The following is a 72089-nucleotide window of genomic DNA, read 5'->3' as shown; positions in this document are numbered from 1 at the left end:
TGAGGATTTCGGAATGTTGTGGTCCGGATGAGGGGCTTAATCCGGAGCGAGATTGTCCGATGCAAGGGGGGGTCCGATATTGCGAGTCCTCTTGGTTCCTTAGAAGGCATTCCAGACTAAGAGCGTTCCGGACCAAGAGGATTTCGGCCAAGAGGTTCAGGACCAAGTTGGTTCCGGACCAAGAGGGTTCCGGACCAAGAGGATTCCGGCCAAGAGGTTCAGGACCAAGTGGGTTCCGGACCAAGAGGGTTCCGGACCAAGAGGTTCAGGACTAAGAGGGTTCCGGACGAGAGGTTCAGGACCAAGAGGGTTCCGGACGAGAGGTTCAGGACCAAGTGGGTTCCGGACCAAGAGGGTCCTTTTGGGTTTTCTCCTCCGGTTTTGGGCTGTTTTCGACTGAGGAAGGTACATAGAGAGATTTGGGAGAGATTCCACATACTTGGAGAGATTTGGGAGAGATTTCATATTCTTAGAGAGATTTGGGAGAGATTTCACATACTTGGAGAGATTTCACATACTTGGAGAGATTTGGGAGATATTTCACATACTTGGAGAGATTTGGGAGAGGTTTCACATACTTGGAGAGAATTGGGAGAGATTTCACATACTTGGAGAGATTTGGAAGAGGTTTCACATACTTGGAGAGAATTGGGAGAGATTTCACATACTTGGAGAGATTTGGAAGAGGTTTCACATACTTGGAGAGAATTGGGAGAGATTTCACATACTTGGAGAGAATTGCACTCTATCTTTCCATGGTCCATTAGGAACCATAAAGTACACTTTTAATGTGTTAGCACAAGTCTCATAATAGTTATTGCTTACATGAGGACGAAATTTCCTAGCCAAAATGCTAGTTGTGACATAATACCCCGAGGTTCAGGTACTTATAAATTTATCCTTATAAATTTATCATATGGTATTTTGGTCCCTAAGTCCAAAAGGATATGCCTTGAAGTCCTAGTGGCAATTTTGTAATTATGGACATGAGGAGTACACTAAACGTACATGAGCGTACGTTGGGCGTACACTTATGTACGCGGGGCGTTCTAACGTCAGGAGGACACCCTAATTTTTAGGGTTTGGGTGGTATTTAAACAACTTTATGGCTCATTTCTCCCCACCTTTTTAGCCCCCATATCCCTTGAGTCGTTTTGGTAAACCCTAGTCCCTTAAGAGTGTGTCTGAGTTCAAGAGTGTGTTTTTGGTGTGCTTAAGGAAGAAGAAGTTCCATCAAGGAGCATCGAACTGGAAGCAAGCTTGTGGATCTGGGATCATTGCCTTATTGAGAAGCTCCAGAAGGTAAAAAGTCTACACCTTGATGCCTTGATTGATTAGATCTCATTTTGAGTGCTTTATGTTGCTTTCCTTATCCCAACGGTTCCATATATGTGCATAGTTAGTCATTATCGTTTTGAGTTATCCTTCTAGACCCTTTGAGGGGTCCTAAGCCATAAAAATGAGGTCCTAGTTGCTAGAAATGTGTCATGCGTCTTGTAGATGGTATTAATGGATTAAGACCTTGGGTTAAGGACTTTATGAACGTGTAAAGTCATAAAGTTGGAAAATTTATGACTCTAGTATGCATCTAGACCTTGGATATGAAGTATGGGCTTAAGTGTTTAATCCATTAAGCACTTAATGAAGATTTTGGGGTTGCGAGGTTACGCCCCGCGTAGGTGGGAGTACGCCCCGCGTACTAGGTCAACCATCCCAATGGTGGTATTCTGTGCAGCTTCGTGTACGCTGAGCGTACCTCCGGAGTACGCCCTGCGTACTCACATGGGTCAGCCCATGATGAGTTGACTCGGCTTGGTTGACTCAGTGGGTTTATTGGATTTGACTCGGTTGACTTGAGGGGTTTAACCCGTTAACTTTGACTTTGACCAAGTTTGACCAAGCTTGAACTTGAGGGTATTTTGGGATTCTTATGGAAATTGGTCATTTAATGTAATTAGGTATCGAGTAGAGAACTGATATTCGGAGTCGGGCCTCATCAGTTCTGTTCAGTTTGCGATGTATGTTTTCCTCACTATACTTACGGGTCGAAGGTGATGGGTTTTGAGCATTCTAACACTCCTAAGTGTACATGCAACCCTAAATACCTTGGATCTATGTTTTCTCTATTATACATGCAAATATGAATATTCCAAGGTATTACCCTATCTAGCATACAATCTTTGATACTTGGGTAATAAAAACAAGTTTGAAGACATACCTTTTTATGTAGCTTGATTCCTTGATGCTTAAGAGCCGAGTGCCCTAAGTGTGACACCTTAAATGGTTCACACAACATCAAATACACTTGGAATAACTTAGAGATAAATGAACCACTTCATGAAATCGGCTAGCCCTCACCATACACACATAGTTCTCTCACGGTGGCCGATTTTGACAAGAATAAGATGCTTATATAGTTTGTCACAATTAGGGTTACACCATGTAAACCCTAATTGTCATGTACTTTCATTTCCATGATCCATGGGTACAAAAACACCATGGAGCATCCTATGGGTTTTAGCCCAACTTGATAATCCATGGAACATTAGCCCACTATACAAGTATGGATGATTTACACAATCAACCCATATATTTAATTAGTCTCCTTTTGATCAGTTAATTAATTCCAAATTAATTCTTGATCAATACTAATTAAATAATCTTATTAATATATTAGAACTTATAATATATTACTAAACCTTAAGTGTTATTTCTCTCATTTTAGTCTATCCAAATGCATGATGCCATGCAACCCAAATGGACCATGCCAATCGGGTCAAGTACATACCAAATATAGTTATGGACTTAGACACTAATACAACAGTCTCCCACTTGGATAAGTCTAAAACTATTATTGAGTATGACTTCAAGAACCGACTGGCAATCGTAGCTCTTTAAGCCGCTGTCGAACTCTGACGTTGTAACTGTACTCTGATCTCGTCAATGACTTGTCCATTAGATAAGTGATCATATATTCCTCCATTCTAGATATCATATGAACTGAGACATGGATTATCAATCATTCTCTCAGTCCATTTGTTGTTTCCCGATTTCCGATTCATGACGACTGACTGATTGAACAGATCAAATCGGTCCTGGCTTAGCCAAGCACTCACATGTGTCATCACTAAATCATCGAGGGGCCCACAGGTATCGCTTTTATCCCGAAGGTAAAAGGAATGGATAAACTTCAACTCATATGGCTTGTTCTACTACTTGTTGAATCATACACAAAGGCACGTTTTATAACATCGAGTTACCAATGCGTTTTCGTGCAATCAATATATAACCAACTCATAGTAACAACTCATATATCTAGGTTTGAAGAATATAAGATATTATCGTCTCATGATCACTCGTGATAAAATCCATGAAGTAAGTCAAATGAGCGTGGATTGAATCCAATACTCAGAACTTATGAGCACTCATGAGTGTTGTAGCACCGCTTTGTCCAACATCTTAGACCTCTACAAGCCAACCCATGACAGTCTTGATTCATATCTACTTCCAACATATGACCGACTGTTGATGGTTTGAATAACTTAGTCATTCAGGAAGAACGACCTAGTTATTCTGGAAGTCAAAACATGCAAAGTGAAACACAAGAATAATCGAATCCAATATGGTCTCAGAACTTATGAATATAAATAAAACACCTTTTATTTATCACCATATTGATTACCCATTATTCATTGTATACTGTTTCAACTATCAACGTTATACTTGAATTAAAACAATAGTTGTCCCATGCTCCAAGCATGTACACTATGTTTTTCTAAACACTAGTCATGTCATACACCAAGTATGCACACTATGTTTGTCTAAACATTAGTTATGTCATACATCAAGTATGCACACTAAGTTTGTCTATGATCTTTACTCTGTGAAATAGATCGATTGAACATAATTCCAATGATTCTCATTTCACAATCCCAATTCCTTACCGCAAATGCAAGAAGTGCAAATCCTGCCATTTACCAAAATCTGTTAGATTATAAACTTATATGCATTGATCCTCTTGTAATGATTATGCACAAAGTCACAAAGACTTGTCAACAGACATTACAGAGTACTCCAATGGAGATCAACTCCATGGAAATATCCTTCTTGCATTAAGTTTTTCTAATCTTACACAGATTGAATAATTTCCACCTGTGGAAACATTTCCATATTCCCATTTTGACTATCACTTCTGAACAAGAGTTGCCTCTTTTCAGAATATGTCAATATGGTCCTTCTAAAATTAACACTATACTTCTAACTGTCCCTGAGCAACCAATCTTTGGTAAACCTTAGATTGTCCTCGACAATTGCTTAATCATTTTAGTCATTTCCAATTCTAGAATTTTCCCTTCTTAATGCCTTGAGCATTTGGAAAATTTAGAACGGATGAATATTATAGCGCATGCAATCGATCCTATATCCGAAGCATATGGGATACGATTCATGATGTCTCACATAAAGACATGATAATAGACCAGTCTTTTGCTATAATATTTATGTATCTATTTGCCAAGTTCTCATAATTCAGATTATGAAAAGGGATGCCGTAATCATAATTGAATTTTAGAACGCAAATAATGGACCCATATATAGAATTTCCTTATGTTGAGCCATTCCAACACAAAATTCATATATATCCTTGACTAAATATGATTAAAACCTCAATCTAAGCTTTTAGAATTGAAATGAAGTATAATTTCCTCTCCCTTAATTATAGCAAAACAACTTGTCAACCCCTGCAACTTCATGAATTGAAACTTTTGTTTTCTATAATTAACATTGTTGTCTTGCAATACTAATCATAATTATCATGCTCCCACTAACATGAGAATTATTAGCATAACACTTATGCTCCCACTAGCTTTGACATATACTCAGAAATCAGCTGGACTTCTAGAAATCAATATTGTATTGACTTTCTTACCAAAGTTCAAATTTCTGATACGAGATGCTTTGATAAAACTTTATCAGGATCATACACCTTTCCTTAGATAGTACACATGTGTGTCTAAATAATTTCAGAACTATGAAAAGGGATGTCGTAATCATAGTCTCAATTGTTCAGACCTTTGCCATTCCTCACAAGTCCATGTTAGTGTGCCGGTTAACTACACACACTCCACTAACGACTTTGAGAATGCAAATATCACACTTGCTATCTACCTAAAATCTACTTAGTGAAAGCGTTTCCTCACCATCATTTTCATGAATCGGAGAGAAACCTTATGACACTTAGATTGTTTATGGTGTAAGTGTTCTTATCCAAACTCATATGGACTGAACTCGATCTTACTTTCTTGCCACCTGGCAGCACAAGGGTCTGTCATTGCTTCCAAGTTGTTATGCAACCAATTGAGAACTCTCAGAACTCATATGCAAAGCCAACTTTCACTAGAATGGGCACAGAAGTAGGAATATGTCAACACGATAGGTTATAAACCTCAAGTCGTGTGCTAGTGATGAACTACAGGTTTTATTCTTAATTAGATCTAGAAGTTTTTTTCCAAGATCTCTAAGACACCCAATGTCCTCTTGACATATAAGGCTCACTTGTCAAATATTCAAGAGATAGTGCGGACTCTTTATCAAGACAAACACTTCACACAATTGGCCTAAGTTGGTCTTTGTTTTATCCAAAACATCACAACTTACCAATTTCAAATGTACAAGAGTAGGACACTTTTACTCTTACATTTGACAAGTGTTATAAAACTTTCTTTAAGATATGTCACTCAACTTACAGTCTTGGAGTATGACTCTAAGACTTGTTTTGGAACGAAGTATGAATCATCTTCTTGATTTAACCATTTCCACAATTCTTGATTCCTCTTGTTAGCCATAGGAATGCATTAAGATGTCCTTAGAGGACTAATCGTGACATGATTTCTAAATCATTAAGATGATCACAAAACATGATACTAAAGTACTCTCCCATCTTTCAGATTTGAGAGACTTTTATCCTTCCGCCTGATTTGATTCTTCTCATTCGTTCTGCCATACATCGAAACTTTTCCAACGTTTCAAAATTATACTTAAACTAGTAAGTATAACTATATTTACTAAACTTTAGTAAATCATGACGAATAGTCTTATCGATCTTTTGTGGTGGACTTGATCAGTGCACCACAATGTGTACTCGATCCCTTAGTCCTTCACTTGACTCACATATACATGTGAACAAGGAATTAATCTTAATTTTCCAAAGATGAAAATTCTCATTCATCATACGATACAACTTGCATGATTTCCAATTTTCTATCCAACTGAAACCTTGGGTGATGAGAATCTTTCCTTATTTGGTAAATTATGACACTACCACAAACGAAAGAATCAAGTCCATTTTTCCAATATTGCTATCAATGGAATCATATAAAAAACCATTTTTCACTAATGCCACTGTAAGGATATTTAAAATAAATATAAAATTAAAACCTTTTAATTTTATTTTAAAACTTTGCGGAAAAAAACTTATCCTTACAGTGCAAATGCATATGAAAAACTTGTTGTTATCTATTCCTAAGCAATATATCATAACTCCTAAGCAACAGCTCAAAAATTCTGATCACCGAACCATGCGATCAAAATCCATCTTCGCGATCAGAATCAGCATATACTTACTTTTAAGTTTCTTCACTTTTATTTGATTCTTAAAACAACAACATGTGACCCAGTCACATCATGCAATGAGAATCTCAGAATAGAAACTTAACAGAGTTAGATAGTGGACTTCACCTGAAGTAGAATCAAACATCTTGACTTGATCAACCCTATGATCCTTCAGGTAAATAGGCAGTTTTGTAACCAATGCCCCTTCCTTTGGCAATATAAACATATGGACTCTATGGAAATGGTACATGGGACTATCACAGACTTAGACTTTCTCTTTACCATTTGGTCAACCGAGTTGACTATGGCCGATCCCTTTCCATTGGGAAGAGAAAGCTTTTTCTGGATATCCAATGTTACCATTGTCAATGTCCATTTAAGGTTTGGGAAGTTGATCTTCTTAATCAAACTTGCTTTACTAGTCCTCCAAATCATTGCTGATTCAGCAGCACCAAGCAAATAGATAAGATCATTTAATGGTCATGTCACAGTCTGTTTCATAGTAGTCCCAAAGGAACTCACCATGTGACTTAGAAAGTGATTGAACATCCAACTTTCTTAAGACTTTGACACCCAACTCTCCCGGCTTGTCAATATGTGACTTCATCTCCAAGATGTGAGCACACATAAACTTTGCTTGCCAATAGGGCTTGAGTGACCTTGAACTTGTGGGTTAGAGAGAATAATTGGAGGAGGTGGAGGAAGTGAAGTTCCAAGAGATTTGGGAAGATCATAGATGTCTGAACTAGACATCTTTTGGGAGATATTCAAGATAGTTGATTTAAAGTCCTTAATATAACACCCAATATGAAATATTAAGGCTACGACCCAACACAATATTTTATAACTTGGAAGAGGGATGCCGTAATCCAAGCTATAGAATATTTGAGGGTAGGCGAATGACGATTCGCCAATTTCCACCATGAAAAACGTAATAGAAATATTAGGTTTTAATTGGATTTGAAACTCCTAGATCTTTTGAGATTCATTGAACTTTTCAATGGCATGTTTCAATCTCGATTGTGCCCTCTCAAGTTTTGTGACTGGGATGCCGAGGATCACAAAACAAGGTGTGAATAACCATGCAAATATACTTGGTACCCTTAATATTTACCCCTTAATCGATGTGCCGGTTAACCACACGCGCTCCACCGATACTACGATAAACATTAAGTTACCCTTTGCCTACCTTGTTAAGTCAAGCTAGTGTGCCGGTTAACCACACGCGCTCCACTAACCGACTTAAGCAAAGTGCAAAGTGTAATTTCATGGGTTAGCACCAAATTCACATTTTTCTTAAGTAACTAAGATTGGGAATTTATAAAAGTTTAGTTACTTAGTATTTATCATTAATACTTTTAATGAAGGGAGAATTCTAGTCCTTGTCCTACCCGTTCGGCTAACGACCCTCCACCAGTCAAGGAAGCGGTGGGTGAGAGTGGACACCCATTAAACTGCCATTTTATAGGCAGTAACCTTATACCCCCCTTATAGACCGGCTTCGTGAGTGACGCCTACTAACGGTAAGACTGACTTACTCTTATACACACACACACATACACACACATATATATATATATATATATATATATATATATATATATATATTATAAAGTATAAGGGTTGAATTTTAACTTTTAAAATTCTAAGGGCTTAACTTGGAATTAAAGTATTCATAAGGGAAAACTTTTCAAATTCCAAAACTTGAGGGCAAGTTTTGAAACAATTCAAAACTATTCAATTCCATAACTTATGTGTTTAAAGTAGTTTTAATACAAAAAACTCTTCAAGTTCCATAACTTGAGGACAAGTTATGGAAGACTTTAAATTATTAAAAGAATGTAACTTTTCCTTTATTCATAACTTATGAAATATTTATGAGTTTTATGATTCTTAAATATGACTTTTCATGTAACTTGAGGACAAGTTACAAAAACACATTTTAGAATCAACTCTTAGATTAAAATGGATTGAAAACAACAATTTCACATAACTTTTCTATTAATCTAAGCAACTCATAAGAACAAGATAATTCAATCAAAGTTTTTCATGTAATTAGACTAACCATTAAACTAATACAAAACATGAATCTATTGACAATTATCTTTGAAATTGGATTAGAATGAACATTACCACATCAAAAACAGGTTTATAGGTTCAAAAACAGCTTAGGGTAATGATTTTAGTCCAATTCCAACCTTAAAAGTCGAAAATATGCTGTCAGGGGGTCCTACTCGTCGAGTGTATGAACCTACTCGACGAGTAGGATGAGTTTCCTCATGGACTCGGCGAGTCCATCAGTGGACTCGGCGAGTCCATCGGTGGACTCGGCGAGTCCAGTGCCCAGACAGCCCGAAAATCGATTTTTTCAGCATTTTTCAGCACTTTGCATCAAGTATAATTGAAAACAAGCCTAGGCTCTGATACAACTGATGGGTTTTGAGCATTCTAACACTCCTAAGTGTACATGCAACCCTAAATACCTTGGATCTATGTTTTCTCAATTATACATGCAAATATGAATATTCCAAGGTATTACCCTATCTAGCATACAATCTTTGATACTTGGGTAATAAAAACAAGTTTGAAGACATACCTTTTTATGTAGCTTGATTCCTTGATGCTTAAGAGCCGAGTGCCCCAAGTGTGACACCTCAAATGGTTCACACAACATCAAATACACTTGGAATAACTTAGAGAGAAATGAACCACTTCATAAAATCGGCTAGCCCTCACCATACACATATAGTTCTCTCATGGTGGCCGATTTTGACAAGAATAAGATGCTTATATAGTTTGTCACAATTAGGGTTACACCATGTAAACCCTAATTGTCATGGCCTTTCATTTCCATGATCCATGGGTACAAAAACACTATGGAGCATCCTATGGGTTTTAGCCCAACTTGATAATCCATGGAGCATTAGCCCACTATACAAGTATGGATGATTTACACAATCAATCCATATATGTAATTAGTCTCCTTTTGATCACTTAATTAATTCCAAATTAATTCTTGATCAATACTAATTAAATAATCTTATTAATATATTAGAACTTATAATATATTAGTAAACCTTAAGTGTTATTTCTCTCATTTTAGTCTATCCAAATGCATGATGCCATGCAACCCAAATAAACCATGCCAATCGGGTCAAGTACATACCAAATATAGTTATGGAGTTAGACACTAATCCAACAGAAGGCACCAAGGTCGGCCCATTGGTTTGATAACCTGATGTTTGTTGATATGCTGAGTATTGGATGGATATGCATGCTAGTTGGTAGATCTACAGGCCTACCTGTGATATTGTTTGTATGATTATCTGTATATGATATTATATGTTATATGTCGACATATTATGTGGATCGCGTTGAGGTTGTACTGCTTCGTGCGGTAGCCAACAAACCCTGGAGCAATCCAGATATGAGTTGAGGGTCGGATAGGGCATGCCAGACTCATACTGAGGGCTCATGTGCATTCCAGATACGAGCTGAGGGCCGGGTAGGGCAATCCAGACTCGTACTGAGGGCCCAGTGGTATTCAATCCAGGGACTGATCTGGTCGGGGAGCAAGCCAGACATAAGCTATGGGCCCGAGGGCAAGCCAGACTTATGTTGTGGGTTCAGGGGTAATCAGGTCTGTTAGTTGTGGACCCATTGCATGTTGTTATTGTATATGTGTTATTTGTTGTGTTAATATTTTGGGGGAACTCACTAAGCATCGGGCTTACAATTTTGGTTTATGTTTCAGGTACCTAAAATGATCGCGGGAAGGTGAAGGCGTGATCGTGCGCCTCCTCGTGTTTTGAAAACTACATTGTAAACAATTATGATATTAAACATAATTAAACTCTGATATTAAACATGTTTTGAAAACTATATTGTAAACAATTATCATTTTTGGTTGGTTTTAAAATGTTTAAATTTGTCATGATTTTTATGGATGTTACAGATGTAGTTCATTGTTTCCAAGAAACCCAAAAATGATGACATGTAAATGTAGTCAATATCAATACTTATTGATTAACATACATAAAAAATATTATTTAATAATAAAAGGAGAAAATGTGTATTACAAAAAAGATAATTGGCTTAAAACTCAAATCCATGAAAGTAGACACCCAACTGGAGAGATTTTTTTATTGGTTTATAAAGTAAATAATTATATTCAGATAATTCAACTTCAAGTCATGCTACTTACACGGGTGTGCCAGTCCTGAATCGGAATGCTTACAACAATCAAACACTTAGATTCACATTGCAATGCATACATGAAGAAATAATGCTAACTAAATAATCAACGAAAAATAAAACCAAAAAGTTTGTGAAAATTAATCAAACATTTCCATGTTATCAAGTTGATATTCTTAAGCCCTTATAAAATGTTGCTCCTAAAAGACAAATCCAAAGACCAATATCTCATCTGCTAATCTTTGTTACTTAATATAAGCTTAAACATCATTACAATATAAGGAATGAAAAAACTAAGGGTTCATGTTATATTAAAATCACAATAGAAGTAATAGGTGGCCAAGAATTTATAGCATATAATGTAAAATACAGTAAAAGAATACCATGTCCGGTTTTGAAAGTCATAACCATATCTTCTTTTTCCTTTTTTTCTGCAACACTGCCAGTTAACTTGGTTTCATCTAACCATTTTTAATTTCTGCTTTGCTTGCATTCTTTAACCAGGTACTCGAGAGAAAAACTTCTGAAAAAAGGTAGAACATAGTAAAACTCTACATATCAAAATCCATTTCTTATACTACAACCAATACGTATTGGATCTTTCTTATAAAATGTCATTTAAACTAAATTTACCTTAAGCAAAACAGTGATATCTAGCGTCTTTCTTCCGGTAGATTGGTTTCATTGAGGCAATCCATCGAACACTTGTTGTGCATTTTGAAAACCAACAACCGCATGAGACTTGTTGTCACTTGCCTATTTTAAGTTTACAAACCACAAAATTTAAAGCAATTATGATAAAAAAAAATAAAGAGAAATATTATGGTATTGATGTAATCAGATTTAAGAATGTAACTCTTTTAACTCATGGGTTTGGGATTATGGCGTTATCTTTTAACAGGAGACCATATTTTCCTATCGAGGAAGCCAAAAAGATTATCTTCTTTTTGGTGTCGATGTAGGCCTGCCATTTTTTCGTACAATATCACGAAAAAAGGAACTTATCAAAAATAGAATTTACCAATGAACATTTTCTTATACATGAATAAATTCTCTCCACAAGTCGAAGCACAACACAAATAGTAGTAGGTATCAACTCTCCAATGTATTCAATCAGTAATTTAACATCTTGGATATATAATTGGCTAAACCAAATTATAACTTGATGAATGTATTGAACCCCAAGGAAATCCAAACCTACAGTTAAACCCCTTTTTGATTTCAACACACCTTAGATTTAGTGTGTAAGAAACTTACAAAAAATCTTACCTAATTGGAGATGCCAATGGAAAGAGAATAACGTCGGTGATGCGTCGGATGAGACAAAAAACACGTTACAGAGAAATTGTTGTTGTTAATGATGAGGAAAAGGATATCAGGCTAACGCTGGTAAAAGGAACTTATGGAATGTTGGTTAGAGGCGTCTGCGACCATCGGTAATGGCGGTCTCCTTCGAAAACTATCAGCAAGGGAGAATGAAATAGGATCAAGTTGGAAGCCTCAATAAGCGATATTAGATGGGAAAGAAACACATGGAACATAGTGCATTCTATATCGAGAGTGGGACATAGGGCAAGAAAGCGAGATAGAGCAAATACATCGTAGAAGAAGAGAAAAGCGATTGTTTCATCTAATCGGAACAATCATAATCGACATCAAACACATGATAAAAGACAAGGAATAAGGAGTAAGTGATGGATGCGGTGGAAGATAGAAGGAGGTAGCATGTATCATCTACGCCCGATGTAAGCCGATGACGACAACAAAAGTCAATGAACAGTACCTGGCTAGCATGTCTCTAATGAAGTGGCGACGAATGTCAATGTGCTTAGTTTTGGAATGGTGCACTGGATTCTATATTATTTAAATGGTTGAAACATCCAAAAAAATACAGACCAAAAATTTCGTTTTTAATTATTAAAAAACCATAGTTATCCAAAACCTATGTCATAATATCTCAAACATCATATCAATGTATATCAAAACATCAGAGTAAAAACATCCCAGGCTGAACAAATGGTGTGTGCACTGCAATCATCCCGAGCCCTTCCCCTTGCTACCGGAAGTACCTGAAACTAAAACTGAAAACTGTAAGCACGAAACTTAGTGAGTCTCCCCAAACTACCACATACCATACACATAACATGCAACTAGGAGATACGGGCCCCGCCCACACTCTGATGACTCTGAGATACGGGCCCCGCCCACACTCAGCTAGCTGGGAGATATGGGCCTCGCCCACACTCAGCTACTAACATAATCATACTGCAGGTCGGCCTTGGTGTCGTAGACCCGTTCCTACTGAAGGAAACTCACCTCACAAAGCTGACTGCTGAAAACTCGAGTGAGGAATCTCTAACTGCTGCTCCGGCGACTCCTCGACTATCAATTTCATAATAACACTTAATCAAAATATGATAATCCTTCTTAGGGTAAAATGACCATTTTACCCCTGGTCAAAGTCAGCGTTTGGGTCAAATTCAACCTTCTGGTTGACCCAACTCGTCGAGTTGCCCCATCAACTCGTCGAGTCCTAGATCCTGAAATCGCGATCTAACTCGTCGAGTCTCCCCTGACTCATCGAGTTTCCAGGCTACTCACAGTCGCGATCAACAGATTTAACTCGCTGAGTCCCTTCACCGACTCGACAAGTTCTGCCTTAAGCTAAAACGGGACAAACCAAATCAACTCGTCGAGTCCCTCTATGGACTCGCCGAGTTCCCCTGTCGGATTGAGCCATCTCAATGGAGATACGGGCTATCCCTGACTAATCTGTACTAGAATGCGGTTCATAAGGCTGAGATACATAATACAGGCACATAAGGCATCCTTCCTAGATCCTTAGTCCTAATCTAGCATGCAATTTGTGACATCCCCTAATTTCTCGGCCAGAAAAGACCGATTTAATTTATGCTTTTTAAAATAAAATCAGAGAAATCTTTTTAAAAGATGTTGCGGAATTGGTCCCCAATACAAAATATAATAAAAGTTTGTCAAAACCTTTCTTTAAGAAATATATAATTTCATTTCATATCAAAACCTCGGGATGTCATGTTCCGATACAGATCAAAAGCATAAACAAGACATTATAAGCCTTTCAACAGTTATTTACAACTACTGACCTATAATCCAAAAATCTCTCATCGTCCTCCGACTATGCTCGGGGTCCACTACCTGTAACATAAAAAGCTGAGTGGGTCAGGCTTGGGATCCTGGTGAGCATATACGGTTTTCAACCCACAATAATAATAAACTTATTAAGTTCACCAATCAACAATAACCCTGATTACCCGTTCCCGTTATCCTCACTTTACGTCCCTAAACACTTATCACAAGGGACCTAGCCTAAAGAATATCATCGGGAAGGACACTACTGCTAAGGGGTTTCCTCAGCCATACATGTCCTAAAGGCAACCATGAGGGGGATAGAGTACAACGAATGAACACTCTAGTTCATTACACCTACAGGTTGCGGGCCTGCCAGTGTTCCACTGGAGTGTCTAGAAAGTCCGTGGTCGTCATCCAAACTCCGCTAGATGACTGGATCTCAAATCACATCGAGGCCTCTCATCACTTTTATTTTATCACACATCACTATCTACCCATGTTTTACCCAACATATTTGTAGATAAAAATACATATACAATTTAAAACTTGTATAAAACATCAATTCAACAGTCACCTCAGTTAAACAATTAATATAATTACACGTAGCACGTATTTCATATAAAATACTTCATATCTAGGTGTAAGATGAAGGTGACTATACACTCACTTGATTTGATGAAAATCGGGCAGCAATTCGTTTCCTAAAACGTTCGTTTCTAATAAAACCGGGAGTTTTATTCAGAAACCGGGCTCTACGAGGGCCGGGCTTCGAAACCGAAAAGATAAATTTTCCGGGCTTCTCGGGCTCTTCGTGCGGGGGTTATAATCGATACCGGGGCTTTGGGGGATGATAAAATGAAAGAAATATGGGTTTAGGGGCTAAAATTGACACTTTTCCAAAATATACCCGGGAGGTCTCGCACCCTCCTATTTATAGGAGCGAGCCTCGTGATCCAACGGCTGAGAAGCCTCCAGGTGGCGCAGATCCGGAGCGAGGGGCACCTGCTCGCACATGGGCTCGCACGTGGCTGCGCATGCGAAGGGGCTGCTGGCAGCCTCTGATTGGACCGAGGCCTAGTGGTCCGAGGTAGAGGGTTCGTGGCTCGCTGCGAGGGCTCGGACACGTGAAAGAGGACACGCGGCGGACAGCCATTGGACCACTTCAGATGACTCACGAGATCGGATGACTCAGCAGCATTTCGGACACGTGGCTTGCATGACTCACCAATTTCGGACACGTGGCACGTTCTAAGCGAAGGTGACGTGGCCGAAGCCACCTATGCGAAATTTATCGGTTTTCGCGCCAAAACTTCTAAAATCCACAACTTTCGCATACGAGCTCCGTTTTTGACGTTCTTTATATGCACGCGTAGGTAAAATTACGCTCTACAACTTTCGTTTAGACTTCGTCGGCTAATTTTGATTTTAATTTTTAAATTATTAGTTTTAACAGACCGGGACATGAAATCCGTTAAAAATTCATAACTTCTCATCCGACGTCCGTTTTCGTCTGTCTTTTTACCGTTGTGCTACAAATGACGAGACCTTCGATTCTCGTTTAGGTCGTGTCGGCTAAAAATCACTCGATCTAAAATTCGAGTTTTTAGCTGTCTACTGCTAAGTTGAAACTTCGAAAAATCATAACTTCCTCATACGAAGTCAGATTTGGGCGTTCTTTTTATACCTACTCTCGGTTTAACGAACACTACGAGTTTCGTTTAGATCACTAAGGCTAAAAAGTAGTTTATCAAAAACTCACTTTTTACGACATTCGGCCCCGTGCCGGTTTTGTCGCGAAACTTCGACAGGTCATAACTTCTTCGTTATAACTCGGATTTCGGCATTCTTTATATATCCGTAATCCTTGTCACGCCCACTACAAGTTTCTTAATAGATATCGGCTTTATCTAATATTTAATTTTGACGCTCGTTTTTATTCTTAATTAATTAAACCCTAATAATTATGCATAAAACACATAATTCACATAATATTCACATAATTCCTTTTCATTTCTTCAAAATGAGTTACAAAGGTTAACCTAGACTATAATGTCAATATTAATGCCTATCCTAGAAACACGGGCATTACACAATTCTCAAAAAGTTGGTACACATATAATAGGCACATAAGGCATCCTTCTTAGATCCTTAGTCCTAATCTAGCATGCAGTTCTCATAACCATATCATAACATAATTTTGTATGGGTAATTTAGGAGTACTTACTTGATCTCGACTCATTGCATGCACCACACCCTTTTTCTCTTTTCAAAGTTCTTTTCTTTTTCAAAATTATTTTTGGTAAAAATGCTTTTCTTTTGAAAATTTTCATACCAAGTCCTTAGTTTGAGTTCAAACACACCCGAGAGTGTGCCCGAATCCCTCAAACCAAGGCTCTGATACCAACTTGAAACATCCAAAATAATACAAACTAAAAATTTCGTTTTTAATTATTAATAAAACCATAGTTATCCAAAACCCATGTCATAATATCTTAAACATCATATCAATGTATATCAAAACATCAGAGTAAAAACATCCTGGGCTGAACAAATGGTGTGTGCACTGCAATCATCCCGAGCCCTTCCCCTTGCTACCGGAAGTACCTGAAACTAAAACTGAAAATTGTAAGCACGAAACTTAGTGAGTCTCCCCAAACTACCACATACCATACACATAACATGCAACTAGGAGATATGGGCCCCGCCCACACTCCGCTAACTGGGAGATACGGGCCCCACCCACACTCCGCTAACTCTGAGATACGGGCCCCGCCCACACTCAGCTACTACGAGATATGGGCCCCGCCCACACTCGGCTCATATGAGATACGGGCCCCGCCCACAGTCAGCTACTAAACTTACATACAAGTATCACACAGACAACAAGTATAACTAATTATATCAGTCAGGCACATATCTATAATCAAACTAGGCTATGAGATACGGGCCCCGCCCACACTCAGCTAACTAGGAGATACGGGCCTCGCCCACACTCAGCTACTAACATAATCATACTGCGGGCCGACCTTGGTGCCGTAGACCTGTTCCTACTGAAGGAAACTCACCTGGCAAGGCTGACTGCTGAAAAATCAAGTGAGGAATCTCTGACTGCTGCACTGGCGACTCCCCGACTATCAAATTCATAATAACACTTAATCAAAATATGATTATCCTTTTCAGGGTAAAATGACCATTTTACCCCTGGTCAAAGTCAACGTTTGTGTCAAAGCCAACCTTCTGGTTGAACTCACTCGTCGAGTTGCCCCATCAACTTGCCGAGTCCTAGATCCTGAAATCACGATCTAACTCGTCGAGTTTCCAGGATACTCACAGTCACGATCTACCAATTTAACTCGCCGAGTCCCTTCACCGACTCGTCGAGTTATGCCTTAAGCTAAAACGGGACAAACCAAATCAACTCGTCGAGTCCCTCTATGGACTCGCCGAGTTCCCCTGTCTGATTAAGCCATCTCAATGGATTAAGCTCCTACTCTTCAGATCCAAGCTCCACACTTCATCTACCCACTGGGTATACACTTTTAAGGGTAAAGTTTCCAACTTTAACCGCTCTTAGTCCTTCTTAATGGGTTTAGCTCAAACCCTAACTCTCTAGAACATAGATCTTGGTCCACAAGCCATAATACCCTAAACCAAGGCACATAATACTAGTTCTAGGCTCTGAATATCAGTTGGACACGTAAACTTCTTAACTTTCCTTCCATGCATGGCCTCTTAGGTCTAAAAAGGCCATACTAATGCTTATAAGCTTGCATGGGGCTTCCATGGTCATAAAGTTTGCACCTTTATGCCATGGAGCCCCTTCTGCATCCCAGATCTGAAATATAAGTCACTTGGGACGTCCAAATCCCAAAGACCAAGGTTCTTGAACCAAAACCCTCATAAAATGGAAGTAAATAGATGTAAGAAAAGAATGATCAAGTTAGAGACTTGATTACCAGAAAATGTACCAAATGGAGTGTAACTTATGGATATACTCCTTCCATCTTGAGCCTTCTATCCTCTTCTTCTTCCACAAGCTTCAAAAGTGCACAAAGATCACTCAAAATGGCTCACACACTCAAGGAAGGCTCTAGGGTTTCGTGGATTAGGGTTTGGGACAAGGAGGCTATAAATGAGGCCAAGGGGTGGGGATTAAGATGCTTAAATAGGGTGCAAAACCCCGAAATCAGGGTTTCACTCTGCCATGCCTACTCGCCGAGTCCAGAGCTCTTGACTCGCCGAGTAGCTGGCTGAAACCCGCGTCCAAGACTAACTTCTACTCGACGAGTCCGGGGCTTCCAACTCGTCGAGTAGCCTTTCAAACAAGAATAATTTGTAAACAAATGTGTACCAGTGTCCGGGCGTTACAATTCTCCCCCACTTGTCTTAAACTTCGTCCTCGAAGTCTGTTGCATCTGGAAACAACTCCGGGTAGTGCTTCCGCATCTCCTCCTCAGGCTCCCATGTCCACTCTGAACCCTTGCGGTGCTGCCACTGCACCTTCACTAACTGAACAACCTTGTTCCTCAAGGTTTTCGTCTTGCGATCCAGAATCGCCACCGATCTCTCGATGTAGTTCAGGCTGTCGTCAACCTGAATATCCTCCAAGGGCATAATCGATGAATCACCCACTAAGCACTTTCACAACTGGGAAACATGCAAAGTGTTGTGGATCTGACTAAGTTCTGCCGGTAGATCCAACCGATAAGCCACCCTGCCCACCCGGGCTATAACCCTGAAAGGACCAATGTACCTACGGCCCAGTTTTCCCCATTTACAGAACCGGATGACACCTTTCCAAGGTGACACCTTCAGGAGGACCATATCGCCCACCTGAAACTCTAAATATGAACGTCGCTTGTCGGCGTAGGTCTTCTGCTTACTTTGAGCAGTCTGGAGCTTGCTCCGGACCTGCTGGATCCGCTCTGTAGTCTTGAGTACTACCTCAGTACTCTCCATGACTCTCTGACCGACCTCATCCCAACAGATAGGGGTCCTACACTTCCTCCTGTAGAGCATCTCGAAGGGAGGTCGGTCTATGTTGGCGTGGTAACTGTTGTTATACAAAAATTCCGCTAACGGAAGATATGTATCCCAACTGCCACCGAAATCCAAAACACATGCGCGCAACATGTCCTCAAGAGTCTGTATTTTCCTCTTGCTCTGTCCGTCTGTCTGAGGGTGGAAAGCGGTGCTGAAGTGGAGACGAGTACCCATCTCCTCGTGTAACCGCTTCAAGAATCTGGAAGAGAAACAAACATCTTGGTCTGACACCAGAGAGACAGGCACTCTGGTCGTGCCACTATCTCACGCACGTATATTTCGGCCAGCTTCTCGGCCGATATGCTCTCCTAGATCGGGATAAAATGAGTGCTCTTGGTCAACCGATCCACGATGACCCATATAGAATCTGCTCCACGTGCGGTCCTGGGAAGCTTGGTAATGAAATCCATGGTGATATCCTCCAATTTCCACACGGGAATGTCTAGCGGCTTCATCTTGCCGTGTGGTATCTGGTGCTCAGCTTTGACCTTCCTACAGGTCAAGCACCACTCCATGTACCAAGCAACATCCCGCTTCATGCAGGGCCACCAGTAGTCAGGGCGAAGATCCCGGTACATCTTCGTCGCCCCAGGATGGATGGAGAACCTCGACTTATGGGTCTCATCCTTCAGAACCTGCCGCATTCCGCCCCAGTACGGAACCCAGACCCTCCCATGAAGAGTCAACAACCCTCGGTTGTCATAATCAAACGAGGCCACTCGGCCTACAATCTGCTCACACTTCTGGCGCTCTTCCTTCAGGCCCTCAACCTGTGCCTCTCTAATCTGCTCTACAAATGGAGTAATCACTGTCATCTTCAAACATATATCTCTAATCGGAGCCGCCATCACCTTGCGGCTCAGGGCGTCGGCCACCACATTGGCCTTGCCCGGGTGGTAAAGGATCTCACAGTCATAATCCTTCACCACATCTAACCACCGACGCTGCCTCATGTTCAAATTCGGCTGATCCTTGAGGTACCTCAAACTCTTGTGGTCCGTGTAAATGGTACAACGGACTCTGTAGAGGTAATTTTGCCAAATCTTGAGGGCGAAAACTACAGCCCCAGCTCTAAATCATGCGTCGGATAGTTAGCCTCGTGAGGCTTTAGCTGCCTCGACGTGTAAGCTATCACATGACCCCTCTGCATCAAAACTGCACCATGCCCGTAATCGACGCGTCACAATAAACTACAAAGTCATCAACTCCCTCGGGCAGAGTCAAAATCGGTGCCTCGCATAACCGCTGTCTAAGAGTCTCGAAGGCTGCCTGCTGCACAGGCCCCCAACGGAATGTCACCGACTTCTTGGTCAGTCGGGTCAAAGGAACAACGATCTTGGAGAAATCCTGGATGATTCTCCGGTAATAACCCGCTAGACCAAGAAAACTCCAAATCTCAGTTGAAGACCTCGGAACCTCCCACTGCATCACAGCCTCTATCTTGGCCGGATCGACCATAATACCCTTCTGGTTGACGAGATGCCCAAGAAACTGCACCTCGCACAACCAGAACTCACACTTTGAGAACTTATCAAGAAGTCTCTCCCTCCCCAATGTCTCTAGCACCTCCCTCAGGTACTCCTCATGCTGCTCCTGAGTCTTGGAATAGACCAAGATGTCATCGATGAATACTATCACATACCGATGCTGCACATGTGGTTCATGAGGTCCATGAACGCGGCTGGAGCATTGGTGAGCCTAAACGACATCACCACGAACTCATAGTGACCATAGTGAGTCCTAAAAGTCGTCTTTTGTACATCCTCTTCTCTGACTCGCATCTGGTTATAACCAGATCGCAGATCAATCTTGGAGAACCAAGATGCACCCTGTAGATGGTCAAACAAATCATCGATCCTCGGGAGGGGATAACGGTTCTTCACCGTTACCTTATTCAGCTCCCGGTAGTCTATGTACCTCTGATGCGAAGCATCCTTCTTCTTCAACAAAAGGATCGGTGCTCCCCATGGTGAACAACTCGACCTAATAAATCCCTTGTCTAGCAGCTCTTGCAGCTGCATAGACAACTCCTGCATCTCGGGAGGAGCCAATTGATATGGTGCCTTGGCTATCGGAGCTGCACCAGGGACTAAGTCGATCCTGAACTCAACCTGTCTCTCCGCAGGTATCCCAGGCAAATCCTCCGAGAATACATCCGAGTACTCTCGCACGACCGGCACATCATCCACTGTCGCCTTACCCTTATCCCGGGTATCCATCACATAAGCGACATAACCTGCGCAACCATGCTGAAGGTAACGCCTCGCCCTCGTTGCTGAACATAAAACTGGTCCGCGATGTAGCCTCTCTCCCTGAATCACTAACCCTCCCCCACTGGGAGTCCGAACCCTCACTAGCTACTGCTCGCAATCGATCACTGCCCCATTGGGGCTCAACCAATCCATACCCACAATAACCTTATTCCCTCGCAGGGGAATATGAACTAGATCTACTAAGAACTGCTCATCAAATAACTGTAGTGTACAACCTCTGTGAACCCTCGCAACCCTAACGGTCCCATCATCTGCTATCTCCACATCAAGTGGGAAATCCAACTCTCCTGGAGCTCCTACAAATCGCTTGCTGAGCGCGGGAGACACAAAAGATCGGGTGACACCTGAATCAAACAGTACCAAGGCTGATATACTGTTCACTAAGAACGATCCTATAACAAACACATAAACATAAGCAATAATCAATACAAATAAAGAGATAAGGAGAATGCACATACCCGTAACGGCATCTGGAGCTGCACATGCCTCCTCTGCTGTCAACTGGAAATCTCTGCTCTTCGCCACTGGCGCCTTTGCCCGGCCGTGACGGCCGTCTGTAATCCTCAACGTAGCAGGGGAGGGTGCCACCTACGTCCCTGCTGCTGCCAAACTCAGACACTGGGACCTCTTGTGGCCCCTTTGATTGCACTGAAAGCAAATCAGATCAGATAATGTGGTGGTAGAAGCAGCCGTATAATCCCTGATCACATGTCCAGTTCGGCCGCACTTGAAGCATCCCGAACTACCTGCCCTGCACGTCCCCTCGTGCGACCTGTCGCATTTGCCGTAGCGGCCTCGGCCCTGCTGGCCCTTCCCTCGGGAATCTGTCTTGGGCTTCTTGCCTGAGCCCTCCACGCCAGACACAGAATCTGGCTTCCTCTTCCTTCCATCTTTAAATCGATCTCTCTCTCACGGGCCCTAGCAAATTTATCCTCCAGCGTCTTGCGACTGGAGCGGCTCACAAACTGGCGGATATCACTCCGCAACATCTCATGATATTGGGCCTTCTTCATATCCTCGTCCGCCACGTACTGTGGAATGTAAGGGCCCTCTCCCTAAACTTGGCGGTGATCTCCACCACAGTCTCTGTCATCTGCTCCAAATCTTGGAACTCCCTCGCTAACTGTTGCACCTCAATCACAGGTGCAAACTCGGCCCTGAACCTGGCCGAAAAATCACTCTAGGTCATCGCATCCAAAACTGCATCATCTCCAATGGCTCTCCCAACCTCCTCCCACCAGTCACGTGCCCTGTCCTTCAGAAGACAGGACGCAAGTCTAACCGTGTCCCCCTCGGGACATCTGCTGGTGCGGAATGCGTTGGCGACATCCGCCAACCATCTGGTGCTCGCAATAGGGTCTCGAGCCCCATGGTAGTCGGAAGCTCCACAAGCCCTGAACTCCCTGAAAGTCAGTGTGCGCGACCCCATCATGGCCGCCACCTTGGTACGGAAAGCGCTCAGCTTCTCATCCAGAAGATCCAAGATACCCTCCTTGACTGAACCAAAGATCACAGAAGTCTGGTCTAGAATGGTATGTGTGATCTCAGACGAGATGAACTCCCTCGTCTGCTCGCCAAGCTGCCCGGTTCCATTGCCCGAGCCTGATCCCTCACCAGTGTCTGAAGTGCCAACTGGCCTAGTGCGTAGCGTCACCATACTGAAAATGCACCATAACAAACATCAGTATACTCGTCATAACTCGAGGGATCTAACACACTACAAGTTTCCTAGATTCATCTCAACCTTGCTTGATTCGAGTACGGATCCTCTGCTTTTAATAGCACGGGCCCATACTACCTTCCACATCTATCCGTACTTTCCTCAAGAACTGCCTTGACTCCACCAAGTCCCTTCTACTACTACTACTCTCAACTAATCTCATCCTAGGTTTGCCCTAGGGTAATCACCAATCCACTCTACGTCATCAGTTGCATAAGAAGTCCCTGCTATCTCCCCTAACTAGCTCGCGAATACTATTACATATCACTAAGACTAGATAATTCCTCGAATGAGAGGTCCTACCCTACAACGGTTAGACTCAAACGAGAGCTGCGAAATAGAGCTAAACCTAACCTTCTGAAATTATTTAATCCTCGTAATATGTAACTTAACATATTCGTCTACTAGTTAGTTAGATATAACTAGAACTCCTAAAAGCACAAAGCAAGCAGCGTTCGAGCATCGAGTAAACATAATCAAACATATATCTCTCAGGCTATCCCTGACTAATCTGTACTAGCATGCGGTTCATAAGGCTGAGATACATAATACAAACACATAAGGCATCCTTCCTAGATCCTTAGTCCTAATCTAGCATGCAATTCTCATAAAGCTGGTACACATATAATATGCACATAAGGCATCCTTCCTGAGATCCTTAGTCCTAATCTAGCATGCAGTTCTCATAAACATATCATAACATAAATTTGTATGGGTAATTTGGGAGTACTTACTTGATCTCGGCTCATTGCATGCACCACACCCTTTTTCTCTTTTCAGAGTTCTTTTCTTTTTCAAAATTCTTTTTGGTAAAAATGCTTTTCTTTTGAAAATTTTCATACCAAGTCCTTAATTTGAGTTCAAACACACCCGAGAGTGTGCCCAAATCCCTCAAACCAAGGCTCTGATACCAACTTGAAACATCCAAAAAAATAAAGACCAAAAATTTCGTTTTTAATTATTAATAAAACCATAGTTATCCAAAACCCATGTCATAATATCTCAAACATCATATCAATGTATATCAAAACATCAGAGTAAAAACATCCTAGGATGAACAAATGGTGTGTGCACGGCAATCATCTTGAGCCCTTCCCCTTGCTACCATAAGTACCTGAAACTAAAACTGAAAACTATAAGCACGAAGCTTAGTGAGTCTCCCTAAACTACGACATACCATACACATAACATGAAACTAGGAGATACGGGCCCCGCCCACACTCATGGAGATATGGGCCCCGCCCACACTCCGCTAACTGGGAGATACGGGCCCCGCCCACACTCCGCTGACTCTGAGATACGGTCCCCGCCCACACTTAGCTACTACGAGATACGAGCCCCGCCCACACTCCGCTACTATGAGATACGGGCCCCGCCCACACTCTGCTACTAAACATACATACAAGTATCACACAGACAACAAGTATAACTAATTCTATCAGTCAGGAACATATCCATAATCAAACTAGGCTATGAGATACGGGCCCCGCCCACACTCAGCTAACTAGGAGATACGGGCCTCGCTCACACTCAGCTACTAACATAATCATACTGCTGGCCGGCCTTGGTGTCGTAGACCTGTTCCTACTGAAGGAAACTCACCTCGCAAGGCTGACTGCTGAAAACTCAAGTGAGGAATCTCTGACTGCTGCTTTGGCGACTCCCCGACTATCAAATTCATAATAACACTTAATCAAAATCTGATAATCATTTTCAGGGTAAAATGACAATTTTACCCCTGGTTAAAGTCAACGTTTGGGTCAGAGTCAACCTTCTGGTTGACCCCACTCCTCGAGTTGCCCCATCAACTCGCCTAGTCCTAGATCCTGAAATCGCGATCTAACTTGTCGAGTCTCCCCCTGACTCGTCGAGTTTCCAGGTTACTCACATTCACGATCTACCGATTTAACTCACCGAGTCCCTTCACCGACTCGTCGAGTTCTGCCTTAAGCTAAAACGGGACAAACCAAATCAACTCGTCGAGTCGCTCTATGGACTCGCCGAGTTCCCCTGTCTGATTAAGCCATCTCAATGGATTAAGCTCCTACTCTTCATATCCAAGCTCCACACTTCATCTACCCACTGGGTATACACTTTTAAGGGTAAAGTTTCCAACTTTAACCGCTCTTAGTCCTTCTTAATGGGTTTAGCTCAAACCCTAACTCTCTAGACATAGATCTTGGTCCACAAGCCATAATACCCTAAACCAAGGCACACTATACTAGATCTAGGCTCTGAACATCAGTTAGACACGTAAAGTTCCTAGCTTTCCTTCCATGTATGGCCTCTTATGTCTAAAAAGGCCATATTAATGCTTATAAGCTTGCATGGGGCTTCCATGGTCATAAAGTTTGCACCTTTATGCCATAGAACCCCTTCTAGATCCTAGATCTGAAATATAAGTCACTTGGGACGTCCAAATCCCAAAGACCAAGGTTCTTGAACCAAAACCCTCATAAAATGGAAGTAAATAGATCTAAGAAAAGAATGATCAAGTTAGAGACTTGATTACCAGAAAATGTAGCAAATGGAGTGTAGCTTCTGGATCTACTCCTTCCATCTTGAGCATTCTATCTTCTTCTTCTTCTTCCACAAGCTTCAAAAGTGCACAAAGATCACTCAAAATGGCTCACACACTCAAGGAAGGATCTAGGGTTTCGTGGATTAGCGTTTGGGACAAGGAGGTTGTAAATGAGGCCAAGGGGTGGGGATTAAGATGCTTAAAGAGGGTGCAAAACCCCGAAATTAGGGTTTCACTCTGCCAGGCCTACTCGCCGAGTCCAAAGCTCTTGACTCGTCGAGTAGGTGGCTGAATCCCGCGTCCAAGACTAACTTCTACTCGACGAGTCTGGGGCTTCCAACTCGTCGAGTAGCCTTTCAAATAAGAATAATTTGCAAATAAATGCGTACCAGAGTCCGGGTGTTACAATGGTGTTGGTGTTGTCACATCAGATAGGAGTCTTTGAAAAGTGTAGACCATAATCTAAGAGTTGATTATGAATCCATAGAATCTGAGCACAACACCTTCGAGTGGCTACATATTCAGCTTCAGTAGTAGAGCAAGCCGCAAATGTCTACTTCTTGCTAGACCAGCTTACCGATCTATCTACAAGCATTTGAGCCCCTCCTGAAGTACTTTTACGATCAATGCCACATCCACAATGATCGGAGTCAGTGTATCCCACCAGCTTGAACTTAGAATCACGAGGATACCATAACCCAAGATTGGGTGTATGCTTTAAGTAATGAAAGATCCTTTTTTATAGCAAGAATATGAGATTCCTTAGGACTGGTTTGATAATGTGCACACAATATGGTGGAAAACATATTATCAGGACGACTGGAAATACGATAGAGTAGTGAACCTATCATTCCTCGGTACAGGGTTGCATTTACATCAACGCCAGTTGGATCAACGGTAATAGACACTGATGAGGATATTGGAGTCTTTGTTGGCTTGATATCAGAAAAACCAAACTTCTTCAGCATGTTTGTAATGTATTTAGCTTGACAAACAAAGATTCCATCAGTTAGTTGTTTAACCTACAAAACTAAAAAGAACGTTAGTTTTACGATCATGCTCGTCTGAAATCTCTTGGTCATAACCTAAGCGAACTCAGAACTTGGTTTCTCATCAGTGGATCCAAAAATGATGTCATCAACATAAACTTGAGCAAGAATGATATGAGATCATGAATGCTTGATAAACAAAATGTTGTCAATTTTTCCTCTTTTCTATCCACTCTCCAGAAGATAAACTTGCCTATGTGTCATACCATGGTCTGGGTGCATGCTTTAAACCATAGACAGCTTTATCAAGATGATATACATGATTTGGAAATTATTCACTTTCAAACCCTGGAGGTTAGTTTAGAAAGACTTCTTCTTGAAGATCCCCATGTAGGAAGGCAATCTTAACATCAATTTGATAGACTTTAAAGTTCTTGAATGAAGCGAAAGAAAGAAACAGATGAATTACTTCAAGTCTAGCAACAAGGGGAAACGTTTCATCATAGTCTAACCCTTCCAATTAACACAATCCTTGAGCCAAAAGTCTTGATTTGTTTCTAATAATGATCACATCTTCATCCCTCTTGTTTCTGAACACCAAGCGAGTGCCAATGATAGTTTTTCCTTGAGGCTTAGGAACAAGAGTCCATACACGATGTCGTTCAAATTCATTCAGCTCATCCTGCATAGCCTTGATCCAATCAGCTTCTTTCAGGGCATCATCGATATTCTTTGGTTCAATCATTGAGACCAAATTCACAAACATGCAAAAGTTGTTGCTGACTCTGCTACGAGTGAGAATACCTGAACTTATATCTCCAATGATTTGAGATTCAGGATGATCTCGAAGAATTCCAGGATTAGAACATTCATTCGTATTATTTGGAACAAACTCTTCCTGATTAGATGGCTCAGCTTCTCCAGAGACTGTAGGCTGATCTTCAAAGTTAGATTAGGAGTTGACAATTTGATCAACATTGGGAACAACATGCTGATAGTTTCATTTTATTTACTTCTTTTTATAGTTTATTTTAGCATGTTTTATTCACATTTTAGTTAATTTTCATGCATATTTTCCTTTTTGTTATTTTATGACCACTTTCGGGTACTTTATAGTTTCGTGCGTATAATTGCAGATTTTAAGGAGACTAGCGGAGCGGGATCTTTTGGAGGCAATTGGACTTGGAGGACGACGAGGACTTTGAGCTTGATGGCTATGGAGGTGATGCATGGAGTGGGCTTGTCAATTACTTGAAAGCTTGGAATAATTGGACTTTAAATTTGCAATATGCGGGAGAATTTCGAGTATGCGAAGATTCATGATCGGGCGATTACGGAAGCTATGGATTGTTTAGAAAAGGCTAATTGGGTTTAAAATGAAGCGAACTTAAAGAAAAATGGGCTAGAAGTTGTTTGGACTCGAACTGGGTCAAAGGAATAAGCTGTGGAGGCCCAACATTTGAAGAAGCCCAATCTCCATCACACATACGCGACCCGCGTAAGATACCCATGCGGCCCGTGTGGGTTCCTGCTAAGGCATTTTCAGAATTTCCCTTGAAGCTCTATATTGGGAAGGTTGGTGTGCCACTTTAGATTATCTTGGACATCCGAATTTGAACAACTCTCTGAAGATTTTGGAGCTTTTGGAAGGCCAAGAACCCTCAAGAACTTCACCATTTTTGCTCTTAATCTTGTTGGATGTTTGGTACAATCTCTTCTAACTTTGTTTTCTTGTGTTTATCCATGTTAGGCTAAACCAAAATTGGTTGACTTTGGTGAGATTCTTTGACTAATTGTTGAATATTGAAGACTCCATAAACTTGTTCTTGAATCTTTATGGAATTTTTTGTGTTTTAACATATTATCACTACTTATATGTTTTTATTCATGAGTTTAAATGTGTTAGTGGTGATTAGTTGGCTAATTTCTTGATTAAGTAAAAGATCCTAAAATTAGCAAGCAACATATGATTTTTGTGTTAGTTTTGCTTCACACAATCATGAAAACATTTTCTCCAACATGGTAGTGAAAGCATTTGACTCCTCTTGGATTTGGTGACTTTTTGGTTCTTAATGCTAGTTGACTTTCACTAATTACATGCTTAATAGAAATCGTGACTTTGACTAAGGGAATTGTTATGAGCTTCTCTAACCATTTTAACAACTAAGAAAAGTCTAGGTAATCTCAAACTTCTTGGATTACTATAACCAAATTAAGGATTTAAAACAAGTATTGCACCATTGGATTCTAATGATATGTTCATCAAAAAGTCAAAGTGAGGAAACCTTAAGTCAACCATCTTTCTCTTATTGATTTTATATCAAGCTCTTGATTTTGTTGAAATTGTCCATTTAAATCTTAGTTTATTTCAAGTTTTTGAAAAGATCAAAACCCCCATTTTTACTTTATTGTCATTTTACAAGTATTTTTACAACGAGATTTTTCATAAAGTTATAAAATTGAACCAATCTCCGTGGATTCGACCCCTTTACCACTATACACTATTTTAGTGTAGAAGATTTAGGATTATTAATTTTGTTGGCCTAGACAACTACCAAATTTTGGCGCCGTTGCTGGGGATTGGTTTATTTTTAATCAATTTGTTTCTCTATGCCCAGATCTCAACGTACAGGTGCTTTGATTTATAATCCGGAAATTGAAAAAGAAGCAAGACGTTTGGCGAAGGAAAAGAGAATAGAATATGGTCAAACTTCAAATCCTCACGGGGATCCGAAGGTTGAAACCGTTTCATCAAGTGATACAGAACCCAATTCTAGCCCTGACCCTGGCCAAGAAATTACCGAAACACCACCCTTACAACAAAATCCACCTATTATTGAACCAATTGCAACAGGAGATGGAGGAGAAGCTCCTGAAAGAACCTTGAGGCAAATGATGGAAACCGATGTTACACAAACTCCAACCGGTATCAATTACTCCGTTTTGGAAGGAAGTTCGGAATTGAAGTCAAGTTTAGTCCATCACCTTCCAACTTTTCATGGATTAAAGAATGAAGACCCTCATAAACACTTGAAGATGTTCCATATTATTTGCACTAGTATGAAGCCACAAGGGTCAACCGATGACCAAGTCAAGCTAAGGGCATTCCCCTTTTCATTGGCCGATAGAGCAAAGGATTGGTTATTCTATCTTCCCACAGGGTCAATCAACTCATGGACCGACATGGCAAGAGCTTTTCTTGACAAGTTCTATCCCGCTTCAAGAGTCTCAAGTCTTAGAAATGAGATTTGTGGAATCCGCCAAGGTCAAAATGAGACTTTTCATGATTATTGGGAGAGGTTCAACAACTTGTGCTATAGTTGTCCACAACATCAAATTCCGGAACAACTCCTCATTCAACACTTCTATGAGGGATTGTTGCCAATGGAGAGAAGACTAGTTGATGCCTCAAGTGGTGGAGATGTCTTTGGCAAAACTCCACAACAAACAAGACAACTCTTCAACACCATAGCCGCAAATTCACAACATTTTGGCCCGCACCAAAATATGAAGAAAGAAACTCAACAAAAAGTCAATGAAGTGGGGACATCGAATCTAGAGTCTCAACTCAAGGATTAAACATTCGTTGTTCAAAAGTTAGCCATGGGAAAAACTCCACACGTGATGTTTTGTGGAATATATGCAACAATGGGACATCCTACGGGTATGTGTCCTATTCTCCAAGAAGATGCGGAACACGTGAATGCCATGGGAGAATTCCAAAATTACCACAACAAACCATCTGGTTACCAAAATGCATATAATTCGAGTTGGAAGCCAAATCCCAATATGAACTACAACCCAAGACCATTGCCTCAAAATGCATTAGTTAGACCTTCTTACCCACCACAACAACCTCACTACCAACATCCACAACCACACTATCAAACCAAACCGCACCCTCCACATCATCACCAAAAACCTCCTCAATCCCAACCGAGTAGCTCCAGAATGTCTCTTGAAGACATTGTCAAATCCTTAGCCGCTAGTACCCAACAATTCCAAAAATAGACAAGGACTAGTATCTCCAACCTTGAAGCGCAAATGGGAGATATAGTTACATCTATAAGCAAGTTGGAGTCCCGTGGAAAATTACCTTCTCAAACCGAAAAGAATCCTAATGTCAATGTAATGACTTTGAGAAGTGGCAAACAAACCAGAGAGAGTAGTACAAAGAAGAAGTCAAGGGAAGATGAGGAAGAAATAGAGATCACTCCCATTGAAGATCCTACTGTCGAGAATAATACACAAACTGGAGTCTCAAAGAAGACTATCCCTCTAGTGACACCAATAGCCACACAACCGCCATTTCCCTCCCGACTTGCAACTTCAAAGAAGAATATGGAGGAGAAAGAGATTTTGGACACCTTCCGAAAAGTGGAGGTAAACATCCCTTTACTTGATGCAATCAAGCAAATCCCTAGATATGCAAAGTTATTGAAGGAACTTTGTACCAACAAGAGGAAATTGAAGGGGAATGAAAAGATTTTGATGAACGAGAATGAATCCGCGGTCTTACAAAGGAAACTCCCACCCAAGTGCAAAGATCCGGGAATGTTTACGGTTCCTTGCAAGATTGGGGATGTCATTTTTAGTAGCAATATGCTCGATCTTGGTGCTTTTATCAATGTCATGCCTTAGTCGGTATATGAATCATTGAATGTGGGTCCTTTAAGTGAAACCGGTGTCATAATTTCTCTTGCGGACAAATCAAGTGTCTTTCCTAGGGGTGTTTTAGAAGATGTTTTGGTGCAAGTGAACCAATTGGTCTTCCCGGAGGATTTCTATGTGATTGATCTAGAAGAACAAGTGTCCTCCAAGTCGGCTCTAATTTTACTTGGGGGACCGTTTTTGAAGACGGCTAGGATGAAAATCGATGCGTATGCGGGAAAGTTTGACAATGGAGTTTGATGGTGAAACAATAAGCTTCAATATCTATGATGCTATGAGATATCCTAGTGACGTTTCATCTTTGTACTTTGTTGATGTTGTTGAGCCACTAACCCAAGAATTGTTCGAGTTGTCTAATAGTGATATGTTAGAAATATTCCTAAGTAAGGGGTTTGATAGTGGGAGAATAGCCGAACAATTAAAGTTTTATTCTTTAGACCCGGAAGTTGAGAAGTTGGTGAATAGATTAGAGGTGAAGAAATCTACAAGATTTGATGTCAAGCAAATCGAGTTGCCCCAAACCCATACAAAGTTGCCACCATCCCTTGTTCAACCCCCCGAATTGGAATTAAAGGTCCTACCTCAACACTTGAAGTATGCTTACTTGGGAAAAAATGAGACTCTTCCGGTTATCATTTCGACCCATCTAACCGAATTTGAAGAAGAGCAACTCCTCAAGGTGTTTAAGGAACATAAAGAAGCAATGGGTTGGACGATTTCAGATATTAAAGGACCGAGCCCCTCTACTTGCATGCACAAGATCTTAATGGAGGATGAATGCAAGCCAAGTCGGGATGTGCAAAGAAGGTTGAATCCGCCAATGATGGAAGTGGTCAAGAAAGAGATATTGAAGCTCCTTGATGCGGGAATGATCTATCAAATCTCAGATAACAAGTGGGTGAGCCCAGTGCAAGTTGTGCCAAAGAAGACGGGAATCATGGTAGTCGAGAACAACAAAGGTATGATGGTCCCCACCCACGTGCAAAACGGGTGGAGAGTATGTATTGACTACCACAAACTCAATGAAAGCACAAGAAAATATCATTTCCCATTACCTTTCATTGACCAAATGTTAGAAAGGTTGGTCGGGAAATCTCATTATTGTTGTCTAGACGGGTATTCCGGTTTTCACCAAATCTCGGTGGCACCGGAAGACCAAGAAAAGACAACCTTTACATGTCCATTGGGTACTTTTGCATACCGGATGTAACATACACGTTCAGTTATCGTGTTTTGTTAATTTTAAAATGAATATTATTAAGTAATATATGGTTTTGAGCAATGAGTTCTAATAAGATAGTTTTGTGAGATTTGAAGTAAAACTATGTTTAGAATCATTCAAAAAAGTATTGGAAGTCTTATGAGATTCCAATCAAATGTCAACTATTGAAATTAACGAAAATGTGAAATTTAAGTTGGAAATAAAAAAAATAATTTTATTGAAAGTTGTAAATTATCTCTTTAGAAACATTTAGGCGAAAACCTCATCGAAATCCGAGTTATAACGAAGAAATTATGACTTATTGAAGTTTCGCGACAGAACCGGCACGACGCCATATAACGTAAAAAGTGAGTTTGTGATAAACAACTTTTTAGCTTTACTAATCTAAATGAAAGTCGTATTATTCGTTCAATCGAGAATTTCATAAAAAGAACGTCCAAATCTGACTTCATATGAGGAAGTTATGATTTTTATAAGTTTCAGTATAGCAGTATATAGCTAAAAACTCGAAATAAAGATCTAGTGATTTTTAGCTGAAACAACCTAAACGAGAATTGAAGGTCTCGTCAATAGTAGTACAACGGTAAAAAGACAGAAGGAAACGGACGTCAGATGAAGAAGTTATGAATTTTTAACGGACTTTTCCTGTCCTGGCCCGTTAAAAATATAATATTAAAAATGAATTCAAAATTAGCCGACGGAGTCTAAACGAAAGTTGTAGAGTATAATCTCACCTACACGTGGATATAAAGAACGTAAAAAACGGAGCTAGTACGCGAAAGTTATGAATTTTTGAAGTTTGGAAATTCGGAGTACGCCCAACGTACTCGTGTTCACGGTCCGAGATTGGCCACGTCGCCTATTCCTCGCAATCGACACGTATCACGCAGATTCGACACGTATGATGCCATGCATCAGGGTACACCCAACGCACTAAGCTGTACGCCCAACGTACTTGAAGATTACGCCCAACGTAATTCGGGTTTCAGCTACTATAAATAGAAAGCAAGACCTCCGGGTTTTTGTTTACAAAATCTATTCTTTCTCACTCTCTACTTCTTCTCTAGCTACTTTTAACCCCCGAGGTCCCGATATCATCCCCGACACTCGAAGCAAGTCCCGACGCTCCGAAGTTCTCGAGAAAATCATATTTTCAAGTCGAAACCCTGCCCGCGTAAGGCCGGTTTTCAACTAAAATTCCCCGTTTTCATCAAAGAAAGTCATTTTTAGAGGCGAAGTGCTGCCCAAATTATCATTTTTATCAATCGATTAATTCACGGTGAGTTCAATATATAGGAACAATTGTATGTTATGTGTTATATGTTCAATGTGTTTTCCTGTATTATTCTGGTTTTGTACCTTTGGCTATGTTAAGCATGACTTGTATTTAACGGAATACTAACGGAGCTATACCTTTGACCACGAAGTGTATGACATAAGCATCACTTGGGTACTGGTATGTAGCCTTTGGTCATGAAGTGTATGGCATAAGCATCACTTTGGCATTGGCAGAATGCTAAGATAGGGCTGAAAGCCTGTGTATTCTAGCAAAATGATATTCTGAAATTGTATTTTTTGTGCCACTTGGGCTGAAGTCTTATTGATGTATATCAAGTATTGAAATTGTTATGTCTCATTGATTGTAAATCTTTGAATCAGATTATTTGTTGATATGGAAAGCATATCATATAATACTCATCTGCCTTTATTGTTCTTTGTTCCCCTTTGTTTCTGTCATATCGATATATATATATATATATATATATATATATATATATATATATATATATATATGGCATAACGTTATATTGTATCTATTAATGAACTCACTAAGCGTCACCGCTTAGCCCTCTCAGTGTTTAACAATTGCAGGTAATAAGCATCCAGTATAGTCATATACTGTTAGAAGATGTAGATTAGATATTATTTTAGCTTTTGTATTTAGTGTATAAATTCCTGGAAAATTATGTAATATACTAAAACTTAGGCGGTTTGTATCCAGTCTTTTGTAATCAAATTATCAATGTAAAATATTATTTTTGAATAAACATGTAGCATGTTTTGGAGTAACTTGGAGTAACAATGTGTCGAGTATGAAAGGGGTTCTTTCACCGGAGAATGCCATTTGGATTGTGTAATACCCCGACCACTTTCCAACGTTGTATGGTTAGTATTTTTTCGGAATATTTCGAGAATATAATTGAAGTCTTTATGGATGATTTCACGGTGTATGGCAACTATTTTCAAGAATGCTTGAGCAATCTCACCAAAATTTTGAAAAGATGCATTGAAACAAATTTCATTTTAAATTTTGAGAAATGTCATTTTATGGTGAGTCAAGGTCTTATTTTGGGTCACATTGTGTCAAATAAAGTAATTGAGGTAGATAAGGCTAAAATTGATGTTATTCAAAGCTTACCCTACCCGACTTGTGTTCGGGAAGTTCGTTCTTTTTTGGGCAATGCAGGTTTCTACTGAAGATTCATTAAGGATTTTTCAAAGATAACAAGACCAATGTGCCAACTCTTGCAAAAGGATGTTGATTTAGAGTTTAATGAGGCGTGCAAAGAAGCTTTTGACAAGCTCAAGGAGTTTCTCACATCCGCTCCCATCATGCAAGCTCCAAATTGGGATCTCCCATTCGAAATCATGTGTGATGCAAGCAACTATGCTATTGGCGCCGTTTTGGGTCAAAAGAATGGAAGAGCCTCTCATGTGATCTACTATGCGTCAAGAACACTAGACAATGCTCAAAGCAACTACTCTACCACAGAGAAGGAGCTATTGGCCATAGTGTTCGCTTTGGAGAAGTTTAGGTAATATCTACTTGGCACCAAAGTTATAGTGTATTCGGATCATGCGGACCTCAAGTACTTGATGAAGAATAAAGATGCAAAGCCAAGACTCATCCGATGGATCTTCTTATTGCAAGAATTTGATTTGGAGATTCGGGACAAGAGCGGATGCGAAAATCTTGTTGCCGACCACTTAAGCCGGATCACTTCAAACGAAACTCCTCTCCCATTACGGGACGAGTTTCTGGATGAGCATCTATTTTCCCTTACTCAATCTATTCCTTGGTATGCCGATATCGTTAACTTTTTGGTCACGAAAAGGTATCCCGACACATTCACACGTGCTCAAAAAGATAAATTGAAAAGCGATGCAAAATATTCGTGTGGGATGAACCTTATTTGTGGAAACATTGTCCCGATCAAATTATTAGGTGATGTGTACCCCAACAAGAACATCAATCTATTTTGTAATTTTGTCATGAATTTGCTTGTGGGGGACACTTCAGACCTAACCGGACTTTGAGAAAAGTTCTCGAGTGTGGATTATTTTGGCCAACCATGTCACGCGGTTGTTATTTGTTTTGCAAAATTTGTGAACGGTGCCAAAGGATAGGAAACATTTCACAAAAAAATCAAATGCCACAAAATCCAATCCTTGTTTGTGAAGTTTTTGACGTATGGGGGATTGATTTCATGGGCCCATTTCCCGTCTCATTTGGCAACGTTTATATTTTTCTCGCGGTTGACTATGTCTCTAAATGGGTTGAGGCCAAAGCCACAAGATCGGATGATGCCAAAACGGTTATCGACTTTTTAAAATCTAATGTATTTGTGAGATTTGGTGTGTCTAGGGCATTGATTAGTGATCGAGGGACGCATTTCTGCAACAAGATTATGGAAGCTTTATTGAAAAAGTACAACGTGACCCATCGTGTCTCAACCGCTTACCACCCCCAAACAAACGTCCAAGCGGAGGTTTCAAATCGTGAAGTGAAGAGTATTCTTGAGAAAACAGTGAATCCGACAAGAAAGGATTGGAGTTTGAGGCTCGATGACGCCTTATGGGCCTACCGGATCGCTTATAAGACCCCGATAGGCATGTCTGCATTTAGGTTGGTTTTTGGAAAGCCGTGTCATCTTCATGTTGAATTGGAGCACCGTGCATTTTGGGCGGTCAAACAATGTAATTTCAATATTGATGAGGCGGGGAGACATAGGAAGCTTCAACTCCAAGAGTTAGAAGAATTGAGAAACGACTCCTATGAAAACTCAAGGACTTATAAGGAGAAAACGAAGCTTTTCCATGACAAGTCCATCACCCGGAAGCATTTTGAACCAGGGCATAGAGTCTTACTTTACCATTCACGATTGAAGTTATTTCCGGGAAAGCTAAGGTCAAGGTGGATTGAACCTTTTGTTGTGATCAAGACTTTTGACCATGGAGCAGTCAAAATTCAAAGCGAAAAGACGGGACAAATTTTTAAAGTCAGTGGGCATCGTTTGAAGCCATTCTATGAAGGTTTCAATGCTAATGCTCTTGAAATCATCCATTTGGATGTCCCGATGTGTTGAAGCATGCAATGAGGATGTCTCGCCAAAGACGTTATAGAAGGGCATTTTTTGGAAAGCTATGTTTTCATCCTTCTCAAATTCAATAAATTGTTTTAAAAAGCGTTTTCGGGATTTTAAAAAATATATTTTTTTAATGATTTCACCCTTCGTTCCCCGTTTTATTCCAAACTTTTGTCAAAATTTTGAAACCGGGCCTTACGGGGATCATTTTGGCCTAAAAAATCAATTTTTTTTGGAAAATCTCATTTTTTTAAGTGCAGGAGGTTCATGCGGCCCGCGCGTGTTATTAGCCTGGACAGTACGCAGCCCGCGTAAGCATTGTTGTGGGTACCATGCGGCCCACTCTTTACCCGCGTAGAAGGAAACCATCGAATCCGTTCAGCTCCTGCGGCCCGAGTTCTACCCGCGTAGGTCCATCCAAAGACTTAGCATTTTTTTCGTTTCAGGTCACACGGCCTCCATGCGGCAAAACCGCGTCCCGCGTGCCTTATCGCGTTTCCCTTCTGATCCCTCTGCCGCTCGAGAAAAACGTTAGGAAAAATAGACGCGGCCAGTGTGCGGCCCGCGCCCCGCCCGCGTGAAAGTCGTTGACTGGGTTTTTAAGTTGTTGACTCGTTTTCACTTTTGTTGACCAGGGGGTTTAATGAGTTAACCAACATTGACCGGCTGTTGACCTCTCTTGACCAAGGATTAAGCACTTCCAGCCACTCATCTTCTTCATTCAAACCCTACACAAACTCACCATTTTCTCTCTAGAGCTCAAGAACACCAACACCCACCTTTCACGAAAACTCAATTTCCCATCAAACTGTCGGTCGGAATCCCGCAAAACCACCGCCATTCTTCACCATTTCTCATCCTCTACAAACCCCACCCAAAATCTGGTCCGATCCGTGGCCGGAATTCCAGGCGCCACCACCACCCACCACCGCCTTCTTTCACATTTTCCGGCCACCGTTGGAGATTCCGAGCACGGAGTTTTGTTTCTCTTCTCAAGGGCTTTCTAACCATACCAATATTCCCCCAAAAACTCACTAAAAGTTTCCCCCAATTCTAAGTGCCGCCACTCTAGTCGCCGGAAAATCATCTTGAGGTATGTTTTTGGGGTCGTTCTAGCTATTCAAGCGCAAAACACGGAGCAAACTCATAAGCTTGGGGTGTGCTTTGAAGAATCTTATTTGTAGTTCTAATTCCGCTTCCACAATTCGTCCTGGGTATAAGAAAATTGGGCACATTCATTCCTTTCTCTTGAATATTTGCATATTGAATACCCGGTTCTTGTTGGAATTGTGTTGTCATCCGTGTGGTATTTAGTGTAAATTACGAATCAATATTGTCAAATCTTTTGTCCCGTGTCACAATGTCTAAGCGTGCCAAAACCGGACCTAGTTCATCTAAGGGCGGGTCGAAAAGCAAATCCAATGACCCCCCATTTCGTTTGTTGAATCGTGAAAACCGCAAAACATATGACTTTCTCATTTCGAACAAGCGCAAGGTGAAATCAACAAATTTCCTCCATAGAGAGTCTTTTGAGGCTCTTGGGGTGCTCTAGGGAGTTCAAGCACTATTTGACAACATTGGTTGGGGTCAATTCCTTCATAATCGTGCAACCACCTACGTTGAGCCGACCTTGGAATTCCTTTCCACATTCCACGCTGATGACGATACGAAGACCGTCACTTTCCAAATGCTAGGCGAGAGTAGATCATTGCCATTTCGGGCCGTCAACGCTCTAATGGGTACCCTGGTGGACCATACTTACTCCCAACAGGATCCTTGGCCCACAGCCTTTAACGAACACCATTTTTGGCAACAAATCACCCATGAACCACAATATTCATCATCTTCCTCCAAGGCTTCCTCAATCATTCATCCATGTTTACATCTGGCCCACCGAGTTCTTACATGCACCATTTTTGCCCGCTCCGAAGTGGGTCAAATTTCCAAAGCTGAATTATTTTTTCTTTGGTGCATGACTCGTGAAAATGGACCCAACCCGGACTTTGCAACATTCTTTTTCACCAAATGTTTCAACACCACCACCATGGACACCGGGGACTTTTTCATTTGAGTCTTGATTATACTCATTGCATCTAGACTCCCATTTCAACTTCATCTTTCCACCCTTCCATTTGAAAAAGCGACCGAGCCCTCTCGCATTGACATCAACGTACTCCGAAGAATACAAATCATCCGCGTATCAGACGGTGGTCACATATGGAATCTTGATGGTCAGCCATACCTCATTCTCCCTCATGAGTATGTTGGGTCTTTTGAACCAACTGACCCCGAGCAATGGGTCATTCCATTCGATTACCCCCGCCTGCTGATCAAGAAGATGACCATTTTCAGCCTCCATAACATTTTGACCAGCCTCAGCCGCAACCACAGGGGGGACACGAGATCCTATCATATTTCCCCCCTGCCTTCTTTGACCAGTTCGCCACAATGTTCTCCACCATTCAGCGCATCGATACTCAGACGCAGGAGAACACCCGAGCCATCCAGGATGTGGTGGCCCTTGTTGATCGGCTGGAACAGTCCTTCCCCCCACTTCCCACCAGGTCCAGGATATGTGGGACTACCACTACCGCCACAGACACTTTCCTCCGCCCGACCCTATGATTTAGGTCATTTCCGCCCTTTCCTTAAGCATTGAGGACAATGCTTGTTCTTAAGCTTGGGGTGGGACATTTCCCTTTTCCTTTTATTTGTTTATTTTTTTTCATGCATTTTTAGTTAGGTTGCATATCATTTTAGTTTTAGGCTAATTTGCATTCATTTTTTTCTTTTATTTTATAAAATTCCAAAAAGATTTTATTTTCTTCTTTTCCACTTTTTATTTTTTCATAACATTTAGCTTAGGGCATTAGAATTCATGCATTTTTGTTGTCTGTTTATTCTCACCCCCCCTTGGATGCCATGGAACAGGTTCAGAGTTATTGTATCATTATTGGTACAGGATCTTGTTGCTATCTCAAACATCGAACCGGGACCACTAGCTGCAGTTTGGGACTTCATACTTGGGATCAGATGCTGGAGCTTAAAGGGGTAAGTGATCATGGCCAGGTAGTTTCATGAAGAATTATGCATGCAATAATAACCACTATAGGATATACTATAGCAATGGATATTCTTAGCCTTGTGGTCCATACCGCCGAGAGGATCACACTTGATCATGTTTGAACCGTTAGGATGAAGCACTGGTGCTTGTCCCCGAGTAGAATCCATATCAGGTCTCTTTACATCACTATATTCTTTTTGGGATTTTCTTAGTATTCTAGAGAGTCTTTTAGTCCACATTCGGACATTTTCATTATTTTTGAAAAATCACAAGTTTGAAAAGGAGCTTGCATCTTTACGTTCCACACATGGTCATTTTCACACTTAGACCATTCGGATTATATTATTACCCTATTGGTTCCACTTACATACTTTTGGGAACCAAATTTCGAGTCAAAAAGTTTTCTTGATAAAAAAAATTATTATTATTATTACGAGCTGAGTTTATCATAAATGGGTCACCGGTTCAATTATTGAACAAATTTTCCTACATCTTGGTGACCCGTTGTTTGATACTCATTTATTTAGGTATGTTTTATCGTATATAGATCGAGTTGTTTTTTTTCGCAATTTGGTGATGTTAGGGAGTCAGTCGAGTCGGATACTACGGGAGGTTTGGGCCAACACTAAGTGAATTGATTCCTACAACGGTGCATGAGCGATGAAACCCAATCACACTTGAGAGTGGCCGACAGACGTGAGATCATGCAACTTTCGTGATAAGAGTGTACACTTAAAGAAGAGCTCTACACAAGCTCGTCCAACTGCTTTCTCCTACTACAAATGTTATTCATTGTATGCATGTTCCAATTGGGCTGCGACTGACCATCCCTCCTTACTCACCTAGAGGAGTTGTTCTAGCTGTGGTTTATGGTTCCATTGTCATCGGATGAAAAAGTCATGAGATAATAGTAAGATCAATTCTGACCATGTTGACCAACGGTGGTCAGGTTCCGCGGTTCTATCCATTCTTTTTATTTTTCTTAGGATAGTTTATCCCAAGCTCATTATAGTCTTGTCTTACTTGAGGACAAGTAAGGTTTAAGTTTCAGGTGATTTGATAGTTTCATTTTATTTACTTCTTTTTATAGTTTATTTTAGCATGTTTCATTGACATTTTAGTTAATTTCCATGCATATTTTCCTTTTTGTTAGTTTATGACCACTTTTGGGTACTTTCTAGTTTGGTGAGTATAATTGCAGATTTTAAGGAGACTAGCGGAGCGGGATCTTTGGGAGGCAATTGGACTTGGAGGACGACGAGGATTTTGGGCTTGATGGCTATGGAGGTGATGCATGGAGTGGGCTTGTCAATTACTTGAAAGCTTGGAAGAATTGGACTTTAAATTTGCAAGATGCGGGAGAATTTTTGAGTATGCGAAGATTGATGATCGGGCGATTACGGAAGCTATGGATCGTTTAGAAAAGGCTAATTGGGTTTAAAATGAAGTGAACTTAAAGAAAAATGGGCTAGAAGCTGTTTGGACTCGAACTGGGTCAAAGGGCTAAGTTGTGGAGGCCCAACATTTGAAGAAGCCCAATCTCCATCACACATACGCGGCCGGCGTGGGTTCCTGCTGAGGCATTTTCGGAATTTCACTTGAAGCTCTATATTGGGAAGGTTGGTGTGCCACTTTAGATTATCTTGGAAATCTGAAATTTGAACAACTATCTGGAGATTTTGGAGCTTTCGGAAGGCCAAAAACCCTCAAGAACTTCACCATTTTTGCTATTAGTCTTGTTGAATGTTTGGTACAATCTCTTCTAACTTTGTTTTCTTGTGTTTATCCATGTTAGGCTAAACCAAAATTGGTTGACTTTGGTGAAATCCTTTGACTAATTGTTGAATATTGAAGACCCCATAAACTTGTTCTTGAATCTTTATGGAATGTTTTGTGTTTTAACATATTATCACTACTTATATGTTTTTATTCATGAGTTTAAATGTGTTTGTGGTGATTAGTTGGCTAATTTATTGATTAAGTAAAAGATCCTCAAATTAGCAAGCAACATATGATTTTTTTGTTAGTTTTGCTTCACACAATCATGAAAACATTTTATCCAACATTGTAGTGAAAGCATTTGACTCATACTGGATTTGGTGACTTTTTGGTTCTTAATGCTAGTTGACTTTCACTAATTACATGCTTAATGGAAATTATGACTTTGACTAAGGGACTTGTTATGAGCTTCTCTAACCATTTTAACAACTAAGAAAAGTTTAGGTAATCTCAAGCTTCTTGGATTACTATAACCAAATTAAGGATTTAAAACAAGTATTGCACCATTAGATTCTAATGATATGTTCATCAAAAAGTCAAAGTGAGGAAATCTTAAGTCAACCATCTTTCTCTTATTGATTTTATATCAAGCTCTTGTTTTTGTTGAAAGTGTCCATTTAAATCTTAGTTTAATTCTAGTTTATTTCAAGTATTTGAAAAGATCAAAACCCCCATTTTTAATTTTATTGTCATTTTACAAGTATTTTTACAAAGAGATTTTTCATAGAGTTATAAAATTGAACCAATCTTCGTGGATTCGACCCCTTAACCACTATACACTATTTTAGTGTAGAAGATTTAGGGTTATTAATTTTGTTGGCCTCGACAACCACCACATGTTCAATGTTAATTGGCAACAAATCAGGAACATGGTCTGAAGGAATGAAAGTAAGTTCATTCAGAATGGATGAAGGATGATCAATCCGAACAAGAATGAATGAGTCTTCATCAAAAGTGACATGAGCAGTTTCCTCAACAGTTTGCCTTGAAAGATTGATTACCCTGAAAGCCTTGGACACACTAGAATAACATAGAAACACTCCTTCATTGGATTTAGCTTCAAACTTAGATCGTTGATCTCTTTGATTCAAAATGTAACAAACACACCTGAACACATGAAAGTAGGAGATGTCAAGTTTCCTCCCCTTAAGTAGCTCATAAGCAGTTTTCCCATGACACTTAACAATGACGGAATGGTTTTGGGTATAACACACAGTGTTGACAGCTTCAGACCAAAATGACAGAGGAATACCAGCTTCAACGACCATAGTTCTTCCAGCTTCAATGAGAGTTCTATTTCTTCTTTCAACAACGCCATTTTGTTGGGGAGTTTTAACAACAAAGAAGTTTTGAGAAATTCCTGAGATTGAGTGAGAGTCTTCCAAACAGGAGTTTCTAAATTCAGTTCCATGATCACTACGTAATTGCCTGACTTTATGATCATAAACAACTTCCCATTTCTTAATGAGTGAAATGATTTCATCAGCATCATGACTCGTTTTCCTTAAAAGACTCCCCAAGTAAATCTTGAAAATTCATCCACAATAACGAGAGTATACTTCTTCTTAACCCTTGACTTAATTGGGACCGATCCAAAAAGGTTCATGTGGAGAAGATGAAGAGGTTTGATAATGAAAGAACATGACTTTGGCTTGAATGAGGACTTGGTTTTCTTTCCCTTTTCACACGTTGAGCATAGTTTATCTTTGACAAATTACATCTTAGGAATTCATCTCACAAGCTGATTCCTAGAAATCTTTGATATGTTCTTGAAGTTCAAGTGAGATAACCTTTTATTCTACAACAAATTTAGATGAGACTGAGCACGAGAGAAAAAGCTGCGACGAAGAGAGTTAGAACATATCCAGGACATAAATGCCATTCTGTTGATTTGCAGTCAGAATAGTGACATTCTTTTCATCAACAAATTTCCTTCTTTCTTGTTAAAGGAAACTTTTTAACCATCATCACATAGTTGGCTGATTGAAGTGAGATTGTGCTAAAGACCTTTCACGTAGGAGACATTCTTGAGTACAACTGAATTGCACTTGATAGCTCCATATCCCTTTGTATCTCCTTTTCCATTATCCCCATATGTAACAGTAGGACTATCCTTCTTTATGAAATCTTCCAGAAGAGACTTTAATCTGGTCATATGTCTTGAGCAACCGCTATCTAAATACCAAGTATGTTCTTTACCCTGAAACTAAAATATAGAATTAATTTACATTGACCCATCTTGCAATGGGTCACTTAAGAAAAACTATTATAACAAGCATCAGAAGACAATTTAAAGAGTTTCCCTTTTCGATCCACTTATCATTTCGAATCATGATGTTGTCAGTGTGAATGAAGCTTTTCTCAAAAGTGCACTCGCTAACTTTGTGAGAAGCATCACCACATCGATAACAAACTCTGGTTACAGGATTCTTTCTTTTAACATTGTAATTTGGTTTCTTTCTGACAACTGAATCTAAAGAATCTTGATCAATTGATTTTAAAATTCTTTGTTTAGTTCTGGACCAAGGAATGTCGTCGATGGTATGCTCAGGTGACACTTTGTCACGAGGCTCAAGAGATATTGAAGAGTCATCTGGACTAGAAGACATTGATTGATCTCCAAATTCAGAGTTGCTAACAGAGCACCGAGGAAAAATGATAAGAATTTCGTTACCGAATGAACTTCACCATTAGATATAGGACATTTCAGCAATGTATTAGTGGAGCGCAGAACATAATCACGATGAGGAGGTTGGTGGGAAGGATCAAGATCAGATAATTGAGATACACATTTGGTGTTACCATTAGAGTCAGTAACGCAATGAGTATCAATTAAACTTTGATTTATAAAACAAGTAATTACAAATCTATTTTTAAAATATTTCTCTAGACAATCAGCGTTATAAAAGGTTTGTTTAGTCTCTACCTTTTTGATTAAGGAGACAACACCTTCTATACCGCCTCCAAGAATTTTATCACACTGATCAGGAATCTGATCATTAATAATTCTGCTGACATTATAGTGAGAAGAGGCCCAATTTTTTAAAATAAGTTAAGTGTATCTAGCATGATCAACAACTTTTTCCTTTTCAGATTGAAGAAAATTATTGGTCAGTGAGATACAAGTGTTTTCCTTTTCTAAAAGAGAAAGAGATTTTTTGAAAGAGGAGAGTTTTTCTTTGAGTTTTTTAACTTAATTTTGAGAGAAGATCTTTCTTTGTTTGAAACAGATAAATCGAAACGCAAGTGATCATTCATGTCAATTTTTTCAATGTTTTCGATGGAAGAATAGTTAACAAGATTTTTTACCTGATACGCTGATGTTGATTCCCAGTCAGACTTAGGGTCTGTGGCAGCTTGAGAAAGATCAACGTCAAGAGTTCCAACGTTGCCATTCAATGCATCAATGTGAGATTCAACGATCTGATCCATGAGACACTTACATTTTGGAGCTTCGTCGTCTGAGACATTTTCTTCATGAAACGCAAATGATAGTGTGTTCATCATTTGTTGTGCAGTTGAGCAGTTTTGAACCTAACGATAGACAGAAAATGGGAGTGAGTTTCCAATAAAAAGTCTCGCCTTTACATCGAGATTTAACACCCTTTTTTCTTCCTTGTTGTATCATGGTACATATTTCTTCTTTCACTCACTATTGGATGCATCATCATTGGATGATTGATTCATAACGACGATGGACCGCTTGTTGATGATGTCAAACATGTCATAGCCCATGATCTCGAGAACATCCATGGCCTTTGATTTTCAAGCAATATAGTTGAGTTTATCAAAAGGAGAGATCTTGTTAAGAGCAGACGATTTAGGATTGTAAGAGGTCGACATGATGATTTGAGTGTATCAAAAACCTGCTCTGATACGAATTGAAAGTTTGTATCGATTGGATACACTTCAAGTATAATTAACAAAGAAAAAATTAACTAAACCAAATAAAGAACAAAAAAATTAAAGATCACGAATTAATCACAAAGATGTCTTTCACCAAGAAAGGTTGTTCTCACAAAGAAATTGAATGTCAGAAAGATTGTCACCAAGAGGTTCACATTAGGGTTGCACCCTAATGTTGAATATATACTAAACTATACTAGTATATCCCTTTAATCAAAGGATTCTATCTAATATACTTATAAACATATCCTTATCACCAATATATCGTATCTGCTATCTATTCTATACATATTCATATAATTGCCTAATATACAAAGATTACATAAGATTACTATCTATACGTTGACGTTGATAAGAACTTGAGGCGCTGGCGTTGGTGCTAATGGTGGCGCTGGCTCTCGCGGTCAGCGTGTAAGGTGTTTAACTCATCAGATCATAAGGTGTGACCTTATAGTAAGTTACACTGAAATAACTAGAGTGTATCTTAACTTACGGAGGTTCCTCCTGACCAAAGTTTGGAAATCGTACTCATAGGGCTCCTACTTGGTTGAATACCTTAGGGGTTGCAGGGATTCGCCGGAACACAAAAGCAAAGGGAAAATGGCCTAAAAGTGAAGATTGCTCGAGAGGGAAAGTGTGTAGGGTTGAATGCTTATACAAAGGCCATTATTTATAGCCAAGAAAAGCTAAGCGCACCGCACATGTATGGGAGCGCGTCACACCCTATGGCTCTGCTGGCTCCTTTGGGCTTCTGCCACGTGTCGTCGCCGTATTTGTTTGTGTATGCCTTTTTAGAAGATGCCATGTGTCAAAATCTCCTTGTTCCATGTCGGTATGTCTCAGAAGAAGGGGGCCGCCCCGACATGGCCACATGATGCTTTCTCGCGGTGCCACGTCATCGTGCGCGCCGCGGACTTCGCATGTCAATTTTCTAGATTTTCAAAATGGCGTAACTTCTTCATACAAGCTTCATTTTCAACGTTCTTTATATCTCCGGAAAGATCTCAATGAGATCTACAACTTTCCTTTAGACCCCAATAGCTAATTCTCACTCTATCAAAAAATTATATTTTTTCATAGGCTTAGGTTGTTGAATTCGCCGTGAAAATCATAACTCCTACATACGGACTCCGTTCTCGATGTTCACTATATTGACGAAATCCTATTGACGAGATCTTCAATTCTCGTTCAGATTATTTCTAATAACCTACCATTCTGAAATTCAATTTTTGTTCCCGCACTGCTACGCCGGGACTTCGAAAAATCATAACTTCCTCTCACGAAGTCAGATTTGGACGTTCTCTATATCACGCTATCAATTTAACGATTACTACGTATTTCGTTTGGAACACTAAGTCTAAAAAGTAATTTATCAAAAATTTACTTTCTTTGATACGCGGAGTCGTGCCGGTTTAATCGCGAAACTTCGAAGAAGCATAACTTCTTCATACGAAGTCAGATTTCAGCATTCCTTAAATTTCGAAATCCTTATCTTGACTATTCATCTTTCATCAAGGATATTCGTCCTAATTATTATTCTGTTTTGATACGTATTTTATTCCTATTTTTACTATATCACTATAAGTACGTATACTACGTATAACTACACATAGAAGACATAATACTCAAATAATTCTCTTTATTTACTTCAAAAATATTACAATTGTTGACCCTAACTATTACATCATATTATTAATGTATAGCGAGAAATGTGGACGTTACATTAGTATTGTGAACGAATCATCATAAATATTTTTTTTTCACAACTAGATCTCCATCCTCAACTTTATCTTGGATGTAGTGGAATTTCCTCCTTCTATGCATTGACCATATGTGATCTCAAGGATCATTATTCAACGCGGCTGCACTTTCTCATAATATTTCTAATGGAAAATTGTTATTCAAAACAACTCCAATGTCAACTATGAAGTTTTCTAGTCCATGTACACTCCTTGGATACTTCACTTGCACTTAATGTAATTACACTACAATTCAAAATTCATGTCCATTTAGACTATGACACAGAGTCATCCCTAAAAATTAGTTTCGCTATAGCTCTTAATAATTATGTTATCTATTGTCTAGAAGCAACTAGTTTTTGGTCTCTTTCAATACCTCAAAATTTTCTTGATAATTGTCTAGGGATTCAGTCGCGCAAATTTCTGATACAATCTCACGATGCTAAGGGCATCTAAGACATCAAAACAAGCACAAATCATAGCATACATGATTGTTCATATATCCGAAGCATGTCGAACTCGATTCATCATATCATTTTCATGACTAGATCAAAGGTTTTGAGATTCACTCAACTCCCGACTATGATGCATAGGAACAATCCCATTCTTATAACTTTCCATGTTGAAACCTTTCAGCACATTATTCATATATGTGCTTTGGTTGATTCCTAATAAACATTTCGATCTATACTTTTAGATCCGAAGTCCAAGTATCAATGTCGCTTCCCTTAATTCCATCACAGAAAAATAATTCTTGAACTTTTACACTTTGCAACTTAGGGACAATGTTTCCTATAAACAGTGTTGTCATCAATATGCAACATCGGGATGACAAGGACACTCCCACTAGCTTTGACATGTACTCAAGACTCGTCTAGACTTATAGAAAGACAATACTCTTTTACTTTTCTCACTGAAGCACGGATTCTTACTACACGATGCTTGTTCAAGCCATATACTTTTCAAGCTTACACTTTATTTGGATACTTTGTATGTTAAAATATTTCCAGGATGTGTCATACATCCATGCAAAGTTTCTTGTTAAGGAAAATCATTTAAACATCCGTTTTACCATATCTTATAATCAGAGAAGGCAGCGATGGTAACAAATAACCAAATAGACTTTTTCTCAGCTATTGGTGAGAATGTTTCCTCGTAATCAAATTCTTGAGGCTAAGTGAAACCCTTTTCCACCATACTAGCCTTGGAAGTGTGTACATTCCTATCCATGGTGGTTTTCATATTGAATATCTAATTGCAACCCACTGGCATAAGACTAGGCTTCTGATCAACCAATTTCAAACATGGTTATCCTTCACGGACCGAATTTCACTATCCTTAGACCTTTGTCATTAGCATTCTTAGGGTTTGCCATTGCTTCCTAATAGCTATTAGCTTTTCCAAATTGATTAGTGTTTTATCACGAAACAACGTGTCACATTCTGCATTTAGATGGAATTCATAAAACTCAGGAGATGTACTAAATCTACTTGATTTGCGAAGAGGTAAGACAATGTCATTTGACTTAGCTGGTATTTCAACCTCAAGTTGAGAGTGAGTGCTAACTATAGGTTCATTGTCGGTCCTATCTCGAATTTCTTCAAGGTCAACATGACTCTCGCCGACTTCTTGATATGTATATTTTCTTTCTCTCAAGAACACTCCTATTGAGCCATAAGCACCATATTCTCATGGGTCTTTAAAAAATATATCAAAATATTTTAGTGAATATCTGACAATGTAACACTTCTTATATCTCGATTCAAGTTGGTCATTGGTTTCTCGTCTAAAGAAATATCTTACAACAACATACCTAAATGTAAGGGAGCTTTCTAAGTCCACATTTCATGAGTTGTCTGCAAACCTACTCAATTGGTTATAAGGTTCAACACATGGTCTACTATTTCAAGTGTATATTCCCCAAAAATTTAATTGGTAGCGGAGCGCGACTCATCATAAATCAAACCATATAGCATTTGAGTTTCCTTTTAGCAACACCATTACATTATGGTGTCCTTGGAGAAGCCAATTATGGAAAACATTCCATAATCTCTAAGATGATCATAGAACTCAATAATAAGGCATTCTCCTTTCATTTCAGATCAGATACCCTTTATCTACTTGCCCAATCGATTCCGTACTTTGTTCTGACACTCTTGAGCTATTCAAAATGTCAGACTTATGCTTAATCATATAAACATAATCACATATACTGAAACTATTAGTAAATATAATGTAGTAGTGTTTGTCGTCCCTTGTGGTGGATCTAAAGGGTCCACGTGAATGGTGATTAAGTCATATTGCCAACAAACAAGACTCACATACATCATCCAAACCAAAATCGAATGATTTCAAGTCCGGTCCATTTAGAGCTTGGTGATGCGATTCTTACTTATGTGGCCAAGGTGATTATGCCACATGTGCGTTCTTATCCAAACTATTATAGGAATCAATATTTAAGTTAACATTGCTATTATTAGAAACATAAACTACAATTTTATGAATCCCAATTGCAAGAAAATGTTTTAGACATAAAACCATCATCTTTATAAACTAGAATATTACCTTTCCATTATCAAAATGAAAACTAAAATTCATGTTTATACAATACATAAAATGAAATTAGGTTTCTAGACATTTCCAAAGAATAATAACAAATAACTCAATCTTTCTTAACTCCAATACCAAGCACAAGCTCAAAATCCATAATCATCAATACACGCGACACTCATCCGTTCCAATGATTAGGTTTAGCTCTCGATGCTTAAAACTTTTTGTTTCCTATAGATCCTTCAATTCCGTACAAATGTGATTATCACATAACGCATCGAGGATCCATGAATTGGAAGTATTATGGAGTTTAATTATTTAAGTACTTGATGTAGAGTCAAACATTTGACTTTACCATCTCCAAATACTTAGGGAAACTTATTTTCTTGTGATCTTGTCATTGAATTGATTAAAAGTTGTGTCTGTTGAATAATTGTTGCGTGGAATAGAGGAAACACCAATTCCATTCCCTTGTAATGGGAAGTTTCAGCCAAAACCGTTCCTTTCCATTTGGGATTCAAACGTTTCATCTTCTTTCCGTCAACATTCAGAAAGATGATAACTAAAACTGGATAAAAAATCTAATTCCTTTTCAGTTTCCACGATTTGGAGAAGGCTTAAGAATCCCATCAATGTTTTCTCTATATTATTCATATGATAAATCAAGTTGAAATTATAATAAGAACTAGTGAGAGATCCAAGCACAAGATCTATAACAAGACTCTTGTCAAGGGCAACATTGAGATTCTCGTGTTTATCTATGTATCTCTCCTTGAGAACATACAAAACCTTTTCATTAGCTCGAATGCAATTAGTGAAACATTTCACTAATTGCATTGCCTTTTAGTGAAACATTTCACTAATTGCAAATTCATTTCATATGTTCACATGTTCACAAAAGATCCTTTGGAACATCGAGGACATAAATAATGATGCAAGAGGCATTATTTGACAAATATACATGTTTAGGGGAATAGCAACTTCTTCAAAGTTGACGCATTATTGACTTGAGGGATATGCTTATCGAGGACATCTTTCCCATTTTATAATCGAGGAAGATTCCATAGCAAATGAGTTATTCCCGATGGAGAACATAAGGAAGCTAGATTTTGAAGGTATACGAGGAGGTGGGATAGGATTTCCATCTAACCTAAGAGAGAAAGTTTAAAGAAGTCGATTCAATCCTTGATTATTAACCCAATTTTAAATTAAGGCTAGGTTCCATATTTTCGATTCTTAATATGAAGAGGGATGACATAATCACATCACAAATCTATTTTAGGTAGGTAAAACACTTTACCAATTTCAATCACAATGAAACTCCTAGATCTCTTGAGATTCATTGAACTATCAATGACGTGTTAATCTCGGATTGTGCTCTTACATTTGTGGCTGGGATGCCGAGAATCACAAACAATATGTAAATAATCATGCAAACCCGCGTGACACCCTCGTTCTCATCTTTTTTTTTATCTTACATTGATGTGAAAGTTAACCACATATGCTCCATCGATAATTATAAAATCGATTTGTCTCGTCATTTATACTTTGTAGTCCTAAGTTAGTGTGACGGTTAACCACACACGCTCGACTAACAACTCGTAAAGAAACGATGTGAGTTTTCATGGATTAGCATACAAACTCACATTTTTCTTAAGTAACTATGGTGGGATTTTTTGTGTTCTAGTACTTTATGTTATACCTTTAACAAGATTTGCATCCTATCAGAACCCTTTCGGCTAACGACAATCCACCACACAAAGAAGCGGTGAGTGAAAATGACACCAATTCAACTGTCATTTTATAATCGTTTCCTTATACCTCTCTTATAACATGACTTCATGAATGAGACCTAGTCTTGGTTTGACTGACAAATTATTATTCTTTTACACGTTTTAAGAATACAAGGTTTAAACTTTTTAACTTTTTAATTAATTAATATTTAAACCGTTTAAGATTTAATAATTATCTTTAATTAAACTTTTAATTAATTAAAATTAAATCTTTTAAGAGTTAAACAGTTATCTTAATTAAATTTTTAATTAAATAATATTAATCCTTATCTATCTTCCTTACATTTTGAAATTTTAGGGTTTATGAAAATTACCTAGCTTAAATGTTCAAGTTTTAGGCAACTAAAATAACCATTAAAAATCTAGGATTTATCCCTACCATTTTCGAAAAAAGGCAAGAAGTAAGGAAAAATAACAAAACCCTAGCAAGCATGCAAATTTCGATTAACAGGTTTATTCTTGGTTTTTCAGTTTTTTTTTCCAGTTTTTCACCAATACGCATAAAATAGAAAAATCCTAGGCTCTGATACCACTAATGAGTTTTCTGGGTTACAATAAACATAAAAACAATGCATCGGAATTCATGAAACAATTTTATGGGCACATGCAACCTATAGATCTATGGTATTTTCTCATTATAACAACATACCATGAACAAACCGATATAATATACCAATATGAAAGACCAAATCATAATAGTAACATATATTTTAGTATAACTGAATATACTAACTCATTTGATCTTCAATAGCTCATGGAAAGCAAGCGCCAAAAGTATGAACGCCTCTAATGGCTTACACCCAATACCCTAGGACCCTAGAAATTGAAAGAAAAAAGGATGAAAGAAGTGAAATCCGGATTTCATCTGCCTGGAATCATTAGCAACGAAAATAAGATGCATAAGGGTCCTATTTATAGCTAGTGGATCACAAGGATAAACCCGTATTTGAATAATTAAATATTAGATTTAATATATTCAAGACAGTTATCCTTATGAGTTATAGGATGCTTCCAGAAACCCTAAAAACTCTTCCAAAACCATCCATACCATGGAGGGTTATAGAATTGCCTTCCTTGCTCGATTAGTAAACAATTCTAATTCAGCCATTGCACCTTTAATTAATTCCAATTACTCCTGAATTACTTCTGATTAATAATTAATTAATTCCAACTATTTCTAATTAATTTATTAATCATATAATGAATTAACAAATTATTTTATCTCTCTTATAAAGTCATTTCTAGCTATTTCTAGTTATTGAGGGAAACCCAAAAAGGACTTTACTTTTATTCCATAAAGTTAAACCAATTTAGTTATGACTTTAACCAATTTAGTTATGACATTGAACACCTATTCCAACATCTCTATCTCATTCTTAAAGGAATCATCTTTTTGTTCCTCTCTTACTCTTTCTCTATACATGTCTTATGGATATGCTAACTCTTTTTCTCATCAAGATATCTTCTAGTACTCATCTAATACTTAACTCATTAAGTAATAATCCAATTCTTCTTCTCATATCTCTTAGGTATTCTACATAATACCATTTATTTCTACACACATAGACGCTCATCTATATGATTATAATACATATAATAATATTCTATCTCTTTCTACCATCTATTAGGTATTTAACAAGTACCTTTCCCATATAACCATAAATTATCCAAGTATACGTACATGCTATGATACATGTTTCTAAACATATACCTCATACATACTTTAAATATACGTACATGCTCTGTTACATGATTTAGAATGTATATTCATACTCTATCTTCATTTAATAACTTAATGGCATTCACTTAGTGCCTCAAGATCCAATTATATATATATATATATATATAAGATTATAAACATATAATCATAATCTAAAGACAGAGTGAGAGCTATAACTCGCCTTATTAGTTAATGAAGGCTAACTACCATTTTTCTTCAATTCTTCCCTTTAATGCATCTTTGCTCCATCCTCTTTGCTCTTAGGCCTATTCATACACATAACCAAGTTTCTTAAAACTTGTCTTAGCCTATTAAGAGCTTAATGACTTTTTATGTTAAAGTGACCACTTAATGGATCAATACCTTAACTTCTCAATTTATACCTCTTATCTACTCTAACCAATGAATTAAGCATCCCATTCTATCTAATTCATTACAATCTAATTTAATGCATCAATTCACCTCTCATTAGTTAGGGTTTCAAGCCTTAACTTCACATATATGGATTTCACCATGGAAATCACATACAAAACTTGTTCAAAGCTTCTAAACACTCTCAATAACATCATATACAAGATATAGGTTGATCAAACCAATCATTCTCACCAATCTAACACATTCAACATTAAAGCTTAAAGCTTAAGAAAAATGGAGAAATCATTACCTTAGTAGTGTAACGATGTTAAATCATTGTTAAGCTTCATTTGTGGCTCATCCAATATCTTTCTCATCCTTAAAATTACCTCCCATCTGCTTTCCCCAACTACGAGGTGTTTTTGGGTCAAAATAAGGTTTAATAGGTTTAAAAATCTATTCCGGCAGCATGACCACACCGTGGTGTCCTTGTTATGTCGTGGTGACAATATTTCACAGATTCCAACCTTAAGACATTTTCTTCCAATCTTTAAACAATCATAACTTCTTCGATTCAAACCCGTTTTCAGTGATCTTTATATCCACGGAAGGTATTGACATGATCTATAATTATATCTAATTACTTTTGGCTTAATTCATACGTAACATATCCATTAAGCTATGCAAAAAGTTTAAAATGCCAATTTTGTCTCATTTTCTAAGGCATCTTCAAAGATGAATATGTTCTTCACCTCATCTCTGTTTTCCACGAATATTATATCCACACGAAGGTGGGGATGAGTTCTACAACTCCATCAAGTCACTTCTACTGACTTATTATGGGTCTTAATATATTAAGTCACAAACTTGGTCCAAAAGCATAAAATTTCCTATTTAACCCTTTTGACCAAAATACATCTTCTAGTGCATTTCTTCTCTTGAACTTACTTATCTAATCTGTTCTAAGCGACTTAAACTTGTTTTGGGTATTTTCTTAAAGTCACAACTTCACAAACTTACTAAATTTCTCTAAATGATAATTTTGTCCTTTTAGCCAATATTTGACTAAAAGTCAAATCCCTATAAATTTCAGGTTCTTACAATATCGATTTCATTTTGTTAGAAAAAAGTAACTTCTCGAGAAATAAATAACCACATGATTAACGCATATGCATATCCATTTCATTTTGTCTGAAAAGCAAATTCGTGAGAAGGCACATTTTGCTTGTGTTTTTTTGGACTCGGATATTTTTACGAATTAAAAATTAACTTTATTTTTTTTATTACTAAAAAGGCATTTACATTTTTATATTATTTTCGATTTGACAATTTTAATAGATTTTCAAGCAAACTTTAGATTTACGTATATTTTTTTTTTGAAAAACTCACATTTATAGTTGCTCGAAGATTATAGTAGGTGAAGAACAACAATCTAGGTTGGTTTGGTATCTTCACTTGCTACAATCTTCGAACATCATGTAAAAGATTTTGATATGTATTTTGCCAACAATAAATCTGACATGTGATTTTTTTATGCATTTTGCAACAAGAATCTTGCAAATAGATTTCGATATACATTTTGTCAACAAGAACCGAACATACAAATTATAATGCATTTTGCCAACAAGAATCATATAAATAGATTTTGATGTATATTTTGCAAACAATAAGTAAACATGAATTATTATGTATTTTTCCAACAAGAATCGGAAATGCGAATTATTTAGCATTTTGCTAAGTTGTCTACAATATTAAGCCAACTTAGACTATTATTTCTCACCCACTACACCAACATTTGATATGTATTTTGTTAACAAGAAGTGGACACGAAAATATCAAATATATTCTTCATATTTTATTCTTGTAACTATCAAGAACACCATAAATATTAGCCACATAAAATTAGATGTCAAAAGTGTACAACCAAAAGAAAGAACATTGGCGGAGAAAAACCAAAAATGTTGTGACTATAATGTGAAAGTTTCCAAAGTTGGAAAAATATGGTGGCAAAAGTCTAAAGGAGGTTTTTTTGTGTTTTTTATGTCAAAATATAAAAGTTTGAACTGCAAGGTTGAAAAGTGTCAAAGTCACTAAAAATTTATGGCAAAAACATCAAAATATAAAAGATTTAACTGCAAGGACGAAAAGTGTCAAAGTCACTAAAGATTTGTGGCAAAAATCTAAAGGCACAAAAACTTAATCAAAACTTAAAAATGTAAAAGTTTTCACTTCAAGGACTAAAAATGTCAAATTCATCAAACATTTGTGGCAAAAACCTAAAGCAAAAAAGATTACTATTCATAAGGTCCCTTGGATTTAATATATATATATATATATATATATATATATATATATATATATATATATATATATATATATATATATATATATATATATATATATATAGGCTTAGGTTATTCTATTCAAACTAAGTATTGTGTTATTGTATGCATAATTATGGACCAATCATTTTACTTAATTTTGGAAAGTGAATAATACATATTATTAAATTAAATATAATTAAAAACTACCAACTAATTTCATTCTAAGGGTATTTTAGTCAATTAACATAAATTTAAAAAAGGAAAATTACATATTTTAAGGAAAATAGATTCTATTAATTTTAAAGATCGGATTGTATGGATGATAATTCTCCTAATTCGAAAATTTTGACGGAATATGTTTATCAATATATTGAAAAATAACAAATATGGTTGAATCATACAAGAATTACACATTCTGACATAATATATATTTTGATTTAATGAACTTCTTGTAGAATGACAAATTATTGAACAATCAATTGAATAATAAAAACAAAAAATGCATTATTTCTTATAGAATACGAATAACAATTGTTAAGAATTACATTTATTGTTAAAGAATAAAACTACAAAAAATTTCAAAACGCTTAAGAAAACATCAAAATGTAACAACGACACTAATACATTATAAAAGAATAATGTTGATTAGAATCACTTTCAATTTTGTGGTCCGTTCTTCAAGCATCAACTTCTGTGATTCCAACAAAATTGGAATTCGTCATTCCATTCCAACATAATTGATAACTATTTGGAATTTGTGATTCCAACAGAATTGGAATTTGTGATTCCAGCAGATCATGAGGAGAAATTTGTGATACCAAGTTTAATTCTAAACAAAACCACACTCAAACATTTCATCTGTTTGTCCTTCCTATCTACTGAACACTCAACCAAGATTAACACTCAAACTCATTCATTCCTTAAAAAAAAGCTGTGATTGAATCGTCAATACACATATGCATTCGTTCCCAGTCAAGAACACAAGAAACAAACACCCATGAATTCCCCTGTCAAATACCAAAACCCAAACAAACCATGAGTTATGTTCAAACAATCAAACCCATATCCCTTTCATTATCATCAATTTTTCCAGGAAAACCCAAACACAAATTCTTTCCTTTGATTTCTATCAAGCAATCAAACAAAAACAAAAAGAAGAAAAAGAATTTTCTTGTACCTGTTGGCACAGTTCACTGGAGAAGAAGAAGCAGCGATCCACGAGCACCACAGAACCACCCTTGTGACTGCTTCCCACCAAGTTCATCTTCTCGAGCAGACAAAGACAGAGGACCGAAGTCCTTTCTCCCCCTTCGTGAGTGGATACCGATCGAACCAGAAAAAAAAAGAGATCGCCGACGCAGCCCTTCCTGCCGGCTATCCCTCCCTCGGCGGAGCTGCTTCGCCAACTCCGATACCCCACCTCGGTTTGCATCTTTAATTTGGTTTCTTCCCCGATCAACTGAAGACGAAGACCTCGACTTCTTCACAGCCTTTTCCCTTTGGCCTCGTCGACCTGGAGACTACTCCCTCCTCGTAATCTGCAACCACCGCCCTCCCTTTTCCCTCACCGGCTGAGTGATGTATTTTGTAGTCCATTCTAATTTTGCAGATCGGGAACGAGATTTAAATTGGAGAGATTAAGTCAATACCATGATTATAGGGATTAATTTTGGAAGTTACTAAACAAATTACTAAATTACCCTTATTTATTTATTTAATTATTTAATTTTTTGTTTAATTTTGATTGGCCCACATTTATGTATACAATAACACAATACTTACTTTAAACAAATGAACCTAGCTCTCTCTCTCTCTCTCTCTATATATATATATATATATATATATATATATATATATATATATATATATATATATATATATATATATATATATAGCTAGGTTATAATGTGGATGAACAACTATTGTGCGGACGTGTGGACAATGCTATTTTATGAGAATTATTAATAAGTAGGTTGTTTAGTAATTTGACTACGTTCAATCTTATACAACTATCGTCATTTTCATGTATTCTCACCAATTCTTATTCATTTTTGTTCCTACACATCGTTTTTCCCCCATTTTCATTCTTAAAGAATACAACTCAATAAACAATCTAATAACATTATGACATAATATGAATAATAATAAAAAGTCTATAATAACCATATAGACGATTTAATTAGTGAGAATGTGTGAGAATGACAATAGTTATGTAAAATTGAACGTATTTATATTATTAAACAACATATTTTCTTTGTCATTCTCACAGAATAACACTGTCCACACGTCCGCACAATAAATGTCAATCCACATTTGAACCTAACTCTCTCTTTCTTTCTCTCTCTCTCTCTCTCTCTCTCTCTCTATATATATATATATATATATATATATATATATATATATATATATATATATATATATATATAATAACTATCTAGAACACCATAAATATTAGCCGCATGAAAAAAAAAGAATTATGAGTCAAATTACAAAAGTTGATCTAAACGTGAGGATTTTTCGAACAATAAAAGTTGGATTTTTTTTTTTTGAAAATAATTATATAAAACGAAGATTACCAGTAAACCTGTTAAAAAATCAATATATAAACCAAATTATGATTTAATAATAACTAGAAAAGGACACGCGACTCCGTCGCTTTTGAACTATGTCATAGAAGTTAAATATCGACAAACTTTAAAAGATGTATTGAAAGTGTAAATCGCCACAAATAAGGGAGAAAACCGACAGCCCCTAAAATTAGATGTCAAAAGTGTACAACCAAAAGAAAGAACATTGATGGAGAAAAACCAAAAATGTTGTGGCTATAATGTGAAAGTTGCCAAAGTTGGAAAAATATGGTGACAAAAGTCTAAAGGAGATTTTTTTTGTGTTTTTTATGTCAAAATATAAAAGTTTTAACTTTAAGGTTGAAAAGTGTCAAAGTCACTAAAAATTTATGGCAAAAACATCAAAATATAAAAGATTTGACTGCAAGGACAAAAAGTGTCAAACACTAAAGATTTGTGGCAAAAATCTAAAGGCTCAAAAACTTAATTAAAACTTAAAAATGTAAAAGTTTTCACTTCGAGGACTAAAAATGTCAAATTCATCAAACATTTGTGGCAAAAACCTAAAGCAAAAAAGATTACTATTCATAAGGTCCCTTGGATATATATATATATATATATATATATATATATATATATATATATATATATATATATATATATATATATATATATATAAGGGAAAAGTTCAATAGAGAACTATAATTATTGGTTTTTCAAGGAACCAAATCTTTTTATTCAATTTCTAGAGCTTATTCTTTATCGAAAAAAAAAATCTAAAAATATCTAAATTCATATATTAACATTGTGAATGTGAAAAATATTTTTCGGATTCACCGTGTGAATCCGAATTCACATTGTGAATTTTCAAAGATTCACATTGTGAATTTGACGTAAAAAAAAATTGAATTTGATATCATTGGAAAAAGGATAAAAAGTTATTAATTTCTGTATTTTTAGTTCTTTTTTTATAAAAAATAAGTTCTAAAAGTTGAAAAAAAGATTGGTTCCTTGGTTCCTTGGTTAATTATGGTTCTCTATTGAAACTCACCCTATATATATATATATATATATATATATATATATATATATATATATATATATATATATATATATATATATATATATATATATATATATATATATATATATATATATATATATAGGTTCTATGGAAAACAAAAAACCCTAAAAATCATTAAAATGCATAAAAAAAATACTTAGAGATTACAAAACTTTTTTTTGAATTTTTTTATCAAAAAATCGCAACTTTTAGGTCAAAATCGCTGAAAAAAATTTTTGAAAAAAAAATTATTTTTACAAAAAAAAAAAAATGATTTTTTTTTTCAGCGAAATTGTAAAAAATGCTGCGATTTTTTGATAAAAAAATTCAAAAAAAATTTTTGTGATGTCTTGATATTTTTTTATGTATTTTTATGATTTTTAAAGTTTTTTTTTGTTTTCAAATAACCCTACCTATATATAGGCTACCCAGAATCTATATGGGCTTAGGCATGCCCAAATGATGTTCAGCGGTCTCTACCCAAGTAGCTATATATATATATATATATATATATATATATATATATATATATATATATATATATATATATATATATATATATATATATATATATATATATCCAAATAGAAACTTCAAACTAAAGAAACGAGCCCATGACTATCTGCAAATGGGCTATTGGCCATATTTGACATTAAAAATTTATCGGGTTAACTTTAATGTATATATCCAAATAGAAACTTCAAACTAAAGAAACGAGCCCATGACTATCTGCAAATGGGCTATTGGCCATATTTGACATTAAAAATTTATCGGGTTAACTTTAATGTTTCCAACTTTCTTGTCCTTCGGCCTGCCTCATGAATAAACTAATTGTAGCAACAACCAACGATAGTCGGTGGCTCGATGTGTTTTTCTTCTTCTATTTGTAATTAATTTTTGTCAATTAAATCTGCAACATGTATAGCAATTAATATTTCTAACAATCTGATGGTTATACCTTACGTTTGTCAAACAATAGGGACAGGACCGGTTCTAAAGAATTAAATATCTTCAAAGGCCTAAGACGAACCAGAAAAAGGGTCCTTATCGTTATTATAAGCTTTTATTTTCAAATAAAAATATATAATAAAAAAATGGACCCTATGTACCTGAAGCCTTGCCCTTGCACTTGGGATCAGATGTACCTAAAACAAATCCATAAACTGTAAGTTAATGCTTAGTGAGTTCCCAGAGCATACCCCACACAATCCACATAAACACATAATCATATTAGCTATAAAAGCTACATATACCACAACAGTTATGCATACAACATATACGGATGCCATGGAAACCCTCCAGGGTCTTACTCCGTGTGCCATGGGAACCCCCACATGGTCTTAGCCCACTACCATACAAACCAGACATGCAAACATATCAGGATGCCCTGAAAAACCCTCCAGGGTCTTACTCCGGGAGCCATGGGAACCCCCACATGGTCTTAGCCCAGGGATGCCATGGAAACCCTTCAAGGTCTTACACCCAAGTGCCTCAAGAACCCCCGAGGTCTTTACGAAGGATGCCATAGAAACCCTCCAAGGTCTTATACCCAAGTGCCTCGGGAACCCCCCGAGGTCTTTCATGCAAGTACTACAATCACAACTAGTATACCACATATCTCATAACCAAATAGCATGTCACATAACGAATAATGGGCCGACATTGGTATGGTGAGGAGACTTACCTCTCGAATGCTGAACTGACAAGCTAAGATCAGATAAATCCGACGCACTGCTCCAACTCAACTGCCTATAATCATCATGTGATTAACTTGTCACAATCCCGAATTACCATAATTATCCTCAAATTCAACCCTGGTTAAAGTCAAGGTCAACAGTCCATGTTGACCTCAACTCGTCGAGTGCATCCAACAACTCGTCGAGTTCCTCCCGAGTTCATTCCACTGAATCCCAAGTCAACTCGCCGAGGCACCTAAGTGACTCGTCGAGTTCATCAAACGTCCAGAAGACCAAAAGTTCATGCAGACCAAAACTCTAATCCTTCACTGCACTCATTCAGAATCTCTAAAACAGGTAAACCCTACCCGACTCGTCGAGTCGACTAAGGGACTCGACAAGTTCCTTCAGCCCTTTTGTGTTCAGTCCTTTCTAGTGGGATCTAAGGTCCCAAACTTCAGATCCAACCTCCCCTAGTGTAGTTACCACGTAAAGTTGCAAACTTTACGTGCATACAAGGCCTCACAAGGCTAAAACATCCAAACTAAGCTTCCTACAAGGTTTTAGTGCATGGAAAGGGCCTAAGATGGATAAAGTGAGCAACTTAATGTCATTGGGGACCTAGAGATGTCCAGATCTGGAACCATATCCTTGTGATAAGTCCAAATCCGAGTATGACATCCTTTATGGCACCAAAAGTGACCATTTTCTTCAAAGAAAAGGGATCTAAGCAAGTAAAGATCAAGATAGTGACTTTATACCTCAAGATGATTGCCAATACAGAGTAGATGTCGGATCTATTGCTTCTCTCCTTGCTCCTTCTTCTTCAACCTCCAAAATCCTTCACAACCACACCAAAAATCACTCTCAAAGGCTCTCTTTCTCTCTCTAGAAGGTGCAAGGCTCAAACTAGGGTTTCTCTGGCTGTAGGAACGATGGAAGAGGCTGCAAATGAGCCATAAGTTCTTTAAATAGGGTACAAACCCCTGAAAATTAGGGTTTCTCTTTATAGTGCCTACTCGTCGAGTCGGGGCCTTCCGACTCGTCGAGTAGGTATGAGGTCCCGCGTCCTTATAATAATCTCTACTCGACGAGTTGGAGCTCCCCAACTCGCCGAGTCTTAGCACAAAACCCTAAAAACCTAGATAAATTAAATAATACCTGGAACAGGTGTTATAAATCTCCCCCACTTGAACTAGACTTCGTCCTCAAAGTCTGCTGACGCAAACAAGTCCGGATAGTGATCTCGCATCTCATCCTCCGGCTCCCATGTCCATTCAGAGCCCCATTGGTGCTGTCATTGCACCTTTACTAGCTTCACTTCCTTGTTTCGAAGAACCTTGGTCTTCCTATCTAGAATCGCAACAGGCCTCTCAATGTAGTCCAGGCTCTCGTCCACCTGAATGTCGTCCAAAGAAACAACCGCGGCCTCGTCTATAACACACTTCCGGAACTATGACACATGGAAGGTGTTGTGAATCTGGCTAAGCTCCTCCGGCAGATCCAGACGATAGGCCACCTTGCCCACCCGGGCCGTAAACCTGAACGGTCCAATATACCGGGGCCCCAAATTGCCTCTCTTCCAAAACCTGATGACTGCCTTCCATGGCGAAACTTTTAGTTACACAAAGTCCCCTACCTGGAACTCAAGGTCTGATCTTCGTCGGTCAGCATAACTTTTCTGACGGCTCTGTGCGATCCGCAGCCGGTCGCACACTTGCTGAATCAGCCCGATAGTCTTGAGCACTACCTCAGTGCTCCCCATGACCCGGTGTCCAACCTCACCCCAACAAACCGGGGTCCTACGTCTTCGACCATACAACATCTCAAACGGAGGTCGATCGATACTGGCATGGTAACTATTGTTGTATGAAAACTCTGCAAATGGGAGGTATGTATCCCAACTCACTTCAAAATCCAACATGCATGCCCGAAGCATATCCTCAAGTGTCTGGATCGTGCTCTCACTCTGGCCATCTGTATGGGGGTGGTACGCCGTGCTAAAATGCAATTGAGTACCCAGTTCCTCGTGGAACTTCTTCCAAAATATGGATGTGAACCGAACATCCCGGTCAGAGACTACTGACACTGGCACTTCGTGCCTTACCACCACCTCTCGTACATAAATATCCGCCAACTTCTCAGCGGATATACTCTCAGAGATCGGAATAAAGTGGGCACTCTTCGTCAACCTGTCCACAATCACCCATATGGCATCCACACCCCTTGTTGTCCTCGGTAACTTCGTGATGAAGTCCATATTAATCTCTTCCCACTTCCACATGGGAATGGGTAGCGGCTGAACCTTGCCATGTGGCCGCTGATGTTCGGCCTTGACCTTCCTGCAGGTCAAGCACCGCTCCACAAACCAGCCGATCTCCCGCTTCATGCAGGGCCACCAGTAACTCAGTCTCAAATCTCTATACATTTTCGTAGCCCCCGGATGTATAGAGAACTTGGACTTGTGTGCCTCCTCCAATATCTTTTGTCTCATTCCTCCAGTCACTGGTACCCACACCCGGCCACACTGTGTCAGAAGACCTCGGCTATCCCGAACAAACAAGGGATATTGACCCCGAATCTGCTCTATCTTCCAATTCTCTTTATTCACACCCTCGACCTGAGTCTCCTTGATCATATCCAACAATGGAGAGATCATCGTCATCCTCAAACAAACGTTCCCATTCGGGGAACCTGCCGTCTTGCGGCTCAAAGCATCGGCCACCACGTTGGCCTTCCCTGAGTGGTATAATATCTCACAATCATAATCTTTCAGCACGTCCAACCACCTCCTCTGTCGCATGTTGAGGTTCTGCCGATCCATCAAATACTTTAAACTCTTATGATCAGTATAAATAGTGCACCGTACTCCATACAAGTAGTGCCTCCAAATCTTGAGGGCAAACACTACTGCCCCTAACTCCAGATCGTGAGTAGGGTAATTCGCCTCATGAGGCTTCAACTGCCTCGAGGCGTAAGCGATCACATGCCCTCTCTGCATCAGTACCGCGCCTAACCCTGAGATCGATGCATCACAATACACTACCATGTCATCCAATCCCTCGGGTAGTACTAGAATCGTTGCCTCACATAACCTCTGTCTCAGGGTCTCAAAAGCCAACTGCTGATCCGTGCCCCATCGGAATGTCACATTCTTCTTGGTCAAGCGGGTTAAAGGCACATGAATCTTGGAGAAATCCTGGATGAATCTCCGATAATAGCCCGCTAAACCCAAGAAACTACGAATATCGGATGCATTCTTCGGTACTTCCCACCGCATCATTGCCTCAACCTTGGCTGCACCTCACGCAGCCAGAAATCACACTTCGAGAACTTAGCATACAATCTTTCCGTCCTCAATGTATCCAATACCTCCCTCATATTCTGCTAATGTTGTTCCTTGGTCTTAGAATAGACCAGGATATCATCAATAAAAACGATCACCAACCGATCCAGTATCGGCCTACACACTCTGTCCATGAGATCCATGAACGCTGTTGGGGCATTGGTGAGCCCGAATGGCATCACCACAAACTCATAGTGCCCATACCTAGTCCTGAAAGCTGCCTTCAGTATATCCTCATCCCGAATCCTCATCTGATGGTATCCCGGCCAAAGATCAATCTTGGAAAACCAAGACGCACCCTGCAGCTGATCGAACAAATCATCGATCCTCGGTAACGGATAACGGTTCCTCACCGTTAGTTTGTTCGGATCTCGATAATCAATACACATCCTGTGTGACCCGTCCTTCTTTTTCACGAACGGGATCGGTGCTCCCCACGGGGAACTGCTAGGACGGATAAACCCTCGGTCTAGCAGCTCCTGAACCTGCGTAGATAGCTCCTGCATCTCGGGCGGTGCTAGCCGGTACGGTGCCTTCGCTATCGGAGCAGCACCTGACACCAAATCAATGCGAAACTCTACTTGCCTCTCCGGAGGCACTCCCGCTAACTCCTCGGGAAAGACATCCCGAAACTCCTGTATAACCGGCACACTGCCCACATCCATCGTGGTCTCAACCCTCGTATCCGAGATATATGCCAGAAATCCCGTACAACCCTGCTGCAGAAATCTCCTAGCCGAACAGAAGGTTGGCCCCTGTGAGGCCCTCTCCCCATGAATAACCAGTTCTCCCCCACTTGGGGTTCGAACCCTCACCAACTGGCGCTCGCAATCCATCTATCATGGCCCCGTTGGCCCCCAACCAGTTCATCCCGACAATCACCTTTAACCCTCGTAACGGTATCCGAACTAGATCAACACGAAATCTCTCCCCGAGCACATTTAGGACACAGTCCCGATACACCCTCGCAACACTCACAGTGCGGTCATCCGCAATCTCCACCTCAAGCGGGGAATCCAAGGTTCCCGGCGCATCCCGAAACTTCTTGCTAAGCGCAAGAGATACAAACGATCGGGTAGCACCCGAATTAAAAAAAAAACGTGAGCAGACATACCATTGAACAAAAAGGTCCCTATACATAAGCACAATATACACATAAGCAATGCAATAAATCTAGAGCAAGGAGATAAAATACGTACCAGCCACAATGTCTGGCGCTGCCCGAGCCTCCTCGGTAGTCAACTGAAATGCACGGCTCTTCACCGCTGGAGCATCCGCCTTAGCAGGGCGGCCATCAGTAATCCTCATCGTGGCGGGCGCAGGCACCGCCACTGCTCCTCCCCCTCCCCGCAACCTCGTACAATCGGCCCGCTTATGGCCGGTCTGGTTGCAGTGAAAACAAATCAAGCCCTTCTTGGGGAAATCACTGCTCACGTGGCCCGACTGACCACACGTATCACACACCTAGCCCGTCCCCCGAAAAATCCCACCATGATATCTCCCACACTTGGCACACCGGCCACGACCCTGCTGGCCCCTACTAGATGAATCCGAGGTCTTAGGCTTTTTAGCCTGACCTACTGCTGTATGTGCCTGCTCAGGCTTCTGCTTGGTGCGGAAGTCCAACTCCATCTCCTGCTCACGGGCCTTCTCCACCATCTCATTCAAGGTTTTGCACCATGTGAAGCTCACAAACTCCAAAATATCATCCCTCAACATGGAATGATACCTCGTCCTCCTCATGTCCTCATCGGTAGCATACTGTGGGATCAACAATTCTCGTTCCCGAAACTTGGCAGTGATCTCCGCCACAGTCTCGGTGGTCTGCTGGAGCTCCTGGAACTCCCTCACCAACCTCTGCACCTCAATAGCTGGTGCAAAATCCAAATCAAATCGCCGAACAAACTCGGCCCATGTCATCTCAGCCACACCGGCTGCTCCCACCTGACTAGTCACCTCTCCCCACCAGTCTCGGGATCTGTCTCTCAGCATACATGAAGCAAAACCCACTTTCGCCGCATCAGGGCAAGAACTCGTGCGATGGGCATTCTCTATATCCGCCACCCAGCGTCGGCTAACAATGAGATCCCTAACCTGCGGAAGTCCAACTCCATCTCCCGCCCCGCACGCCTTGAACTCCCGGAACGAGGGAGTTCGGGCCCCAACCTGGCCCACAACAATCTCGGCTCTAAATGCCCTGAGCCTCTCCTCAATGATCTCCATCATACCCTCCTTGACTGTCCCAAAGATAACTGGAGTAGTGTCAAGGATGCCCCTCGTAACCTCGACTACGATGAGCTCACGCAGCCTCTCGTCAATGGGCTCGGTACCATCACCCGAACCAGACCCGGATCCTGATCCCCCAGTTCTATGTCGTGTCACCACCATACTGAACTGCAATGTCATAAGTCATAATGACCAGGATATCCCAATAGGGGATCTTCCCACACCGGTCCTCCTTAGAGCTTCCAGATCTAACATTGGTTCGGGTACAGGTCCTGTGCTTTCTGTAGTACGGGCCCAATACTACCTTCCACACCTACATGTACCTTCCCAATGCCCTACCTGATAACTCCAATTTGTCCCATAAAATAACATGTCCCACAAGCTACAATCATTACTCAAATCATAGGTTATCCTAAGATTTTCTCTACCCACATTAATCAGACCAATCATAACATGTTGCCTTTACGCATGCAAATTATACACATAAAAGGATCAAATAGACTTTCGAATAATAAATTCTATCCTAGGACCACAACCATACAAGGAACAGGAAATAAGGCCAAATCAATCATTCTAAGGATATAAGCTCCTAACCGTATATAATTTTAAAAGCATACACATAGCAAGATCCATACGATTATCATAACATAAATATTAGTATAACATGGCTAACGTATTGGGGAACTACTTACTTCGCTCGGCAAATCACGCGCGTTGCACTCTCCTCTTTTCCATTCTTAAAAAGTTTTTAACTTTTATTTTTGAAAACAATTTGACCATTTCCTTAGTTTGAGTCCTGACACACCCGAGAGTGTGCCTGAATCCCTCAAACCAAGGCTCTGATACCAACTTGTAACGACTCAATTTTCAAAAGAAAATTTTCATTTTTAATTAACCAAAATACTTTCCATAAACCATGAAATCCCAAATACAACTGTTTTCAAATTCGTAACAATAACAATTTTATTTCAAATCATCAGAGTGTCCCAAAAAAACGCGTGAGGGAGAGTGCGCGCCGCGCCATCAAGCCTTGACCTTGCCCTTGGGTTCAGATGTACCTTAAACAAATACTCAAACTGTAAGCTAATGCTTAGTGAGTTCCCCAGAGCATACCCCATACAATCCACATAAACACATAATCATATTAGCTATAGAAGCTACATATATCACAACAGCCATGCATACAACATATACGGATGTCGTGGAAACCCTCCAGGGTCTTACTATGGGTGCCATGGGAACCCCCACATGGTCTTAGCCCACTACCATACAAACCAGACATGCAAACATATCAGGATTCCCTGAAAAACCCTCCAGGGTCTTACTCCGGGAGCCATGGGAACCCCCACTTGGTCTTAGCCCAGGGATGCCATGGAAACCCTCCAAGGTCTTACACCCATGTGCCCCGGGAATCCCCCGAGGTCTTTACTAAGGATGCCATGGAAACCCTCCAAGGTCTTATACCCAAGTGCCTCGGGAACCCCCCGAGGTCTTTCATGCAAGTACTACAATCACAACTAGCATACCACATATCTCATAACCAAATAGCATGTCACATAACGAATAATGGGTCGACCTTGGTTCCTTAGACCCATTGGTATGGTGAGGAGACTCACCTCCCGAATGCTGAACTGACAAGCTAAGATCAGATAAATCCCACACACTGCTCCAACTCAACTGCCTATAATCATCATGTGATTAACTTGTCACAATCCCGAATTACCATAATTATCCTCAAAGTCAACCCTGTCAAAGTCAAGGTCAACAGTCCATGTTGACCTCAACTCGTCGAGTGCATCCAACAACTCGTCGAGTTCCTCCCGAGTCGATTCCACTGAATCCCAAGTCAACTCGCCGAGTCACCTAAGTGACTCGTCGAGTTCATCAAATGTCCAGAAGACCAAAAGTTCATGCAGACCAAAACTCTAATCCTTCACTGCACTCATTCAGAATCTCGAAAATGGGTAAGCCCTACCCGAGTCGTCGAGTCGACTAAGGGACTCGACGAGTTCCTTCAGCCCTTTTGTGTTCAGTCCTTTCTAGTGGGATTTAAGGTCCCAAACATCAGATACAACCTCCCCTAGTGTAGTTACCGCGTAAAGTTGCAAACTTTACGTGCATGCGAGGCCTCACAATGCTAAAACATCAAAACTAAACTTCCTACAAGGTTTTAGTCCATGGAAAGGGCCTAAGATGGATAAAGTGAGCAACTTAATGTCATTGGGGACCTAGAGATGTCCAGATCTGGAACCATATCCTTGTGATAAGTCCAAATCCGAGTATGACATCCTTTATGGCACCAAAAGTGACCATTTTCTTCAAAGAAAAAGGATCTAAGCAACTAAAGATCAAGATAGTGACTTTATACCTCAAGATGATTGCCAATACATAGTAGATGTCGGATCTATTGCTTCTCTCCTTGCTCCTTCTTCTTCAAGATCCAAAATCCTTCACAACCACACCAAAAATCACTCTCAAAGGCTCTCTTTCTCTCTCTAGAAGGTGCAAGGCTCAAACTAGGGTTTCTCTGGCTATAGGAACGATGGAAGAGGCTGCAAATGAGCCATAAGTTCTTTAAATATGGTACAAACCCTCTGAAAATTAGGGTTTCTCTTTACAGTGCCTACTCGTCGAGTCGGGGCCTTCCGACTGGTCGAGTAGGACTGAGGTCCCGCTTCCTTATAATAATCTCTACTCGACGTGTTGGAGCTCCCCCACTCGTTGAGTCCAAGCACAAAACCCAAAAAACCTAGATTAAGCCTTCTATCTCTACTCGGCGTTCTGGTCAGTCAACCCAAAAATATTCCAATGACTTAACCCATTAAGCTTTAACGTCTAAAATTCAGATCTAAGCTCATAAAAGTATCTTAAGCCATAAAGTTGCAAATTTTATGCTTTTGCATGACTTAATGGGACTCAAACCATGGATTAAGCCTTTTATCTCTCTTAAGTGGCCACCAACTCAAGCATGGCTGAGTCTTAACCTACAAGATTCGATTTTTTACATTAAACACCCCTAAGATCCCAAAAGGACAACTCAAATGGTCTGGAGTAGTCCATACTCCATGACACCAAAGTTATGGGACCAAAAATGCTAAGTTCTTCCCTAAACCTAAATCTAAGCTTAGAATGAACAAGTTTTAGACTTTATACCTCCTCACCTGGCTCGCGTATGCCCCGCGTACGTATGAGTACGCCCAACGTACGTAGGGGACCCCCCGACTTTGTGCATGCATGTGAGTACGTCGCGCGTACCTTGTATACGCCCAACATACTCAGTCCTAGTCCACGGTTAATAAGAAGTTTAACGCAAGAATTCTACCTGGCGAATCCGGGTGTTACATAAATTCCTAGATCTTTTGAGATTCATTGAATCTATTAATGACATGTTTAATCTCAGATTATGCTCTACTATTTGTGACTGGGATACCGAGGATCACAAAATAGATGTGAATAACCATACAAATTAGCTTGGCACTCTTGATGTCATTTATCATCTCATTTTAATGTGTCGGTTAACCACATGCGCTCCATTAATCAACGGTAATTTTTTGAGATGCCCATTATTACTCTTTATACTCACTATTAGTGTGCCGACCAACCACACGCGCTCCACTAACTACTATAAAGTATAATTTGCAATTTTATGGATTAGCATACTTTTCACATTTTCCTAAAGTAACTAAGAGTGAGATTTTATAAAAGAGTTTAGTTACCTTTTATGTCATTATACTTATTAATGAAGTTATTGTCCTATCAGATTCATTCTGCTAACGACCCTCCACCAAAAAAGGAAGCGGTGGGTGAGAGTGGATACCCATTCAACCACCATTTTATAGGCAGTTTCCTTATACCCCTTATAGTTCGGCTTCGTAAATGAGGCATACTAGCGATCCGACTGACTTAATCTTATACATATAGTAATTAACTTTTAGTATATTATATATAAGGTGTATTTTAAAACTTTCAAAATACAATGTTTAAATTAAATTTTCGAAATTAAGGAATTAATTTAATTTAAAATAAGCCAATTATGTTTCTGATCTTTATCTTTTAATTAATCAAATAATTAAATATAATTAAAACATAAGGATAATACACAAATTCAAGATAAGGTTATCTGATTAGAAAAGATAATTATTCAGTTTTATACAATTAAAAAACATTATCTAAAGTAATTATCCTAATCAATTTATGAATTAAGCCAAAAAAAATGATTTTAGCTAATCTGAAGGTCCACCACGTCGTGGTAGACAATTACCACGTCGTGGTGGACCTAAAAAGAACGCGAATCCGCAGATCACCACATCGTGGTGGAAAAACACCATGCCATGGTGGAGCGACAGAATTGCGATTTTTTCTTTCCTCCAAGTCGGGTTTTGTTCAAGTTCAAGCAATGTACATCCAATTATTAGACAACCATACGCTCTGATACCACTGATGGATTTTACATGTATTAACGCGGATAAATCCTTAACACTTAAGGGTATATGTTGTTGGATTAGATGTCTAAGCCCATAATTATATTTGGTATGTACTTGATTTGATAGTAGCATGGTCCTTTTGGGTTGCCTTCACCTTAGCAACTTGACATGATGACTTTTGGAGAGAGAGAGAGAGATGATGAATTTATTATTTGGAATAATAAATTGATTTATTAATGTATTATGAAATAATATATTAATTATAAATCATGTTATTTAATTAGTATCTAATCAGAAATTAGTTTGGAATTAATTTCGGGATTAAAGGAACTGGTTAAAGGAACATGAGTTGTTTTGCAAATCACTGATGGTTGTGAAACTGGGCTAATGGACTCCTTCATTAGGAGTGGACGAAATTCTATAGAGAGGCCCTATAGATTTCGTCAAAGGCCTATTGATGGGAGGTCCATGGGTTGCTTTAGCCTTAAGCAGGAAATTAGGGTTTCCTCCAGAAACCCTAGCAGCCCACAACTATATAAAGACCCCATAGGCTTAGGATTTTCGGCGATTACTTGCTAAAAGAAACCCTAGCCGAAACTCTAAGTGCTTTCCCTCTTCTCTCCTCTCATCCTCTTGCTAGTGGTGTTTGTGAGCAATTAGAGGTGCAACATTTGAGGCACTAAGCTTTCAAGAGTCAAGGATCTACAAGGAGTTCTTGTTATTACTACTGATGATATATGGTCCATTAGCATGGCCTAGACTACTCTAGCGTGTCAGTCCTGCCTGGTGCGCTCCCGCCAGCCTCGCTGGGGACTCCCTTGCCAGCCTTGTTGGGGACTCC

At 39.1% G+C, this 72089-nt stretch overlaps 1 protein-coding gene across 1 annotated transcript; it reads left to right on the top strand.

Moving 5' to 3' along the window:
• Positions 1 to 30501: 30501 nt before the first annotated feature.
• On the top strand, positions 30502 to 31098 carry LOC145115038 (uncharacterized). Its single transcript, XM_079051185.1, has one exon. It carries the CDS (start codon positions 30502 to 30504, stop codon positions 31096 to 31098), a length of 597 nt encoding a protein of 198 aa, XP_078907311.1.
• Positions 31099 to 72089: the final 40991 nt, after the last annotated feature.

The sequence above is a fragment of the Lactuca virosa genome, chromosome 1 (assembly GCF_052849685.1).
Source record: "Lactuca virosa cultivar CGN04683 chromosome 1, Lactuca_virosa_CGN04683_v6, whole genome shotgun sequence".
Classification (NCBI taxonomy): Eukaryota; Viridiplantae; Streptophyta; class Magnoliopsida; order Asterales; family Asteraceae; genus Lactuca; species Lactuca virosa.
This window is presented reverse-complemented; position numbering and strand designations above follow the sequence as displayed.

What these genes read in the sequence shown, in the direction of transcription:
- LOC145115038 (XM_079051185.1), top strand. Translation starts at nt 30,502, where the DNA reads ATGGGAGATATAGTTACATCTATAAGCAAGTTGGAGTCCCGTGGAAAA.